General features: G+C 42.2%; 1 protein-coding gene across 1 annotated transcript; it reads left to right on the top strand.

Annotated features, from left to right (window-relative positions):
- Nucleotides 1-50169: 50169 nt before the first annotated feature.
- Nucleotides 50170-71875, top strand: mtpn.S (myotrophin S homeolog). The gene is given in 4 exon segments (NM_001086412.1): nt 50170-50346; nt 64608-64721; nt 65558-65641; nt 70633-71875. Coding segments are annotated over 4 exon segments (357 nt in total). The 5' UTR covers nt 50170-50274; the 3' UTR covers nt 70720-71875.
- The last annotated feature ends 214 nt before the right edge of the window (nt 71876-72089 follow it).

Genomic DNA, 72089 nt, shown 5'->3' with positions numbered 1-72089 from the left:
GCTCGTTTGGCGACATCGCATCTCTCCATGTATGGTCACGTTAACTGCCAGTTGATCCAGAGGAAGGCAAAAAACCCATCTGAAGTCTCTCCAATTTGCCTCAGAGGGGAAAACAATTCCTTCCTAAATCCAAAATGACAATGGGACTATTCCCTGGATCAACTTGTACTATGAGCTATCTCCCATATCCCTGTATTCCCTCACTTGCCCCCTGTCCCAGCGGCTACTACAGGAAAGGTGACAAACCCTAATACCCATTGATTAAAAATCCTGTACAATGACTGACATAGTGCTAGCAGGCTTCTCATTGGAGGATCCTCTTGCATCTCTAATTAGGTATGGAATGCTTGGATTAGAGCCAGCGGTGTAACTACTTTACCTGCAAAAAAATCTTCTGAAGGACCCAGTGCAGAGAGCTCCCTACATGACCCCTGTCCTCACGCCCAGTCCCCGCTTCCCGACCACCTTCTCCCCTCCTCCCAACCACCTACTCCCCTCCTCCCGACCACCTACTCCCTTCCGCCTGACCACCTACTCCCCTCCTCCCGACCACCTTCTCCCCTCCTCCCGACCACCTACTCCCCCCCTCCCGACCACCTACTCCCCTCCTCCCAACCACCTTCTCCCCTCCTCCCAACCACCTTCTCCCCTCCTCCTGACCACCTTCTCCCCTCCTCCTGACCACCTACTCCCCTCCTCCCAACCACCTTCTCCCCTCCTCCCGACCACCTACTCCCCTCCTCTCGACCACCTACTCCCTCCTCCCGACCACCTTCTCCCCTCCTCCCAACCACCTACTCCCCTCCTCCCGACCACCTTCTCCCCTCCTCCCAACCGCCTACTCCCCGCCTCCCACTCCACACCTCCTGACCGCCTTCCCGCCTTGCACCACCCTCTTCTCGCTATCTGCAAACTCCCTCTCCAATCGCTGGTAAGGGGGAGGGGGATTGTTTAGCAGTATAGAGGAAGCAGACTTGCAACTGCAGGGTCTGCTTCCTCTATAGTTACTCCACTGATTACAGCATGTGCAGCATGGTGGGAGCTGTAGTTGAGCAACCATATAGATGGCTTCTTAAAAAAAGAAAAACGTTTTTCCCATTCCCTTAGGGCCAACAGCCTAATTAATGCAAAATGATTCTCCAATGAGACCCCAGTCTGCTCTGTTTACAATTAACCTTCTGTTTTTGGTTTCATATGGTCTTCATTAAAGTCCTACATTATATTTTCTGGATCTGAACCCCTGAGCAGCACCATATTCACCATTTGATTGCCTTGTGGAATAAAAATGGCCCAGTAGTTCTCTCCCTATGTTAGATAAGAATGAGATCATTAACATAGCGACAGCAGGGATGGTTCCCATTGGATCATTCTTTTGCATCTCTAATGAAGTTGTCAAAGGCTTCTTAGCAGAGATAGGGGGCGCACATGAGTCCGTTTTAGGGAACAGATACATCAATTACTGCCTCAAATAATCCCCAGTGTCCCTGGGCAATATGAATAATGAATCTGTGATCATAATTAGGATATAAAATGTGATTTGGTTAATTTGGAGGATCTGTTTTTTTTTCCCTCTTGGGCCTATTTAATATTTTATCCCACTTTTTAATGTTTGATTTAAATAATGAAATGGGTCCAGATTGATGGCACAGGGGATATAGGGGCTGCCATGGGATAGTGAGGGGGGATCTAAGGGAGCAGAGAGGGGGGTTTCTTTTTTAATTTTCCATGGGGCCCCTGACCACCAGTGTTTTTTTTTTTAAATTTTCCATGGGGAGCCTGACCACCAGTGTTTTTTTTTTAATTTTCCATGGGGAGCCTGACCACTAGTGTTTTTTTTTTTAATTTTCCATGGGGAGCCTGACCACTAGTGTTTTTTTTTTTTTAATTTTCCATGGGGAGCCTGACCACCAGTGTTTTTTTTTTAATTTTCCATGGGGCCCCTGACCACCAGTGGTTTTTTTTTTAATTTTCCATGGGGAGCCTGACCACTAGTGTTTTTTTCAATTTTCCATGAGGCCCCTGACCACCAATGTTTTTTTAAGTTGTATGGGGGACCCTGGACACCATTTTTTTTTTACATTTTCCGTGAGGCCCCTGACCACCAGTGTTTTTTTAAAATTTTCAATGGGGACCCTGGTCACCGATGTTATCTTTAACTTGTAGGGGCCCAGAATATTTTGTCGTATGGGGCCCTGTGGTTTCTGATGGCGGCACTGCTTAAAACTAACATACAGGCATTTTGTGATAATTTGAGATTGTTCTTAAAGGGCACATACACCTCCCCTAAAATTAACAGCAAGGGTGGAGCAGTGCTGTAAAGGGGGAGGAGGAAAACCAGGCGGAGATTCAGTGAGTGGGCAGGGTTACAGGGGGGGAATAAAGGGGCAATGGGCAGAGGGAATTGTAATAAAACAACTGGGTTGAGTGGGTGAAATGGCAGTTAGGAATGTGGGGATCCTGCAGCCCTGAAAGTTGCATTTATTTTTATCTCTTATTATTCAACCTTATTTTATTGTGCACTGTTGCTTTAAGAATCCATCTTTCTGCTTGTTGGCTGAGCTTCCATCATTAATCATGGGGCCTCCCCAGGAGAAGACCTCAATGATCAGGTCACCTAGACCCCCTGAGTGGTGGGCCCTGCCAGGTGGGGCCCCAATAAAAAAATGCCATGAACAAACAAAACCATGAACCCTATGAATGTATGAAATGGGCACCTCTGTTAAGACCGAAGAAGAAACGGTGAGATTTAAGGGGGCGATTGTGAGGCGGCAGTTGCGGAGACGCACGTCCCCTGTTTGTGATTTAAGAGCCTGAATTTATTTTTATCTGAGCCGCCAAGGTGAGCGATCACTTCATTCTGTGACAGCTTTATGTTTGCGCCAATAAAACGGCATCACTCTGTGAGCACTGACCGTAACAAGGAAAATGGGGAGCGGAATATTAGCTCCTTAAATCACCTGCGCTCGGACTTCACTTCATTGCCCCAAGTCTATGTGATGTGATATAGACAAGACTGGGGGGATATCACACACTCACTAGGGGTCATTTATTTATCATTTAGGAAGGAGAGGGAAACAGTGTGGGGCACCTGGGGCCCAACAGAAAACTTAAAGGGATACTGTCATGGGAAAAGATGTTTTTTATCAAAAATTATCAGTTAATAGTGCTGCTCCAGCAGAATTCTGCACTGAAATCCATTTCTCAAAAGAGCAAACAGATTTTTTTTAAATCAATTTTGAAATCTGACATGGGGCTAGACATATTGTCAATTTCCCAGCTGCCCCCAGTCATGTGACTTGTGCTCTGATAAACTTCAGTCACTCTTTACTGCTGTACTGCAAGTTGGAGCGATATCACCCCCTCCCTTTCCCCCCCCCAGCAGCCTAACAACAAAACAATGGGAAGGTAACCAGATAGCAGCTCCCTAACACAAGATAACAGCTGCCTGGTAGATCTAAGAACAGCACTCAATAGTAAAATCCAGGTCCCACTGAGACACATTCAGTTACATTGAGTAGGAGAAAGAACAGCCTGCCAGAAAGTAGTTCCATCCTAAAGTGCTGGCTCTTTCTGAAATCACATGACCAGGCAAAATGACACCTACACACCAATATTACAACTAAATACCCTGGAGGAAAGGACAGGGAATTATAGACAGAAAACGAAGTAAGCTTTATCAGAAAGGTCTATATAAATACAACGGTAAACCCTCATAATAATGTTGCTCTATCAAAAAATATACAGTATTATTTTCCTTCTATTGTGTACTCATGGGCTTCTGTATCAGACTTCCTGTTTTCATCTTAAACCTCCAGGGCTTGGGCTTGAGCATGCTCAGTTTGCTCCTCTTCCCCACCACCTCCCTTCTCTGCTGTAATCTGAGCCCAGAGCTATGAGTGAGCAGGGAGAGACTCAGGCAGGAAGTGAGGTCACACCAAGCTAATATGGCAGCTGCTATCCTAAACAAACAGAGAGAGCTTCTAGAGCTTTTTACTCAGGTATGGTAAAGCATTCTACAGAATAAATATAGTGTTATAGCTTGTACTATTACAGCTAATATATTGGCAATTAAATGCCTCTGTAGCTTTCCTTCTCCTTTAAATATAAATTTCCAGTACCTGACGGGACCCCGGTTGATGATTTAGAGGTTTGGTTGGAGAAATAGATGCAGTTTTTGGCGGCCTGGAGGTTTGGGGGGGGGGCTCAGTGAGGGACTGTAATGCAGAATCATGGAATTCATTTTATTAATTAATTAATTGTATATCCTCTAGTTACACCACTGGCATCTTTCCAGCAAAGCTCTGGAAGTCCAGAGTCAGTAGCTACAGAATAAAGCAGAAAGGAACCGAGATCTCTGCTGTTCCAGTGACAGCCCCTGTGCTCTGCATCTGTAATGCCCGGGCCACTTCCATCTAAACCTTTATGGCCCCCGAATGGGAATCTTGCCAGCAAAGCTAACGCTCCGGCTACAAACCAAGATTTTGGGATTGTTCCAACAGATTCTCCTTTGGGCTTCAGCTTTTGCAACACGTCATTAGGGGGAGCGTCGGCGCTGTCAGGCCCATCCAGGTCCATAATTCACTGCTGAAATCTGTCAGTCTGTACGTCCGTTCCCATCCCATAGAAGAAATCCCACTTCAGCCTGACGTTGGCTCTGACTGACAGCCCTAAACCCTCGGCAGCATTAGACAGATCCAGAAAGCTTTGCACAACGGCGGCTAACGAGAGGTCGGCCAACAACATGCCAAACTGACAGTCGGCTTTCCACCAGGTCTTATTGTCATACAATGGGAAAATTATATATTTATTATGACTAATAAATAAAGGTGATAGAAATAGATGGATGATAAATAAATCCTATCTATCAAGCTAGGCAGGTTGAATTTCTGATGGCATCCGTTTAGGGTGCAAGTCGTATAAATAAAGATGAATCAGACCCAACAGTTGGTCCAGGGGGGTCCTGGGAACAGGTTGGCTGGACTGTGGGGTCTGCTTCCTCTGTACCTTTAAATAAATGCCCCATCCCTGGCCACACTGCTAGCGCCGGGGAGTTAAAGGAGAACTAAACCTAACTAAAGAAGTAGCTAGAAATTATGTTTTGTGCTTCTGTACCAGCCCAAGGCAACCACAGCCCTTTAACAGTAAAGATCTGTGTCTCCAAAGATGCCCCAGTAGCTCCCCATCTTCTTTTCTGCTGATTCACATGCTCTGTGCTGCTGTCACTTACTGAGCTTAGGGAGCCACTCACAATATACAGTACACATAGAATAGAAATGTCACAATATAAGGCTGATTAGTAATTAATACACATAATTACTACATGGCAGCACAGAAACCAGTGCAATTAGCATCAGAATTGAATAATCAGCAAACCTGTAGCATCAGCTTATATTACAGCCAGGGAAGCTCATTTTCTGCTGCTGGATAATTAGTGACGAGCCCTAAGCTTAGCTTCTCAACAGCCAATCAGAGCCCACTGAGCATGTGAGTGTCACAGACACTTTCCAAGATGGTGACCCCCTGTGACAAGTTTGAAGTCCTGGATCATTGCTGCTATTGACAAGCTCAAACTTTAGCCTCGTGCAATAAGTTCACTATAGAAAATAGGACATTTATATCCATATCCATTTTTAGGGTTTAGTTCTCCTTTAAGGACGCAGAGAGACAAAGGGTGGGCAAGCAGAGGAAGGGAGGTTGTGCGACCTATATAATGGTTTAAGTGCGCACCAGACCCCTCTGAAGATTTTTTCCAAGGGGGTCCGGCACAGTGTAGGTATTGCCGCATTAAAAAAGAACAAAGCACCCCCTGTCCATCTCTAGTAATTGTTCCCAATGGTTATGACTCTTCATTAGCTGGTGTTTTGGAAAGGGGAACACAAATATTTTTTGCACCCCAACATAGGCATTCCATCTCATTGCTTTCACAAGATCTTTCCAAAGGGGTTCAAGTACATTTTCTATAGCCGTCACTTCAGGGTACAATGACATTCCTGACAAGTCTGTGCTTTCTGGAATAGTTGAGGGGGTCCTTTTCCTGTTTGGCGCCATAAAGCCCCCCACGGACAGAGCCCGGTCCCTACAGAACCTGACTGCAGAGACCTCAACCCAACTGAACCCCTGTGGGATGAACTGGAACCCCGACTGTGAGTCTGATCCCCAACATCAGTGCCCAGAGCTCTTGTGGTTCAATAGAAGCAACTCCCAGTCATAATGTTCCAACATCTACTGGAACCTTCCCAGAAGAGTAGGGGCAGTTATAGCAGCAAAGCGAGGGACCATTTCTTATTAATGGCCTTGGTTTGATGTTGGACAGAATGGTGCCCCCATACTTTTGGTCATATAGTGTAGTTTAGTAAAGAATTGACCCACTATGTGACAACAGCAGGACAACAAAGTGTTAGAGAACATCTCCGTGAGACGCATCTCATGGGGCCGTTTCTGTTACACTTCGCAATCTTTTTGTCAAAATAAAAGGATCAAGAAATGGAAATGTGATTATTCCTGGAAATATGCAAATAATCAGCGCTGGCGAATGTTCTTGGCAGGCAAGAGCGACCGTAGGGCTGAATGAGCTGTTTTCTAGCATGTTCCTTAGCGTGTGCAATCAGTAAGGATTGTCCCATGGCGGGTGTTCCATTGCAAGGTCAATGTCGGGGGCACTTTAAGAGGAGATTTCTTGCTTATTTGGCATATCTTCTAAACAAAGAAACCATCACCAGCATCAAAAAGGCCTTAATGAGATGCAAATAGATCTTTGATTTATACATAACACAACTGCTGAGCTTGTGTAAGAGCTTATCTACCTGCCAAGGTTGGAGTTGCTGGAGAAGCAGAACCAGCCAACCCATAATTCCCTTTGCTTGGTCCCAGACTCAGGCTTCTTATGGGTAATTTCCAATCCAACTGGCAGAGCTAATACTCCCATCAGCTCTAGAACCTGCTCCTAGTGAGATAAACCTGAAAACTACTCAAGGAGTCTCCAATGGGGACATCCTATAACTCAACATCTTCCCATTGTACAGCAGAACATCTTCTTACAACTGTATGAGGTCACCATGACTTGCCCCTGTAGCCATAGGGGTTGGGTACATTTTTGTGGATTGGGAAGCTGATTAAAGTCCAAATTCCTGCATAGAATTCCATGTATAAAACCCAGAAACAGGACCAATTTTATACATCCCAGCCTGATCGACCCTATGTTCTTGGTTTCAAATGATCATTAAATATATTGTCTAGACCCAAAGTCCTAAACATCACTGTATCTGCCCTTCTGCTATTTGATTATAGTGTAATCTTTACAAGCAGTTCTCTCCCTATGTTAGATTAATGACAGCACTAGTAGGGATGATTTCCATTGGATAATCCATTTGCATGTGTAACTAAGTTTCAAACAAGGATTAAAAAGCAGCCCTGGCAAAAAATCAACACAGTTTATATATAAACGTATAACATTGGCAGCCAGGTCCTACCCAACAAGTTAAAAAAGCCCCCCCATAAAACTAAAAAAAACATTGGCGGTAAGGTACCCCCCCCACACACACACACAAAAGTTAAAAAGGACATTGGTGGTCATTCAGCAGCTTTGCTTTGGGTCCCATTCTGCAGCTTTGGTATGGGTCCCAAGGGGCGGTTTTGCTTTGGCTCCCATTTGGCGGTTTTGCTTTAGGTCCCATTCGGCAGCTTTGCTTTGGGTCCCAATTGGCGGCTTTGCTTTGGCTCCCATTTGGGCGGCTTTGCTTAGGGTCCCAATTGGTGGCTTTGCTTTGGGTCCCATTTGGCGGCTTTGCTTTGGGTGCCTTTTGGCGGCTTTGCTTTGGGTGCCTTTTGGCGGCTTTGCTTTGGCTCCCATTTGGGCGGCTTTGCTTTGGGTCCCAATTGGCGGTTTTGCTTAGGGTCCCAATTGGCGGCTTTGCTTTGGGTCCCATTCTTGGCTTTGCTTTGGGTCACATTTGGCAGCTTTGTTTTGGGTCACATTTGGTGGCTTCCCTTTGGGTTCCATTCAGCGGCTTTGCTTAGGGTCCGAATTGCCGGCTTTGCTTAGAGTCCCAATTGGCGGCTTTGCTTTGGGTCCGATTAGGCGGCTTTACTTTGGGTGCCATTCTGCGGCTTCTCTTTGGGTTAAATTCAATGGCTTTGCTTTGGGTCCCATTCGGTGGCTTTGCTTTGGGTCACAACGGGCAGCTTTGCTTTAGGTCCCATTTGGCGGCTTTGCTTTGGGTCCCAATGGGGGGCTTTGCTTTGGGTCCCAATGGGTGGCTTTGCTTTGGGTCCCATTCGACAGCTTTGCTTTGGGTCCCAATGGGCGGCTTTGCTTTGGGTCCCATTCGTGGCTTTGCTTTGGGACACATTTGGCAGTTTTGTTTTGGGTCACATTTGGTGGCTTCGATTTGGGTTCCATTCATCGGGTTTGCTTAGGGTCCCATTGGCAGCTTTGCTTAGGGTCCCCATTGGCGGTTTTGCTTTGGGTCCCATTAGGCGGTCCTATTCTGCGGCTTCTCTTTGAGTTAAATTCAATGGCTTTGCTTTGGGTCCCATTCGGTGGCTTTGCTTTGGGTCACAAGGGGCTGCTTTGCTTTAGGTCCCATTCAGTGGTTTTGCTTTGGGTCCCATTTTGCGGCTTTGCTTTGGGTCCCATTCAGCTAAATTAAAACCAACTGGACAGATTTCAAACTACAGGTTTCAAATAGCTGCTTTGGGGTGCAAGAGGGCATTAAAAGGATGTACTGTATATGTCTCCTTTAATTCAAGAGGATCCTACGTCTCCCTTCAGTATTCCCAAATATCAGAACCAGGTCATCAACCCCTCCCAGAGAGCGCTGAGGCTTTCAGGCAGCTGTAAGAACATTTCAGTGGATAGCGCCGGTATTACTACGGGATTTAATGAAATGTGAATATTTGAAGTGTTTATCTTAATCCTTATATCTGCTTTTCCTTTCAATCAGCAAAAAAACAACCAGTGTGGGGAAAATGAGATTCTTCTTCCATGTATTGTCTGGGGAAGGGATTCATTTCCTGAATGGGGGGTTCTCGGCCCTTTTTCCATTTATATAAAAAAAAAAGCCTTATTTTTTGATATATAAATAATCTCGTCTGATTTCCATAAGTAGAGATCACACAAAATGAACAAACGAAAGAAAGGGGGGAAATTGGAAAGTGGAGTCAGGTGGGGGGGGGGGGTTGTGTCCCGCTATCAAATACTGGAGGGGGCGTCAGGGGATTTATAAAGATTTGCCTCTTTGCTGGTGGAAGCAGATGAGAATTTTTTCTATGTTACAGCTTTTTAATTATTTGTCTTCCTTCCAGCTTTCAAATGGGGAGCACTGACCCCATCTGAAATAAACAAATGCTCTGTGAGGCTACAAATATATTGTTATTGCTACTTTTTATTATTTATTTTCTATTCAGGCCTCTCCTATTCATATTCCAGTCTCGTATTCAAATCAGTGCATGGTTGCTAGGATAATCTGGACCCTAGCAACAGATGGTTGAAACTGCAATAAAAAAGCTAAATAAATCAAAAACCACAAGTAATAAAAAATTAAAACCCCCCTCATACTAACAGTTAATTTAGATGTGAACAACCCCTTTGAAGCAGGCTGGAAAGGGCTTAATGACCACAACATATATTTGTGGACCAAGAACCAATCCCCTACTATTGTTATAATCTTATTATTATTATATATATAGGGATGAAATGCCCCCCCACCAAAAAAAAAGCTGCCACCATAGTAAAATTTGCCCTTTCTCTTATAATAAGTCAAAGATTATTCCTAAGGCGTTAAATTCTATTTGATATATTCCCTAATAATATTATGGGTTTTATCTCTGAGCAGATGATCCAATCAGTCCCACCATTATAGAACCTCCCAATCAGCCAGATGAGACCCGGTGTAATCCCTCTGTGAATTGATTGGCGGCTCTGCTGGGCTTAATTAGTTCCAAATAGGAATTTATGGATGTGATATGGCAATCTAATATAATAATCTAATATTGGTACTCTTGGAATGAAATTTAAAGGGATATATAGATCCCAAGGTAAGGCTTATTTTACATTTATATTGTGCAGTATTAAGTTGGGTATAGAACATTCCTTCTCTGTATATTTGTATTTATACATATGGGAGGAGGGAGGTGCCATATTGATTCCCTTAGACAGTACAGTATGAGGGTATAGCTTATTGTGTGCCCAGAACATTCCTTCTCTGTATATTTGTATTTATACATATGGGAGGAGGAGGTGCCATATTGATTCCCTTAGACAGTACAGTATGAGAGTATAGCTTATTGTGTGCCCAGAACATTCCTTCTCTGTATATTTGTATTTATACATATGGGAGGAGGAGGTGCCATATTGATTCCCTTAGACAGTACAGTATGAGGGTATAGCTTATTGTGTGCCCAGAACATTCCTTCTCTGTATATTTGTATTTATACATATGGGAGGAGGAGGTGCCATATTGATTCCCTTAGACAGTACAGTATGAGGGTATAGCTTTTTGTGTGTCCAGAACATTCCTTCTCTGTATATTTGTATTTATACATATGGGAGGAGGAGGTGCCATATTGATTCCCTTAGACAGTACAGTATGAGGGTATAGCTTATTGTGTGCCCAGAACATTCCTTCTCTGTATATTTGTATTTATACATATGGGAGGAGAGAGGTGCCATATTGATTCCCTTAGACAGTACAGTATGAGGGTATAGCTTATTGTGTGCCCAGAACATTCCTTCTCTGTATATTTGTATTTATACATATGGGAGGAGGGAGGTGCCATATTGATTCCCTTAGACAGTACAGTATGAGGGTATAGCTTATTGTGTGCCCAGAACATTCCTTCTCTGTATAGTTGTATTTATACATATGGGAGGAGGAGGTGCCATATTGATTCCCTTAGACAGTACAGTATGAGGGTATAGCTTATTGTGTGCCCAGAACATTCCTTCTCTGTATATTTGTATTTATACATATTGGAGGAGGAGGTGCCATATTGATTCCCTTAGACAGTACAGTATGAGGGTATAGCTTATTGTGTGCCCAGAACATTCCTTCTCTGTATAGTTGTATTTATACATATGGGAGGAGGAGGTGCCATATTGATTCCCTTAGACAGTACAGTATGAGGGTATAGCTTATTGTGTGCCCAGAACATTCCTTCTCTGTATATTTGTATTTATACATATTGGAGGAGGAGGTGCCATATTGATTCCCTTAGACAGTACAGTATGAGACCTGAATGATCTGACCTAGACTCGTTGACCCGCATTATACCCCCAAAGACCCACTACCCAGCTCAAAGAGGAAAGACCTTTTCCCACCAGCCGTGCAACCCAGTAGTGTGACTGGATCACTGCAGTAGGAGCTGCCATTCACTTATCTGCAGTAATGTAATCAGGGAGCGCATTATTTCCACCTGCCCCAGAAGAGATAAGTACAGTAGCAGTTAATCAAGAAAAGTCCAATTAACAGAATTTTATGCAAAACGAGACAATTATAAATCAGAAGTCTGCTTTATGCAAGGATGTGGTTATGGATCCATGGAATTCTTTGGGTCTCCTGAATCTCTTTTCAAGGAAACAGAAAAATGTGCCATAATTAGAGGTTTCTGGGAACTGCTGAGAGTTTTGTGGTTCAGGGGCCACTGGAGGGGTGACAGGTTGGTCATCCACCCAAAAAAACGCAACATATTTCCCACAATTCACAAGGAACCTCTACATCTCACTGAAGCCCTGCACACAAAAAATGCAAACCATATACGATTGTTACCTTTTAATGCTTGTCCACTAATGGATACAATAAAGGGGCAAGAAGAGCGGGTCCAATATGCTCAATATGCTTCATCTTACTGCTGAAGAGACAGAGCTCCACCTATTGAGTAGCATGCAGCTTTGCTGTTCTAATGAATGAATTGGGATGGTGGGTGCTTCTCCTAGCAGGACAGGGAATATTAGTAAAGTCAAATTGTCAGTATGTCACCTTATTGACCTGCTGTTGGTACCTTTGTCTTACTGTGTCCATCCTGCCCTACTTTCTCCATCGTCTCCATTGCCCCACTGTTTTCACCTTGCCCTACTGTTTCTATATTTCCCTACAGTCATCATCTTGCCCTATTGTCTCCATCTTTCCCTACTGTCATCATCTTGCCCTACTGTCTCCCTCTTGTCCTACTGTCTCCATCGTTCCCTACTGTCTCCATCTTGTCCTACTGTCTCTATCTTTCCCTACTGTCATCATCTTGCCCTACTGTCTCCATCTTTCCCTACTGTCCTTATCTTGCCCTACTGTCTCCATCTTGCCATACTATTTCAATCTTTCCCTACTGCCATCAACTTGCCCTACTGTCTTCTTTTTGCCCTACTGTTTCCATCTTTGTTTACTGTCATCATCTTGTCCTACTATCTCCATCTTTCCCTAATGTCATCATCATTCCCTACTGTCTCCATCTTTCCCTACTGTCATCATCTTGCCCATCTGTCTCCATCTTTCTCTACTGTCATCATCTTGTCCTATTGTCTCCATCTTGCCCTACTATTTCCATCTTTCCCTTCTGTCATCTTGCCCTATTATCTTCATCTGCCCTACTGTCTCCCTTTTTCCCTACTGTTTCTATCTTTCCCTAATGTCTCCATCTTGCCATACTATTTCAATCTTTCCCTACTGCCATCACCTTGCCCTACTGTCTTCTTCTTGCCCTACTGTTTCCATCTATCTTTACTGTCATAATCTTGTCCTACTGTCTCCATCTTGCCCTGCTGTCTGTGTCTTGCCCCGCTGTCTTCAACATGACTCTATGTCAACATTTTGACCTTCTGTTGCTATTTTATCCTACTGCCCTACTTGTACTTTCATCTACTACTCTCTCAATCTCCCCCTTCTGTCTCAATCTTACCCTACTGTCCCCATTTTGCCCTACTGTCTTGACATGAATATATGTTTATATGACTTTAACAAACCATAGTATTGATCCTTTAACCAATACTAAATAAATAATTGTCCCTCTTGTCCTCATGGTATTACTGGCCTTTTTAGCCGGAGCCCTAAGAGAAGAACGTTATTAATTCTAAGCAAAGGAGAACCCTCTGAACCCCTGCCATGACTGAGCACCAACTGTTTTCAAATGGGGATTAAGTACAGCGAGATGCAATATTCTGGTTGGGGGAGAATGAGATTAAAGTCATTAAAAAGCCTGAATTCTAACCATCACAATGTCTATGAGAGCAGCAAGAAGGAAATGTACAGATCTTCAAAGCAAGATAAAGCCATAATTGCTGTTATTAACATGTGAGTGGCAAGACTTATTCTAGATGAGATGCAATTGGATATGTTTTTACCCAGAATACAATACTTGTTCCCCACAATTCAAGCATAATTGCGGGTGAGAGTTTTGCACCTGATGTGATTGCACCCAATTTATCATAATGCACATCATCAGGCCCCCAGTCAGTTGTATTCTATCTGCATCTCAATGACTCATAATCATGTTAAACTACAACTCCCAGAATGCTCTGGCAGCTGTGGATCCAAAACAGCTAAAGCCAAGCAGTTCAGAATGTTCTGTCCTTGGCACGTTCCACTTTCTCTTTCACATGCCGATCTCTCCAGACACAAAAAGCCGCTCTGTTTAGATTTCATTTCAGCCTGATTTGCTGGGTCAGTGGAAATCACGCCCGGCTCTGGTTCTGCCAGGGAACAAAGTGAGAGCTTTACCCTATTTCATAAGTTGGGAAGAATCATATTGTTTGATCACTTAAAGCTCTGACATTATTTTGGACAGGGAACTTGGATAAAAGGTTTAAGGGTCACTTACCTGCTCGCTCAGCAAAATCAAGTCCATTGAATATTCATGAAGGGTTGTGAGTATTGCCTATTGCTGCAATATTGTCTTTCTGTACCTGCCAGTGAATTATACTGACACTGCCTCTGGAATACAAACTGGAACAAGATATTCATCATGTATTCAGAGGGGTCCGACCAGGGATGAATGCACAAACACTGAGCCCCCCTAACACAGAACAGCAGCACAATAGCCTTTAGCAAGAGACTGTGACTGTGGGATAGCAGGTATAGTAGGGAGAGATGGTGTCTATAGTAACAGTGGATAATAGTCTCTGGGAAGGGAGTGTGACTGTGGGATAGCAGGTATAGTAGGGAGAGATGGTGCCTATAGTAACAGTGGATAATAGTCTCTGGGAAGGGAGTGTGACTGTGGGATAGCAGGTATAGTAGGGAGAGATGGTGTCTATAGTAACAGTGGATAATAGTCTCTGGGAAGGGAGTGTGACTGAGGGATAGCAAGTATAGTAGGGAGAGATGGTGTCTATAGTAACAGTGGATAATAGTCTCTGGGAAGGGAGTGTGACTGTGGGATAGCAGGTATAGTAGGGAGAGATGGTGTCTATAGTAACAGTGGATAATAGTCTCTGGGAAGGGAGTGTGACTGTGGGATAGCAGGTATAGTAGGGAGAGATGGTGCCTATAGTAACAGTGGATAATAGTCTCTGGGAAGGGAGTGTGACTGTGGGATAGCAGGTATAGTAGGGAGAGATGGTGTCTATAGTAACAGTGGATAATAGTCTCTGGGAAGGGAGTGTGACTGTGGGATAGCAGGTATAGTAGGGAGAGATGGTGCCTATAGTAACAGTGGATAATAGTCTCTGGGAAGGGAGTGTGACTGTGGGATAGCAGGTATAGTAGGGAGAGATGGTGTCTATAGTAACAGTGGATAATAGTCTCTGGGAAGGGAGTGTGACTGAGGGATAGCAAGTATAGTAGGGAGAGATGGTGTCTATAGTAACAGTGGATAATAGTCTCTGGGAAGGGAGTGTGACTGTGGGATAGCAGGTATAGTAGGGAGAGATGGTGTCTATAGTAACAGTGGATAATAGTCTCTGGGAAGGGAGTGTGACTGTGGGATAGCAGGTATAGTAGGGAGAGATGGTGCCTATAGTAACAGTGGATAATAGTCTCTGGGAAGGGAGTGTGACTGTGGGATAGCAGGTATAGTAGGGAGAGATGGTGTCTATAGTAACAGTGGATAATAGTCTCTGGGAAGGGAGTGTGACTGTGGGATAGCAGGTATAGTAGGGAGAGATGGTGTCTATAGTAACAGTGGATAATAGTCTCTGGGAAGGAGGTGTGACTGTGGGATAGCAGGTATAGTAGGGAGAGATGTGTCCTATAGTAACAGTGGGATAATAGTCTCTGGGAAGGGAGTGTGACTGTGGGATAGCAGGTATAGTAGGGAGAGATGGTGCCTATAGTAACAGTGGATAATAGTCTCTGGGAAGGGAGTGTGACTGTGGGATAGCAGGTATAGTAGGGAGAGATGGTGCCTATAGTAACAGTGGATAATAGTCTCTGGGAAGGGAGTGTGACTGTGGGATAGCAGGTATAGTAGGGAGAGATGGTGTCTATAGTAACAGTGGATAATAGTCTCTGGGAAGGGAGTGTGACTGTGGGATAGCAGGTATAGTAGGGAGAGATGGTGTCTATAGTAACAGTGGATAATAGTCTCTGGGAAGGAGGTGTGACTGTGGGATAGCAGGTATAGTAGGGAGAGATGTGTCTATAGTAACAGTGGGATAATAGTCTCTGGGAAGGGAGTGTGACTGTGGGATAGCCGGTATAGTAGGGAGAGATGGTGCCTATAGTAACAGTGGATAATAGTCTCTGGGAAGGGAGTGTGACTGTGGGATAGCAGGTATAGTAGGGAGAGATGGTGTCTATAGTAACAGTGGATAATAGTCTCTGGGAAGGGAGTGTGACTGTCGGATAGCAGGTATAGTAGGGAGAGATGGTGCCTATAGTAACAGTGGATAATAGTCTCTGGGAAGGAGGTGTGACTGTGGGATAGCAGGTATAGTAGGGAGAGATGGTGCCTATAGTAACAGTGGATAATAGTCCTCTGAGAAGGGAGTGTGACTGTGGGATAGCAAGTATAGTAGGGAGAGATGGTGCCTATAGTAACAGTGGATAATAGTCTCTGGGAAGGGAGTGTGACTGTGGGATAGCAGGTATAGTAGGGAGAGATGGTGCCTATAGTAACAGTGGATAATAGTCTCTGGGAAGGGAGTGTGACTGTGGGATAGCAAGTATAGTAGGGAGAGATGGTGCCTATAGTAACAGTGGATAATAGTCTCTGGGAAGGGAGTGTGACTGTGGGATAGCAGGTATAGTAGGGAGAGATGGTGCCTATAGTAACAGTGGATAATAGTCTCTGGGAAGGAGGTGTGACTGTGGGATAGCAGGTATAGTAGGGAGAGATGGTGCCTATAGTAACAGTGGATAATAGTCTCTGGGAAGGAGGTGTGACTGTGGGATAGCAGGTATAGAAGGGAGAGATGGTGCCTATAGTAACAGTGGATAATAGTCTCTGGGAAGGGAGTGTGACTGTGGGATAGCAAGTATAGTAGGGGGAGATGGTGCCTATAGTAACAGTGGATAATAGTCTCTGGGAAGGGAGTGTGACTGTGGGATAGCAAGTATAGTAGGGAGAGATGGTGCCTATAGTAACAGTGGATAATAGTCTCTGGGAAGGGAGTGTGACTGTGGGATAGCAAGTATAGTAGGGAGAGATGGTGCCTATAGTAACAGTGGATAATAGTCTCTGGGAAGGGAGTGTGACTGTGGGATAGCAGGTATAGTAGGGAGAGATGGTGCCTATAGTAACAGTGGGATAATAGTCTCTGGGAAGGGAGTGTGACTGTGGGATAGCAGATATAGTAGGGAGAGATGGTGCCTATAGTAACAGTGGATAATAGTCTCTGGGAAGGGAGTGTGACTGTGGGATAGCAGGTATAGTAGGGAGAGATGGTGCCTATAGTAACAGTGGATAATAGTCTCTGGGAAGGGAGTGTGACTGTGGGATAGCAGGTATAGTAGGGAGAGATGGTGTCTATAGTAACAGTGGATAATAGTCTCTGGGAAGGAGGTGTGACTGTGGGATAGCAGGTATAGTAGGGAGAGATGGTGCCTATAGTAACAGTGGGATAATAGTCTCTGGGAAGGGAGTGTGACTGTGGGATAGCAGGTATAGTAGGGAGAGATGGTGCCTATAGTAACAGTGGATAATAGTCTCTGAGAAGGGAGTGTGACTGTGGGATAGCAGGTATAGTAGGGAGAGATGGTGCCTATAGTAACAGTGGATAATAGTCTCTGGGAAGGGAGTGTGACTGTGGGATAGCAGGTATAGTAGGGAGAGATGGTGTCTATAGTAACAGTGGATAATAGTCTCTGGGAAGGAGGTGTGACTGTGGGATAGCAGGTATAGTAGGGAGAGATGGTGCCTATAGTAACAGTGGGATAATAGTCTCTGGGAAGGGAGTGTGACTGTGGGATAGCAGGTATAGTAGGGAGAGATGGTGCCTATAGTAACAGTGGATAATAGTCCTCTGGGAAGGGAGTGTGACTGTGGGATAGCAGGTATAGTAGGGAGAGATGTTGCCTATAGTAACAGTGGATAATAGTCTCTGGGAAGGGAGTGTGACTGTGGGATAGCAGGTATAGTAGGGAGAGATGGTGTCTATAGTAACAGTGGATAATAGTCTCTGGGAAGGGAGTGTGACTGTGGGATAGCAGGTATAGTAGGGAGAGATGGTGCCTATAGTAACAGTGGATAATAGTCTCTGGGAAGGGAGTGTGACTGTGGGATAGCAGGTATAGTAGGAGAAATGGTGTCTATAGTAACAGTGGATAATAGTCTCTGGGAAGAGAGTGTGACTGTGGGATAGCAGGTATAGTAGGGAGAGATGGTGTCTATAGTAACAGTGGATAATAGTCTCTGGGAAGGGAGTGTGACTGTGGGATAGCAGGTATAGTAGGGAGAGATGGTGTCTATAGTAACAGTGGATAATAGTCTCTGGGAAGGGAGTGTGACTGTGGGATAACAGGTATAGTAGGGAGAGATGGTGTCTATAGTAACAGTGGATAATAGTCTCTGGGAAGGGAGTGTGACTGTGGGACAGCAGGTATAGTAGGGAGAGATGGTGCCTATAGTAACAGTGGATAATAGTCTCTGGGAAGGGAGTGTGACTGTGGGATAGCAGGTATAGTAGGGAGAGATGGTGTCTATAGTAACAGTGGATAATAGTCTCTGGGAAGGAGTGTGACTGTGGGATAGCAGGTATAGTAGGGAGAGATGGTGTCTATAGTAACAGTGGATAATAGTCTCTGGGAAGGGAGTGTGACTGTGGGATAGCAGGTATAGTAGGGAGAGATGGTGTCTATAGTAACAGTGGATAATAGTCTCTGGGAAGGAGGTGTGACTGTGGGATAGCAGGTATAGTAGGGAGAGATGTGTCTATAGTAACAGTGGGATAATAGTCTCTGGGAAGGGAGTGTGACTGTGGGATAGCCGGTATAGTAGGGAGAGATGGTACCTATAGTAACAGTGGATAATAGTCTCTGGGAAGGGAGTGTGACTGTGGGATAGCAGGTATAGTAGGGAGAGATGGTGCCTATAGTAACAGTGGATAATAGTCTCTGGGAAGGGAGTGTGACTGTCGGATAGCAGGTATAGTAGGGAGAGATGGTGCCTATAGTAACAGTGGATAATAGTCTCTGGGAAGGAGGTGTGACTGTGGGATAGCAGGTATAGTAGGGAGAGATGGTGCCTATAGTAACAGTGGATAATAGTCTCTGGGAAGGGAGTGTGACTGTGGGATAGCAAGTATAGTAGGGAGAGATGGTGCCTATAGTAACAGTGGATAATAGTCTCTGGGAAGGGAGTGTGACTGTGGGATAGCAGGTATAGTAGGGAGAGATGGTGCCTATAGTAACAGTGGATAATAGTCTCTGGGAAGGGAGTGTGACTGTGGGATAGCAAGTATAGTAGGGAGAGATGGTGCCTATAGTAACAGTGGATAATAGTCTCTGGGAAGGGAGTGTGACTGTGGGATAGCAGGTATAGTAGGGAGAGATGGTGCCTATAGTAACAGTGGATAATAGTCTCTGGGAAGGAGGTGTGACTGTGGGATAGCAGGTATAGTAGGGAGAGATGGTGCCTATAGTAACAGTGGATAATAGTCTCTGGGAAGGAGGTGTGACTGTGGGATAGCAGGTATAGAAGGGAGAGATGGTGCCTATAGTAACAGTGGATAATAGTCTCTGGGAAGGGAGTGTGACTTTGGGATAGCAAGTATAGTAGGGAGAGATGGTGCCTATAGTAACAGTGGATAATAGTCTCTGGGAAGGGAGTGTGACTGTGGGATAGCAAGTATAGTAGGGAGAGATGGTGCCTATAGTAACAGTGGATAATAGTCTCTGGGAAGGGAGTGTGACTGTGGGATAGCAAGTATAGTAGGGAGAAATGGTGCCTATAGTAACAGTGGATAATAGTCTCTGGGAAGGGAGTGTGACTGTGGGATAGCAGGTATAGTAGGGAGAGATGGTGCCTATAGTAACAGTGGATAATAGTCTCTGGGAAGGGAGTGTGACTGTGGGATAGCAGGTATAGTAGGGAGAGATGGTGCCTATAGTAACAGTGGGATAATAGTCTCTGGGAAGGGAGTGTGACTGTGGGATAGCAGGTATAGTAGGGAGAGATGGTGCCTATAGTAACAGTGGATAATAGTCTCTGGGAAGGGAGTGTGACTGTGGGATAGCAGGTATAGTAGGGAGAGATGGTGCCTATAGTAACAGTGGATAATAGTCTCTGGGAAGGGAGTGTGACTGTGGATAGCAGGTATAGTAGGGAGAGATGGTGTCTATAGTAACAGTGGATAATAGTCTCTGGGAAGGAGGTGTGACTGTGGGATAGCAGGTATAGTAGGGAGAGATGGTGCCTATAGTAACAGTGGGATAATAGTCTCTGGGAAGGGAGTGTGACTGTGGGATAGCAGGTATAGTAGGGAGAGATGGTGCCTATAGTAACAGTGGATAATAGTCTCTGGGAAGGGAGTGTGACTGTGGGATAGCAAGTATAGTAGGGAGAGATGGTGCCTATAGTAACAGTGGATAATAGTCTCTGGGAAGGGAGTGTGACTGTGGGATAGCAAGTATAGTAGGGAGAGATGGTGCCTATAGTAACAGTGGATAATAGTCTCTGGGAAGGGAGTGTGACTGTGGGATAGCAAGTATAGTAGGGAGAGATGGTGCCTATAGTAACAGTGGATAATAGTCTCTGGGAAGGGAGTGTGACTGTGGGATAGCAGGTATAGTAGGGAGAGATGGTGCCTATAGTAACAGTGGATAATAGTCTCTGGGAAGGGAGTGTGACTGTGGGATAGCAAGTATAGTAGGGAGAGATGGTGCCTATAGTAACAGTGGATAATAGTCTCTGGGAAGGGAGTGTGACTGTGGGATAGCAAGTATAGTAGGGAGAGATGGTGCCTATAGTAACAGTGGATAATAGTCTCTGGGAAGGGAGTGTGACTGTGGGATAGCAGGTATAGAAGGGAGAGATGGTGCCTATAGTAACAGTGGATAATAGTCTCTGGGAAGGGAGTGTGACTGTGGGATAGCAGGTATAGTAGGGAGAGATGGTGCCTATAGTAACAGTGGGATAATAGTCTCTGGGAAGGGAGTGTGACTGTGGGATAGCAGGTATAGTAGGGAGAGATGGTGCCTATAGTAACAGTGGATAATAGTCTCTGGGAAGGGAGTGTGACTGTGGGATAGCAGGTATAGTAGGGAGAGATGGTGCCTATAGTAACAGTGGATAATAGTCTCTGGGAAGGGAGTGTGACTGTGGGATAGCAGGTATAGTAGGGAGAGATGGTGTCTATAGTAACAGTGGATAATAGTCTCTGGGAAGGAGGTGTGACTGTGGGATAGCAGGTATAGTAGGGAGAGATGGTGCCTATAGTAACATTGGGATAATAGTCTCTGGGAAGGGAGTGTGACTGTGGGATAGCAGGTATAGTAGGGAGAGATGGTGCCTATAGTAACAGTGGATAATAGTCTCTGAGAAGGGAGTGTGACTGTGGGATAGCAGGTATAGTAGGGAGAGATGGTGCCTATAGTAACAGTGGATAATAGTCTCTGGGAAGGGAGTGTGACTGTGGGATAGCAGGTATAGTAGGGAGAGATGGTGTCTATAGTAACAGTGGATAATAGTCTCTGGGAAGGAGGTGTGACTGTGGGATAGCAGGTATAGTAGGGAGAGATGGTGCCTATAGTAACAGTGGGATAATAGTCTCTGGGAAGGGAGTGTGACTGTGGGATAGCAGGTATAGTAGGGAGAGATGGTGCCTATAGTAACAGTGGATAATAGTCTCTGGGAAGGGAGTGTGACTGTGGGATAGCAGGTATAGTAGGGAGAGATGGTGCCTATAGTAACAGTGGGATAATAGTCTCTAGGAAGGGAGTGTGACTGTGGGATAGCAAGTATAGTAGGGAGAGATGGTGCCTATAGTAACAGTGGATAATAGTCTCTGGGAAGGGAGTGTGACTGTGGGATAGCAAGTATAGTAGGGAGAGATGGTGCCTATAGTAACAGTGGATAATAGTCTCTGGGAAGGGAGTGTGACTGTGGGATAGCAGGTATAGTAGGGAGAGATGGTGCCTATAGTAACAGTGAATAATAGTCTCTGGGAAGGGAGTGTGACTGTGGGATAGCAGGTATAGTAGGGAGAGATGGTGCCTATAGTAACAGTGGATAATAGTCTCTGGGAAGGGAGTGTGACTGTGGGATAGCAGGTATAGTAGGGAGAGATGGTGCCTATAGTAACAGTGGATAATAGTCTCTGGGAAGGGAGTGTGACTGTGGGATAGCAGGTATAGTAGGGAGAGATGGTGTCTATAGTAACAGTGGATAATAGTCTCTGGGAAGGAGGTGTGACTGTGGGATAGCAGGTATAGTAGGGAGAGATGGTGCCTATAGTAACAGTGGGATAATAGTCTCTGGGAAGGGAGTGTGACTGTGGGATAGCAGGTATAGTAGGGAGAGATGGTGCCTATAGTAACAGTGGATAATAGTCTCTGGGAAGGGAGTGTGACTGTGGGATAGCAGGTATAGTAGGGAGCGATGGTGCCTATAGTAACAGTGGATAATAGTCTCTGGGAAGGGAGTGTGACTGTGGGATAGCAGGTATAGTAGGGAGAGATGGTGTCTATAGTAACAGTGGATAATAGTCTCTGGGAAGGGAGTGTGACTGTGGGATAGCAGGTATAGTAGGGAGAGATGGTGCCTATAGTAACAGTGGATAATAGTCTCTGGGAAGGGAGTGTGACTGTGGGATAGCAGGTATAGTAGGGAGAGATGGTGTCTATAGTAACAGTGGATAATAGTCTCTGGGAAGGGAGTGTGACTGTGGGATAGCAAGTATAGTAGGGAGAGATGGTGCCTATAGTAACAGTGGATAATAGTCTCTGGGAAGGGAGTGTGACTGTGGGATAGCAGGTATAGTAGGGAGAGATGGTGTCTATAGTAACAGTGGATAATAGTCTCTGGGAAGGGAGTGTGACTGTGGGATAGCAGGTATAGTAGGGAGAGATGGTGCCTATAGTAACAGTGGATAATAGTCTCTGGGAAGGGAGTGTGACTGTGGGATAGCAGGTATAGTAGGGAGAGATGGTGCCTATAGTAACAGTGGATAATAGTCTCTGGGAAGGGAGTGTGACTGTGGGATAGCAGGTATAGTAGGGAGAGATGGAGTCTATAGTAACAGTGGGATAATAGTCTCTGGGAAGGGAGTGTGACTGTGGGATAGCAGGTATAGTAGGGAGAGATGGTGCCTATAGTAACAGTGGGATAATAGTCTCTGGGAAGGGAGTGTGACTGTAGGATAGCAGGTATAGTAGGGAGAGATGTGTCTATAGTAACAGTGGATAATAGTCTCTGGGAAGGGAGTGTGACTGTGGGATAGCAGGTATAGTAGGGAGAGATGGTGCCTATAGTAACAGTGGATAATATTCTCTGGGAAGGGAGTGTGACTGTGGGATAGCAGGTATAGTAGGGAGAGATGGTGTCTATAGTAACAGTGGATAATAGTCTCTGGGAAGGGAGTGTGACTGTGGGATAGCAGGTATAGTAGGGAGAGATGGTGCCTATAGTAACAGTGGATAATAGTCTCTGGGAAGGGAGTGTGACTGTGGGATAGCAGGTATAGTAGGGAGAGATGGTGTCTATAGTAACAGTGGATAATAGTCTCTGGGAAGGGAGTGTGACTGTGGGATAGCAGGTATAGTAGGGAGAGATGGTGCCTATAGTAACAGTGGATAATAGTCTCTGGGAAGGGAGTGTGACTGTGGGATAGCAGGTATAGTAGGGAGAGATGGTGCCTATAGTAACAGTGGATAATAGTCTCTGGGAAGGGAGTGTGACTGTGGGATAGCAGGTATAGTAGGGAGAGATGGAGTCTATAGTAACAGTGGGATAATAGTCTCTGGGAAGGGAGTGTGACTGTGGGATAGCAGGTATAGTAGGGAGAGATGGTGCCTATAGTAACAGTGGGATAATAGTCTCTGGGAAGGGAGTGTGACTGTAGGATAGCAGGTATAGTAGGGAGAGATGTGTCTATAGTAACAGTGGATAATAGTCTCTGGGAAGGGAGTGTGACTGTGGGATAGCAGGTATAGTAGGGAGAGATGGTGCCTATAGTAACAGTGGATAATATTCTCTGGGAAGGGAGTGTGACTGTGGGATAGCAGGTATAGTAGGGAGAGATGGTGTCTATAGTAACAGTGGATAATAGTCTCTGGGAAGGGAATGTGACTGTGGGATAGCAGGTATTGTAGGGAGAGATGGTGTCTATAGTAACAGTGGATAATAGTCTCTGGGAAGGGAGTGTGACTGTGGGATAGCAGGTATAGTAGGGAGAGATGGTGCCTATAGTAACAGTGGATAATATTCTCTGGGAAGGGAGTGTGACTGTGGGATAGCAGGTATAGTAGGGAGAGATGGTGCCTATAGTAACAGTGGATAATAGTCTCTGGGAAGGGAATGTGACTGTGGGATAGCAGGTATAGTAGGGAGAGATGGTGCCTATAGTAACAGTGGATAATAGTCTCTGGGAAGGGAATGTGACTGTGGGATAGCAGGTATTGTAGGGAGAGATGGTGCCTATAGTAACAGTGGATAATAGTCTCTGGGAAGGGAATGTGACTGTGGGATAGCAGGTATAGTAGGGAGAGATGGTGCCTATAGTAACAGTGGATAATAGTCTCTGGGAAGGGAGTGTGACTGTGGGATAGCAGGTATTGTAGGGAGAGATGGTGTCTATAGTAACAGTGGATAATAGTCTCTGGGAAGTGAGTGTGACTGTGGGATAGCAGGTATAGTAGGGAGAGATGGTGCCTATAGTAACTTGGCGTTATAATCCAGTCTTCAGTATTATATACTTCTGACTCCCTGATAAACTGGTGCCCCCCTGCAAGTAACAAAATTAATACATAAAGTAAAAATATAAAACTGTCAGCCTCTCAGCATTAGGTGAAATGAAACTTCCCCTTTAGGGTAAGGAAAATTTGGGACGACTTCGGAAAACGAAGCACTACCATTTCTCTGTATTACTGACTAATGTGTGACTCGTCCGTCATTAACTTGGTACCTCCGATCTCAGCTGCCAGATCTAATTCATACACTGATGGGTATGTTAAAGGGGCACATCCCTCTTTCTTGATAATTTTTCTTGATACTAGAATTTCTGTCATTCCCCTTACAAAGAAAGTGCACAATAGAGAAATGTGTGCCCAGAACATTCCTTCTCTGTATATTTGTATTTATACATATGGGAGGAGGAGGTGCCATATTGATTCCCTTAGACAGTACAGTATGAGGGTAGAGCTTATTGTGTGCCCAGAACATTCCTTCTCTGTATATTTGTATTTATACATATGGGAGGAGGAGGTGCCATATTGATTCCCTTAGACAGTACAGTATGAGGGTATAGCTTATTGTGTGCCCAGAACATTCCTTCTCTGTATATTTGTATTTATACATATGGGAGGAGGAGGTGCCATATTGATTCCCTTAGACAGTACAGTATGAGGGTATAGCTTATTGTGTGCCCAGAACATTCCTTCTCTGTATATTTGTATTTATACATATGGGAGGAGGAGGTGCCATATTGATTCCCTTAGACAGTACAGTATGAGGGTATAGCTTATTGTGTGCCCAGAACATTCCTTCTCTGTATATTTGTATTTATACATATGGGAGGAGGAGGTGCCATATTGATTCCCTTAGACAGTACAGTATGAGGGTATAGCTTATTGTGTGCCCAGAACATTCCTTCTCTGTATATTTGTATTTATACATATGGGAGGAGGAGGTGCCATATTGATTCCCTTAGACAGTACAGTATGAGGGTATAGCTTATTGTGTGCCCAGAACATTCCTTCTCTGTATATTTGTATTTATACATATGGGAGGAGGAGGTGCCATATTGATTCCCTTAGACAGTACAGTATGAGGGTATAGCTTATTGTGTGCCCAGAACATTCCTTCTCTGTATATTTGTATTTATACATATGGGAGGAGGATGTGTTCAGAACCCACAAGTGAATAGGGTTCCTACCTTTTCCAGCTGGCCTTTGTGAACATTTAATGGGTCATATACATAGACCGCAGACAGAAGCACAAGAGCACCCTGTCCAAACCAACTGCCATTCTACATTGGATTCTTAGATGCACAAGTCTAGGCCTGCTGAAGGACATCTTGGAGAGTTAAGAAGGTAGGGTTAGCACCTTCTTTTCCAAGATCCTGGAGCAGGTGACATCACAAAAGGGACTGATGACATCACAGGAGAGACTGATGACATCTGTGGGTAAAATTATGATGCACCTAGGGATGCTGACTTTGATAAATGGATGTTCTGGAAGGGGGGGTGGTGCAGGTGATGTTGGGAGCAAAGCAGGTGACATTGGCAGAAGAACAATTACATTTAGGTATGGGACAGTGATGTCTGGGGGAAATACTATGACATAGTAGCCCATGATTGGTTGAACTGCACATTAATCTGAAAACCAGACAGAAACTTTAGAGCTAAATCTGTCTAAAAACTAGACTGCATGGCCACTCTCGATGCAGTAGACAGAGATCAGCTGGATTTTAGAGGTTTGTCCAGGTTTTAGACCTATGGAACCTGGGTAGCCTCTATAAAAACCCGGAGGCAACCACTATAAGAAAGATGATGCTTGTGTAGAAACTTTCCATCAGGGTTGCCTAGTATTTTAGCAACTGTGGGTGGTTATTTAATGAGCCCTAACGTGTCCAACGTCAAAGACAATTGTGGGTGCTTTGTGTGCCCTGGTTTTAAGTAGGCCAAACACATTGTGGCAAGGTCCATGGAGTTGCTCCAGACAATTCACATAGGAATCAATAGGGAAAGGTTCAGAAACTTGGAAACCACCATATTCTTGGACCACCTACAAACACAACACACCTGAAATCCCCCCATGTGCCATTGGCATCCATTTCAAGTACAAGTTTCCTTCACAGAGAACCCAAATTTTCTTCTATCCATTAGAAATGAATCTGAAATTGTTCTATAACTGAATAGGACTCACTCATTGGAATCCTTCCAACCCCCTCATTTACAAATTAAACACCGTCTGGTGGAGACAAAACCCTTGGAGATCTGTTCTTGCGTCTCTGCATGTTCCTGTAGCCGCCGTACAATTAGGTTGTGATTGGATGTTTGAAGACCTAAAATTTGGGCTTCCTCTTGAGGAACCTGCATTTTGTAGTTCGCTGATTTATGAAAAAGGTTTAAAAAAACATTTATTCTGATACGGTTTGGCTTTCCATTAGGAGCAGTTTTCCTGTGGCCTTCAAGACTTTTCATCCAGTTTACATGTAAAAAAAAGTTGTTGGTCAATATTTTTCTTTATTTAGAGCATTTGCCTCATTTCTCCAATTTTTAATGCATACAGAAATGTCCAATTCCAATATCATTTGGGCCCTCTTTTCTCCCTTTGCTCTTTTTTAAGAAGAACTTTCACCAACTACTGTGTGAAAACAAATGTGCTGAAAAATAATATGTTGGAAAAAAAGTGTTGAAAAAATTCTACATTTCTAAAACGATTATTGTGTTTTTCATGATGGACTGTTCTGTTCATGAAGGAATAAAAGAAAAAAAACCTCGAATTTCGAATGATTTTTTTGGCTACTTCGACCATCGACTACGACTTTGAACCGAACGGTTCGAACTAAAAATCGTTCGAATATTCGACCATTCGATAATCGAAGTACTGTCTCTTTAAAAAAAACTTTGACCCCCTACTTCGCCACCTAAAACCTACCGAGGTGCAATGTTAGCCTATGGGGAAGGTCCCAATAGGCTTTCCTAGATTTTTTTGGTTGTAGGAAAATCGTTTGATCGATTGATTAAAATCCTTTGAATCGTTCGATCAAACGATTTTACGTTTGATCGGACTAATTGCGGTAAATCCTTCAACTTCGATATTCGAAGGATTTACATTCGGCAGTCAAATATCGAGGGTTAATTAACCCTCGATATCCGACCCTATGTAAATCTGCCCCTTCATGTCATGTCTACCCTTTCATCTTACACCCAGGGGCAGATTTATCAAGAGTCAAAGTAAATTTGAGCGAATTTTCGAAGTTAAAAAATTCAAAATTTAAAGTATTTTTTTGGACACTTCGACCATCGAATAGGATACTACGACTTCGAATTTACTTCGATCCGAAGTAAAAATCGTTCGAATATTTGAGCATTCGATGATCAAAGTACTGTCTCTTTTAAAAAACTTTGACTTCAATACTTCGCCAAATTAAACCTGCCGAATTGCTATGTTATCCTATGGGGACCTTGTACAAACTTTTTCTTTAGTCTTTACACATCAAATAAAAATCCTTCGATCATACGCTAAAATACTGTAGTTCGAAATGTTCGATTCGAACGATTTAATCGTTCGATCGAAAGATTTTTATTCGATCGTAGGATTGCCAAATTCGTTGAAAAAACATCGAACTCAATATTCAAATTCAAAGTTTTTGAATTCAATAATTCCTTGATAAATCTGCCCCCCAATGTTTTATGTAAAAGTGCAAAGCTGTAATATTGGTCCAACTTCTTTTAGATTTAGAGTTTTTCTCTAAATTCACCAATTTTTAACACATCAAAGATGAAAGAAAATCTGAATCTTGAAAGTGTTAAAGGAGAAGGAAAGCTACCAAGGCAGTTTATTGCCAATAGATTAGCCATAACAGTGCAAGCTAGAACACCATTTTTATTCTTTAGAATGATTCTCCATACCGGAATTAACAGCTCTAGACACTGTCTGTTTGTTTAGGACAGCAGCTGCCATAGTAGCTTGCTGTGACATCACTTCCTGCTTGAGTTTCTCTGTGCTGAGTCATAGCTCTGAGCTGAGATTACAGCAGGGTGGGGAAAAGGAACAAACTGAGCATGCTCAAGCCCTAGCCCTGGAGGTTTAAGCTGAAAACAGGAAGTCTGATACAGAAGCCCATGAGTACACAATAGAAGGAGAGAGGAACAAACTGAGCATGCTCAAGCCCTAGCCCTGGAGGTTTAAGCTGAAAACAGGAAGTCTGATACAGAAGCCCATGAGTACACAATAGAAGGAGAGAGGAACAAACTGAGCATGCTCAAGCCCTAGCCCTGGAGGTTTAAGCTGAAAACAGGAAGTCTGATACAGAAGCCCATGAGTACACAATAGAAGGAGAGAGGAACAAACTGAGCATGCTCAAGCCCTAGCCCTGGAGGTTTAAGCTGAAAACAGGAAGTCTGATACAGAAGCCCATGAGTACACAATAGAAGGAAAGAAATGTGCTGTTTCTTTTGATAGAGGACTCAGAGCAGCATTACTTTGAGGGGTTACTGGTGTATTTAAATTAAAAATTAGTTTTAACCTTTCCTTCTCCTTTAAATATAGTTTTGATTTTCATCATGGGCAATAGTCCTATGGTCTTTAAATGTCCAGTTTACAGACTTTCTTGTAACAGGATTCATGTAAAAAAAAGTGTAATATTGGTCCAAATTTTTTAAATTTAGAGGATTTCTATAGGCTCATAAATTAACAATATATAAAACATCATTTGTACTTGATCCCAACTAAGATATAATTAATCTTTATTGCCGGCAAAACCAGCCTATTGGCTTTATTTTAATGTTTACATAATTTTTTTACAAAATTTTTTTAGTAGATTTAACGGAAATCTTTTTGGATAACCGGTCCCGTATCGGTACTGAAAATGTTTTATCCAATATAATGTTTGTGTTTTTTTGCAGTTTTTTTTATTCTGATTTAAGAATTCTAAATCTCTAAAAAGTTCTATTATAAGGGGGAGTATATTCCACATTCAAGCCAGTTTTATTTTAATTTCTAAAAATGAATAGAATTCAATGGGATTTTTGTGTGTGTGTGAATTTCTCCCAAACAAGTATGTCAGTGATCAAGAAAAACAAGCTAAGTTTTTTTTCTTTTAGAAACAAATTACAAATTTATCCAATTCCAGTACAATTTTGTTTTTTTTAAATATACCAGCGGACAACATTTCAATCTTGGAATAAACATGAATTTGAAAATGAATAAATCAGCCTCCCCATATCATCACCCACCATCATAATCACATTGTAAATAAAACCCATGTTCTGCTCGGTAATGGTCCTGTATCTGTTTCCAACTCCAGCAATTACTGGGCTCCAGCAACTGCAGCCAATTAAATTCTGCACATCCCTAGTCTCTAGCCCCTAATCCCTACAGCGATGGCCACTAATGGAACAGCCTGAAGGTATGGCCTAGAAAGCGAAGAGAAATGCTACAAGCATCACCCAGCTGGATTTATATCTTAATTCCTATCTTAGGCCAATGCTGTTAAGAACAGTTGACTTTATCCCACTATGGGGAAAATCCACCCTACAGTCCTCAAGCCTTCAATAATTATCTCTTTGAGTGAGACTCAATAACTAAAAAGAAGATTTTGGTTCTCAAAGACGATGGTGAAGATTCTCTGTAGAGATTACACCGGCTCATTAGGAATATGATCCAAACTCAGAATTTTATATATGGATTCCCCCCCCCATTAAATCCCTTATCCTCAGCACTCACCTTGCAAGCCTCTTAAGGGCTTTACCTTTGATCTCTACTTTATTTCTTCCTCTAGAAACCGTATGCTATATTTTTTTTTGCTGTCCTGTTTGATTGTAAGCTCTCCGGCCGGCTGCTGTCCTCCAGGATTGTACTGTGATTAAATAAATCGACATTAAAATAAATGTAAGACATCTTCAATCAACCTCAAAATCTCCCAGTTAAGCAACCCATAGTGACCAGAGACTTTTTTATCTTCCTACAAGTGGAATCCAGGAATTATCCAGGGTAGTAGTAATTTGTGTCCATGAAAGAAACCTGCAAGGGGAACCCAGGAATTATCCAGGCTGGTGGTAGTAATTTCAGGGTCCGTAGAAGAAACCTGCAAGGGGAATCCAGGAATTGTCCAGGCTGGTGGTAACGTCAGGGTCCATCGATGAAACCTGCAAGGGGAACCCAGGAATTATCCAGGCTGTTGGTCATTTTAGGATCCATGGAAGAAACCTGCAAGTGGAACCCAGGAATGATCCAGGGCAGTGGTAATTTCAGGGTCCATGGAAGAAACCTGCAAGGAGAACTCAGGAATTGTCCAGGCTGGTGGTAATTTCAGGGTCCATGGAAGAAACCTGTAAGGGGAACCCAATAATTATCCAGGCTGGTGGTAATTTCAGGCTCCATGAAAGAAACCTGCAAGGGGAACCCAAGAATTATCCAGGCTTTTGGTCATTTTAGGGTCCATGGAAGAAACTGTTCTCCATTCCATGAACCTCAGAACACTTTTTTCCCCTCCATCACTTTAAATATTTAATGTCGCAACTTCAAATCCAGAGTGTACGTTTCAGCGAAATTGCATATTATCAAAGAATTATTAACTGCCGTTAAATATTGATTCCGACTTTATTGCTTTTTTTTTTTTGTTAACTACATCTTGTCATTCAGGGATAATTCTTTTTGGGACGAATTGCCAAGCCAAAATAGAGATCTGCCTTAAAATACCGAACGAGAAGTAATTGCTGAAGTTGGACGGTTTTTGAAGTGATTTAAATGAACATACAGTTGACCGTCATTTTTCTGTAAACTGATATGATATTGAAGATATCAGTTTATTAGAATTGTGCCTAGTGATGGGCGAATTGTCGAGGGCGTTTCGCGAATTTATTCGATGGCGGCGAATTTGTGCCTGGCGAATAAATTCGCCCATGACTAATCGTGCCTAAAGGTTTGCTTTAGAATCACATTCTACTATTCAGTTTTTGGTCAGTAGAATTCTCATTGGTGAATTTTATTGCATCTATAATTGAGTTGCAATACAACTCTTCTACTTTCTTTCTGAACATTCCTCTATACCCGGCTCTGACTTCTGAAACAATTTTGCAATTCTCGCTCCTAGTGTCTGTTTGGCCATTTGTCTACTCCCAGTTCCGACTTCTGAAACACTGTTGCAATTCAACTCTCTTACAGCACAGACAAGTCTGTTAATCAGCTGCTTCTGTTACATTGTATCAATGAGTGTCAGGGGGGGCGGAGACTATAAATGGCCAGACAGGCACTGCTTTTAATAGCAATTACATTTACATGTAACTATAAACCCACTGAAAATGAGGAATGGTTATATATTGGAAAGTTGCTTAGAATTATATTTTCTTTCATTAGGCAAAATATTATTATTGCGTCAAAACATCCTTTAAATTTCCATATTTGAAATATCTAGTTTGTATTTTTAGCCACTTCTTTATTAAACTTTTCGAATGTTCCCACTTTCCCTGCAGCTCTTCTTCATCAGTGGCTATCCCCTATTAAACATACATACAGCTGAACCTATCACAAGTCCCTGCTGAGCCCCTAAGTGGCCTTGTTCCCCCACATTACTCACTGTTGCAAGGCAGAAAACAAGCACAATGCATATTTCCTCTTCAACTCATAATTATTGCCCTTATTTACAAGTCACATTCACCTGTCCTCACCCTATGTTTATCATGACCATCCAGTGCCTTACTAAGGTGGCCACACACAGGCCGGTATATGGGGGCACTCTGATGGCCTTCCCCAACCGATATATATGGCCAAAAAGTGTCCAGATGTCAATCAGTCAGGTTTAAAAAACCAAGTAGGATTGAGGGCCACATCAACAAACCCATGCGGTCCCATGCACGGACCTCCTGCATTCCCCTCTTTGTGATCCGATCGATGGGCCCAAGGGCCCCGAATCGGATCAACCGTTATCGCCCATTCAAGGTGGGCATATTGGGGCAAGATCCACTGGAGCGGATCAGCACATGTATGGCCACCTTTACACTCATCTAAAGTAGTTACAAACTTCTAACACATTTAAAAGTATTTTCTTATCCAGTTCTTTCACAGTTACATCAGTGAATCAAATGTTTTAATGGTCTTAAAATTGAATGATGTTTCCAAATGTGTAGAAGAGATTGGAGTGGGATTGCATGCTGCTGCCCCTAGACTTTAAATTCAGATAGAATTTCTATATTTATGTTTAATTATTTAAGTAGCTGATGTTACGTCTGAAAGCACCCTTCTTTATACAGTCTAACTAGTTTGGCATTTAAATATGAAGCAAGCTGATGAGGTATCAGCCCAGTGGTGTGTGTCTAAATTCTACTGTGTTCCCAATCAGCAATGTGTAATTCTTATGATAGAAGATCATCAGTGTGAAATGACCGTGTAGGTGGCAAAGATGTGCGCCAATGTGTCTGTCTTGACACCTGCTTTGCTGACGGGTTTGTGTGGTTTTTATTTTAGTTAAAGTCATAGGAAAACACCCCATGGAAATATCTAAAATAAGTAAATCTAGAGCAGCTGGACTTTATAAGTAATCAGTGAAGACTTGTCACTACTCATCTGAGCAGCTCAAGAAGCTGCTTGGATGAGTAGTTAACAGTCTTCAATGATTATTCAGTCCAGTTGCTCTAGATTTACTGATAATACATATACCAGGACCTGGAAGAATGGAAACTTTATGGAATTGCCTGTAATAAACTACATGTTTACTTATCCAGTTGAAACCTTGGATTCCGGCCACTGTGGTCACCTCCCATGGTCCAGAGAGAATGGGAGCAAGAGAATGGGAGATTGGTGTTTCAGCCACTTCTCCAATGAAGGAGAATGTTTCCCATGTGCCATCAGCTTAGCTGTCTTACAACAGACAGGTACCTATAAGAGCCACATGCTACCACGGTGTTGAGTGTTGCATAACAATATATTCAATGGAAGATCTGACATAAACATGTGCTAATCTTAGGTAGTGTAACAGCAATGTCACAGTCACCTTGAACAGGACCAAGCTTGCTTAGTGTTGGGTTAACTCAAGTAGTTAATGCTCCAGTGGTTCTTTTTGTGCCCTTTCCAACAAATACTCTTATAAGGCTGCTCTGTGCTTGTTCTTTCAGCAGAGCGACTGGAATTGTTATTGTCAGTGCCGAGGATGCTCTTTGCCTCAGGTGTACTAAAGGGAACATGCAATTATCCTGACTTTAGAATTCTTGTTATACAAGCTGAGGAACTTTATTCACCAGCTGTGACCAATTTGGCTCAAAAACCCGCCAAGGAAACCCATCAATTTTTAATTGTGGAAAAGGTGTTATTTTGATTGTTTGTTTGTTTTCTGAATTCACTTTGGTTTCTCCGGTGCTAATTGCAGTTGTAAAACACTTCATCTGGCCACATGATGGTAATTTCATTTGATTCTGACCAACCTTGCTCAACCTCTCTCTCAAACTAAGCAACATTACGATAAGTATGTTAGAAATAGAGCAGTTTCAGACATGATGGGTAATTCGGTGATTGTAGGAGCACTTTTATATACTCAACAGCAACATAGGTCCGAGCCAATGATCTTTTTAGTAGCAGACTGCTATAAGTCAAAATTGATGCCTTCATTGGCCAGCCTGGTCTTCACCGTGTCTTCTTACTTACAAGTATTTTTCCACAGTTCAAGCTCCACTTCTGCTCACCTGAGACCACAGTGAAAAGTACTTGGTGAGTTTTAGTCATTATTAAAGTTCAACCATCCTCATTTGCCCCAGTGCAAAATATTTAGATCAAGCTCTATACCTTGATGAGCCCCTGACAAGTTGGCCTGAAAATAAAGATAATTCTTTCAAGCTTGCCTCTGATGGAATATTCTCTTTTGTGGAAGATAAAGGGGAAGCTGGTAAAAGTGCAATGATGAGGTTGTATAACTCCCAAAGCAGTGTTCCCCAACCAGTGGCTCGTGGGCAATATGGTGCTCACCAACTCCTTGGACGTTGCTCCCAGTGGCCTTGAGGCAGGTGCTTACTTTTGAATTCTTGGCTTTGAGGAAAGTTTTGGTTGCATAAAAACCAGGTGTACTGCCAAACAGATAATTCTGTCCATATAGGGGCTACCAAATAGCCAACCACAGCTTACGTGGAACCCCCTGAAACTTTTTTCATGCTTGTGTTGCTCCCAAACTCTTTTGACATTTGAATGTGGCTCATGAGTAAAAAAATCTCAGGGACCCCTGTTCTAAGGGTAGTTGTCTTGAATGCAACTCACATAACCCTTGATGAAGATCCAAGATACCTTCATTTTCATCAGTCCATCTATTATTTTCATCATCGCCATGAGTTGATTATTCTTACACAGACATCCTTAGACTACAACTTTCTTTAGTGGGTCCAAATAGTGGATAGAGGCCCTGGGCCATACAAGATAAAAGACTTCAGTGGGCCAAGCAGCAAAACTTCATGACTGTCTACCCTGCATCAAACTAGTTGTCATTGAAGTCATGGGGGGTTTAGTAAACAAACAACACCATCCTGTATTCTTCTAAAAGCCATTCTTGGGAACAGTTTGATAGGCGAGAACGTGAAAAGTGCCACAGTCACTTCCCCCAAACTTACCTGAATATGGCAACCGTGCATGCCTACAAGGTCAAGGTCTCATCAAACAAATCTCTTTTTATCTGTTGGTCAAAATGTGCTCAAATACCCCTTCTCCCAGACCAATCAAGCCAAGGGTGTCTAGTTACTTTTCCTCCAATCCCACGCTGTATCCAAACGTTTTAGATTATGTAAATGAGTTGTTTGCTGAGCAGTTTATTGTCATTATTCAAACACTGGTCTACAATAAAAATGACCCCTGTTATTCCAGGGTGGTTACAGCAAACTCAAAATATGGTAATTTATTTAGAAAATCAGTTTTTCTGGGGATTAACATGAAAATATGAAAAATGGAAATTCATGGTATCTGATCAGCGCTTATCTGAAATTAAAGCGCAGATGTGAAATATTAGTCGGAAAAATAGCTATGCAAAAAATGTAAATTGCTTACGAGCAAAATTAATTTTCCATGTATAATATATAAGCATGTTGTGCCCACTAATGTGTCATTCAGAAAGAGAATCGTACCAGATGTTGCAACAAGAAACACTCAGGTGTTTTATGTGTCATTATCTTTACGTTGATATCATCTCTAATCAGGTTGGTATTGTGAATTAAAAATGTTTTTTTATGAATCACATTTTTTAATGGCTGTTACATATGATTGGCAATTGCCTTTCATTACTTTATGACCCCTTTGATCAAAGGAAACAGCGATGAAATTGACTGACATTTTCAATGTTTTCCAAATGCTAAACTTAAAAAACAAGGCTGTCCAACTGGAGGTCAGATATTGCCCTCCAGGAGACATTTATGGCCCCAAGACTGTTTGAGATTTATCCTTATTTCCTCCCCCTGGGTTAAACTTAATTCACTCTCCTACAGCATTATCCATCTTTCTTGCATTTCATTCTCTGTGTTTCCCTTGCAAGTGCCTCATTTCCATTACATATTACTTTCCCAGTCCTCCATCTCCATCACTTAGTTCTTCAGTTTCTCCCACCTATTCATCAATTGCTACCCTCAATTCACATCCAACCCTTGCCCACGTTCCTGCAACCTTTCCTTGTGTCATCAATCTACTCCCAGTTCAACAATCCCTTCCAATTCAACCTACCACCAGATTATTTTCTATTCTTCTACAAATTCATTCTGCTCCCCTTCAGATCATCTATCTAACCATCCTCCTCCAGATAATATATCAATCAGGTCCATCACCTTTCCTCTTTAGAACATTATCTATTTCCTACTTCATCTACTTCTATCCCATCAATGCCTCACCTTCATACCCCCACCATACATACTTCTACAACAGATCCTTCATCTGTTTGCTTACAATTCATAAATCTCCCCAAGGTTCATCAAACCCTTTTCCAGTTCGCTTCCATCCCTCCCTGATGTTCATCCAGCTCTTCCTGGATCACTTTTTCTTCTTCCATATTAAGCTATTTCTTTTATCCTTTGTAAAAATCCTCTGCAGAACATATGAATAATCATCTATCCTCCATATTTCATAGAGTTTTCCTTCACAGTTCTGCACATGTCACCCAGAATATCAACCTCACATTTTATTTTCGCTAACATTTTCAGTGCTTTTATCCAACTATCGTTCATTTTCCCCAACATTTCATTCCAAGCAGGGCCGGCCTAAGGCCTATTGGACCAATTGGTCCAATAGGGCCCCGCACCTCTGGGGGCCCCGCACCACAGGGCAGCAAAGATAATATTTCCCTCAGCACATGATGCTGCCTGGCCTGCCCCCAACTTTGAGAGTCCAGCCCATCCCCAAATCAATAGGTCCAGCCCACCCCCAACTCTGATAAGCCAGTCTATCCCCCAACTCCATAGGTCTAGCCTGCCCCCAACTCTCATAGGCCCAGTTTTCCTCCAACCTTGATAGGCCCTGCCTGCCCCCAATCCAACCAAGCCTGCTCCCAAGCTGAATCGGCCCAGCCTGCCCCAAACTAATTGGCCCAGTCCACTCTCCTATTTCCTCCCTCTCTCTCTTACCCTGTGTGCCCCTATTATGTGCCCCTATTTCATCCCTCTCACTCTCTTACCTTGTCTGCCCCTTTCCTTTCTATTTTATGCCTGTATGCCCTTATTTTCCTAACTACTTGGTGTGTCAGTAGCCAGCAACACTTTGTCTAGGGGCCTCGCCAACATGGTCCCAATTGGGCCCCACATTTGATAGGATCAGCCCTGATTCCAAGACTAATTCCCCTTCCATTAATTATCTTTTTTATCTAATTACTCCAAAGCTTGCCATAATTTTCCGCCATAAGGAGTCAGTATGATTTCTTTATCTGTACAAGAGATCCATTCGATTCCTTCTGTTTTTCTGATGATTGGTTAACTACACACTAGTCCCTTTGTGACAGCAAAGCAGTTATCTGTGCTATAGGCAAAGAGCAGTTACTTTCAATTAATAATTGAATATGGCCGTGTTCCATCACTGTGTTATCATAAAGCTAAGTACATCCATTAAAAAGATATAGCAGCTAAGATAAAAGTTCTCAGAACAGAGAAATGCAAACATCAGAGGGTTTTTCAATGTGACATGCACCCGTGGCTTGTCTATATGTAAGAGAGCGTTGGGTTGTTTGGTGAAGCATAGAAATGCCATTGAATTATACATTTGCTTTCCTAAATAAGGCAACTTTGTAAACTCATCAGTAAATTTGATGAGATTGTTAAGACTTCAAGTATAACACTAATGACTTTAAAAGGGACATTTTCCCCTCGCACAATATAAAAAAGTCAATGGTCCCTAACTGTCTGTTACTCCATGTTCTTTAAAATACAAGCCAACATTCTATGTCTATAGACCCTAGCAAAGAGTGTGCCATTTACTGCCTTTTGCTGGCCATGATCCCAACAACCAAAATGGATCACCGCTAGAGTGCATGGACATGCCCCGTTCTCGTATAGGAGATCTGTAAAAAGAGAAAAGGAAGATTGGACTGTATTAGTGTCCTGATGCATTGATTGTCTACAATTGCTACACTTTGTTCTAGCCCTGTGAGGGTTTTATTCTTGTTTTGGGTATCGGTTCACATTTGAATGCTCTGGTTGGTTACTGGTAATTAAAGGAGAACTAAACCGATCCTAACCTAAAAGCCCCCATTCACCTTCTCCACTGGCCCCTCTCCCTGCTTCAATCCTGCATAGTGTTCAAAAATAATCCAACAACACTTACCTAAATTTGTAGAGTAGCGCAGCGGAGCTCAAGGGCACCATGTTCGGACGCTTCTGTATATTCCGGATCCTCTTCTATTTTTTCAGTATTTTTTGCAGCTCTCTAACTGCGCATGCATCAATGGCTGCAGTGTCGGCGCTCACATCACAAAGATACGGAAGCATCTAAACATGGCGCCCCTGAGCTTCACTGCCCTACTCTGCAAATTTAGGTCAGTGCATGTATTCTTTGAGAACACTATGCAGGAAGGAGGCAGGGAGGGGGCCAGTGGAGAAGGGGGATTTTAGCTATAGGGGGGTTTAGTTCTCTTTTAAGCCCTATAAGTCCTCCAATGATCTTGCTGGCTATGATGCAGTGATCACCTACCAGTTGGTGCAACCATATAAGAAGCTCTAGTTATAATAACTCCTCTGCAGTGGGTACGCCTGCCATATCTTCTTCTTCTTTGACGCGCAAATATTTAAAGGTGCCATGTCCATTTTCACCTTGCCCAATATAAGTCTATTTCCTATAGTTCCTGGGTGTGATTCTAAGTTTAATTTACCTGTTCTTGACCTTGCCTAGTTTGCTGCCTGTCCTGACTTTAGCCTGTTTCTGACTACCCTCCGGGATCACGATTCTGTGCTGCACTAATGGTGTGTTTGATCCGGCCTGTGACCTTGACTACCCTTTTGTCTCCTGATCTGTTGTTGACTCGGCCATGACCATGCTCCTAGTTCCCTGTTCCTCCTGCTAACGTTTGGTTCCCTTGCCTGCCCAGAACTCTCTCCCTGGTCCTTTCACTTTAAGACCTGGCGGCATCCGAGTAGCGGAGGGCTCCTCCCGAAGCGAAAGGTGGCGGTTATAGGCAGAAGCGTGAGCCATGCCCAGGACCTTGGGGTTTGCTCTGGGTCTGGGATACCATATAAAACACTAATGCTGTGATTGGTTACAAAATGGTTTAGCTTTGGTAACATTTCAATCAGGATGTTCCCTTTATTCCCTAAAACCTCAGCGAAATGCCTAAATAAGTCCCCCTGTTTCCAAACAACATTCCGCTCAAGAACTCTTCTCACAATCTAACATATTCAAAACCAATTGTCTGTTTTCTACACAAAAAGAAGGTTTGACAAGTATTTCTTAGGTTCAATCTCTTCTCTCCGAAATTGTCCATTGACTTTTTTTTTTATTACAGCTCTCTGCAATATCTTTCTTCCTTCCACTTTCCACAAAAACAATATGATATTTAAATTGAATTCCCCCGGTTACAATGGTTCCCGTTGATTGGTCGGCCCGGCGATACACAAAGGCTTTAATACATTTGGAAATCAGCACCTGAGGCTCCCGAGCAGCTGTGAAATTACAAAAAAACAATAATAGGTAAAGAAATGAAAGAAAAAGTAAATGTTGAAATGAACTCGTCTTTTAGAGGAAAGGGTTTCTCAGGGAAGAGAAATATCTTACAAATAGAAATTTAATCCGGAAACTTGAAGAAACAAAGATTTGCTGAAAACATGAATAATAATTGATCTAAAGAAAAAAAATGTTATATTGAAAATAAATAGGTTCAGAAAATAAAACTTATACATTGACAAAGAGGTTAATATGAGTGGTTATTATGGGATATTATAGGAAGCCAAGAATACACTACAAACGTTATCTGCAAAATGACGGCGCTTTAGAATTTCATTACGGTTATAAGAGAAGGAATCGGAGGAATGGCAGGGTTCGATCCGGGGGAGGGGGTTTATCAATTTTTATGAGATTTTCAAAGCAGAAGTCATCGGTCTTTAGAATATGTATTTAAGAATTTAAAGAAAAGGTGGTTTCCAACTTCAATGCATTTCAGTATTTCTTGTTAAAGCCGCAACTGCCTGTTTATAAATTGGAAAAAGGTTTCCAAAAAAAGGAAAGGGAAATGGATGTCGGCGATGGGACATTTTTTTTTCATATTTTGCAAAAAACATTCCTCAGCCCCTCCATATTAAATATTATCAGGTCTTAGATGGGGTGGAAACATTTTTAGAAATTTTCACTGAAAACAAGGTTATTTTGCCAAAACATTCTTTAGCCCACTCAACATACAGTCCTGCAGGGTAGGGTTGCCATCTGTCTGGATTTGACCCGAACAGCCAGGTTTTCAGAAGGGCTTCCCGGGACAGGATAGTCTGCCCAGTTTTTCAAATAAGGAAAACCAGGCAGGATCTTCCTTGATTGACAAGGCGATCAGCCAATAGCTGATCGTCACATCATAGCCCCGCCTACATGACATAGCACCCTGTCCCATCCCTGTAGTGTCATGGCCCAGCCCCCTTCCCAGAGTATGAGCCACAAAAAGGTGGCATCCCTACCCGCAGGTTAGCTGCAAAAAAAGAGGGTACCCAGCGGGTTGAGGATTTTAAGGTGCCGGTTTTAATATGCCTGGGTCTGTGGGTCGCGCGTCTCGTCTATATTTCTTATCTTATGTTATATTGTCTATATTTTACAAAACTTTTTTCTATCTCCGCCCACTTCTGATGATGTCACTTCCGTTTTGCAGCAACAGCACTTCCTGTTTAACGGTGGTAGGCGCGTTATGGATTGGATTGCAGATAAGGCATTTGCGGGTTGGGTAGCAAATACAAGCGGGTAAATTTGTAGTTGCAGTTTGGGTCATGGGTCGGGTCTCAAAAATTGGTTCCACGCAGTACTCTACCTCCACAGACGTTTACCAAGTCTTAGAAGGAGAAAAGGACCATAAACATTCTTTATAAAACTATGATACAGATAGGGAACCTCTTATCCAGAATGCTAAGGACCTGGGGCTCTTCTCATAATACATTAAGTCTAGAGTTGCTACCTTTCCCCGGGGTTAACTCTGGGTGTGGGCAGGGCTGTGACATAATGGGGGATGGCCAATTAGGTGGTGGGCGGGTCTAACTCATGTTAGGGTGGGACAATGACATCAGGGACGGGCTATAATGTGCTGAAGGGCCGAACGCCAAGTCAATTTTGGGAAATCCTGCCCGCTTTTCCTAGGATCAGGCAGTTTTGACCCGAACAGCCCTTCAAAATACCGGGCTATCCAGGTCAAGACCAGACAGGTGGCAAACCTACTTAAGTCTACTAGAAAATCATGTAAACATGAAATAAACCCAATAAGCTGGTTTTTTTTCCAATAAGGATTAATTATATCTTAGTTGGGATCAAGAACAAGCTACTGTTTCATTATTACAGAAAAAAGGGAAATCATTTTTTAAAGATTATTTGGAAATTATTTGGATAAAATGGAGTCTACGGGAGACAGACATTCAGTAATTCGGATAACAGGTTTCCGGATAAAGGATCTCATACCTGTATATGTTTCACCTTTCTGCATTCCTCGGTCTTTCCTTTAGTGGGAATAATCATGTCAGTCACATCAATCTCTTGAATCTGGAGACAAGAAATGCCATTAATTCAATCATGCAGACAGGGGACAAGAGGATTAATGCCTCTCCCTTCTTCTGGAAAATAAAATTAATAAAAAAGTCATCTTATTTGCTTTCTTGTTTCTCTGATAAATTGTCACAGGTTTCAATTACTTATACATGTTGTCCGCCTCTCAGTTACATAAGGTAATGGGGAAGATTGTTATATTTCCATGTAAGAAATATATTTCATTTGCTATTCAAAGAGCACTTTATCTCCTAGTGAGAAAATCAGGAGATTCTTTCATTACTATTGATTTAAAGGGGACATTCGGCTGTAAGCAACTGGCCTTTGATGGGGAGTGGCACAGTGAATGATAAGCAGGCAGTCGGGGGACAAAGGCCCAGATTAGGGGTAGGTGACAGAAGGGGTACATGCCTAGATCCCCTCCCCCCCGGTGCCCCCTAGACCAATGACTCTTCTGCCTACCCCTAATTTTAGCTCCAGCTTTAACACTTAAATGGAATATAAACAGTTTTGCTGAACCACAACCAATTTTTTCAGTAGTAGAACTTACACTATATAACCTATTTTTAAGGGTTGGGACATGCTGGTATGTTTGGTCCAACAACATGGATTATTCAATGAAGCTTGTTCCTTCCCCTCTGTCTGGGCAGGGTCCATCTGTGGTTCCTCATTCTGTATGTACCCCTCACCTTCCCCTCTGTCTGGCCAGGGTCCATCTGTGGTTCCTCACCTTCCCCTCTGTCTGGACAGGTCCATCTGTGGTTCCTCATTCTGTATGTACCCCTCACCTTCCCCTCTGTCTGGACAGGTCCATCTGTGGTTCCTCATTCTGTATGTGCCCCTCACCTTCCCCTCTGTCTGGACAGGTCCATCTGTGGTTCCTCATTCTGTATGTACCCCTCACCTTCCCCTCTGTCTGGGCAGGGTCCATCTGTGGTTCCTCATTCTGTATGTGCCCTCACCTTCCCCTCTGTCTAAGCAGGGTCCATCTGTGGTTCCTCATTCTGTATGTACGCCTCTGTCTGGACAGGTCCATCTGTGGTTCCTCATTCTGTATGTGCCCTCACCTTCCTCTCTGTCTAAGCAGGGTCCATCTGTGGTTCCTCATTCTGTATGTACGCCTCTGTCTGGACAGGTCCATCTGTGGTTCCTCATTCTGTATGTGCCCTCACCTTCCCCCTGACTTGGCAGGGTCCATCTGTGGTTCCTCATTCTGTATGTGCCCCTCACCTTCCCCTCTGTCTGGGCAGGGTCCATCTGTGGTTCTTTATTCTGTATGTGCCCTCACCTTCCCCTCTGTCTAAGCAGGGTCCATCTGTGGTTCCTCATTCTGTATGTATGCCTCTGTCTGGACAGGTCCATCTGTGGTTCCTCATTCTGTATGTGCCCTCACCTTCCCCCTGACTTGGCAGAGTCCATCTGTGGTTCCTCATTCTGTATGTGCCCTCACCTTCCCCTCTGTCTAAGCAGGGTCCATCTGTGGTTCCTCATTCTGTATGTGCCCCTCACCTTCCCCTCTGTCTGGGCAGGGTCCATCTGTGGTTCTTTATTCTGTATGTGCCCTCACCTTCCCCTCTGTCTAAGCAGGGTCCATCTGTGGTTCCTCATTCTGTATGTATGCCTCTGTCTGGACAGGTCCATCTGTGGTTCCTCATTCTGTATGTGCCCTCACCTTCCCCCTGACTTGGCAGAGTCCATCTGTGGTTCCTCATTCTGTATGTGCCCTCACCTTCCCCTCTGTCTAAGCAGGGTCCATCTCTGGTTCCTCATTCTGTATGTACTGCTCACCATCCCCTCTGTCTGGGCAGGGTACATGTGTAGTAGAGAACGTGGACATACAAAATTCCAGCGCTTGCCTTTGTAAGAGAAATTAAATGTCAGACAATTCCAGAGTGTGTTTTTTTACGTGACAACTTTGTCCATAACTTATTTTTGTGAAATTCTGTGGGGGGAAAGGTATCATTAATCCATGTCACATATTGAGGTGTTTTCGAGATGCTTTAGAGATGAAAAATATTCAAAATAACCATTAGATCTGAAGTAGCTTTTGAAAAGAGCCGAGAAATTACTTTCAAGTGATTACCAAACCTTAGGGGACGGAACCCTCGGAAAAGCTTGGAAGATTGTGATACGTTATCTCCTGGGGTGAGTCACAGGTGAGTAGACGTTATGATAAAAGGAATGAAGCTGAGAAATCATAAGTTGCACCTGCCTCCTGGGATCTAGAACAGATATTCTGTCATTTAAAGTTTGTGCCAGAGGAGAGTCAAGGGATGACCAATTTATAGGAAAAGTTTCCCAAACAATCATTTAGAGTCATTTAAGTGAAACTGTACCTTTTAAAATAATTGTACTTCTCCTTTCAGCAGCTTAACATCACCTTTTTGGTGTCAAAACAAACTTTTTTTGTGGGGGGGACAAAGGATCAAAAAAACATTAAACTTTCAAAGCTGGAGAAAGCATTGAGGATCCTTATTGGAGGAATCTGTATGCATGGTTAACATCCAGAGCTGGAGAAAGCATTTAGGATTCTGATATTAAAAAAAAAATCTTCATAGTTGAAGGCTTGATGACTGATTGAAGGACTCTCTTTAACCATCAAGTTTCAGAGGCGGAGAAAGAATTTAGGATCCTGACTGCTAGAGGATTCTGTATGCATATTAAAGGGGTTGTTCACTTTTGATGTAGAGAGTGATATTCTGCAACAATTTGCTATTGGTTTTCATTTTGTTTTATTTGTGGTTTTTGAGTTATTTACGTTTTTATTCAGCAGCTCTCCAGTTTGCAATGTCAGCCATCTTGTGGCTAGAGTGTAAATGACCCTAGCAACCATGCATTGATTTGAAGAAGAGATTTAAAGAAAGATGAGTAATAAAAAGTATCAATAACAATAAATGTGTAGCCTTACAGAGCATCTGTTTTGAATTCTGGAAAGCGTCAGAAGAAGGCAAATAATTCAAAAAACAATAATAAAGAAAAAATGAGGGCCAAATGAAAGGTTGCTTAGAATTAGCCATTCTATAACATACTGAAAGTTAACTTAAAGGTGAACTATACCTTAAACATCCACAGGTTGAAGAAGCACCTTGAGTGTTGGAGGATCCTGTAGGTAGGTTAATCATCTATAACGGGAGAAAGCACTTAGGCTCCTTTTTAGAGGATCTTATATTATTATAGTTGAACATTCAACATTGGCGAAGGCATTTAAGTTCCTTTTTGGAGGATTCTATATGTATGGTGAACCTTCATAGTTGAAGAAGCCGTTTAGGCTCCTTTATGGAGGAATCTATATATATATATATATATATATATATATCAAATGATGCCTTGTAATTTAGCACTTAAGAGCTCATTCTTAATTAAGAAACGCCACATGCAAATGTCTTGCTTGGCATATCAGTGAAAGTCTAGGAAGCTGTCCTTAATGGTGTAACGCATGAATATAAGGCTGGAGTTAATTGGCCCGAGGTTGATTCATGTACAAACTGCCAAATTGCCACTTTAAAGTTTTCAGCATGATTTCTTTTATGATCGAAACCCTTCTAAATAGCAGCCATCGAAATGGCTGAGAATCGCCGAGAGCTGCATCCCATTGACATTGATCAAGTGGTTTCAGCTGATACTTGCCGGTCCACTCATGGTGCATCTCATGGTACCACCAATGGGATGTGACCTTGCAGAGTCATGGATGATCAAAATACAGTATTCTTAATGCAATTTCAGCCTACCCATTTGCTTTCTCACATTCCAGATGATATTTCCTCTTGCTCGTGTTGGACTGGGGCCCACCAGAAAACCTGAATTCAAGGGCCCCCAGAATACACATGTAATGCACATACCTTAGCTTATCCCCATGGGCAGAGTCTGATGCTGCTTTATGGTCTCCAGAAGACAGGTCCCACCAGACCTGGACTGGCCATCTGGTGGGTCTGTCAATTTAGAAGTTTATTAAGTGGGCTGGGGAAGTGGAGCCACCATATGGGAGCCAAAGCTGAATGGGGACCACTGCTGTGTTTTAAAGGTAAGTTTCCACTGAACACCAATTTTTTTTAAAGCCCTGGCCACAAAGTTGTTTCTAAATTTTATAAGGGAAAAGCCCTGATCACCAATGTTCTTTTTATACTTTAAAGGGGGACAAGGGCCTTATCTTGGGGGGTTGGCTAGCACCCTTTTTATCTTGTGGGGGCTGCCCACAAAAGCGTGTTTGTGGAATGCCAGTCTAATCCAAGTGCCAGCCATAACAATTCCAATGCCACATTCCTAAGAGTTTCTCCTTTTGTAGGGATGCACCGAATCTAGGATTTTGTTTGGGATTAGGCATTTTTCAGCGGCATTCGGCAAAATCACATACATTTTCGTCATGCAAACAAGGCTACGGTTTTCTTTCCCCCTTTCCGATTTGGTCCAGCCGAATCTTTCACAAAGGGGTTCGACACATCCCTATCTTTTTCCCCCAATTGTGTAGTACCCAATAGAAAGGAAGCACAAGAGATTACAACAATTTATTCAGTGATTTTTGCTTCCCGACACCCAAGGCCATGGGCAGCCTTACAAGGAATGTATTTGGCCCACAAACCTGCCCAGTAGTAAATTCTAGTTTTTTTTCTGTCAACCCCCCCCCCTTTTATTTACAAGCAAATGACCGATTTTCCGGAAACAGAGAATCCAGTTGAATGTTCATCGTGCCTTGATGCCTGTCACACAGGAGAGGAATGGCTGGAATGCAAAACATCTGCGATTCTCTGAAATCTGCACTCAGCATCCATCATTATCAGCACTTTCCCTGACACCAAGTCGCCTAACTGAGCAATCTCATCTTGTAATGACTCAGAATTCAAGGTCAACACCAAAAGCTTCTTCTCCGATATTGCTTGAATCTGTGATGCTTCTATTCCAAGTTTATGGCTCCAAAGAGTGGAAGTGTTAGTCCCTGCCTGGTCTTTGCATTGCCCCTACAGAAATAGGGATTGATAGCACTAGGTAATAGATGTGTTGGACAGAGACAAGATGTCAGTTCTTGAAAACAGACAAAATCATATTATGGTTATATTTATTGACAGAGAACTAGAGAATGTGAAGTTCAGCCTTAGCAGTGGTGCTCAGGCGGATTAGGTATTATATTTTATAGTCACACAGATTTGAGCAATGTCTCTATATATCTTTGGGCAGGTAAGAGGTATTTTTTGGCAACGGAGTGTCCCTCATCCTTTCAGGGCACAAAGCTGGAGAACAGGCATTTAATGGAGTGTGTCGCTGCTTTAGGTTCTCACAAGGATTTTCCCATTTCTCCATGGCTGAGAGTTTACTTAATACAATAATCCGTTCAAAATGGATTTGGCAGGGAGTTTTAGAAGAGACCCAAATGGTGGCGGGGAAGGTAGTAGGAAAAAAATGACAAACAAAATTCTTCAGGAAACAGATACCACAAATATATATTACAAAGGAAACAATGAAAGATATTGATAGGTACCACACAGCTGGCAATTAAAACGGCCTCTTGTCTAGGGGGAATGTATGGAAATGCCGGGACCTTGAGAAATATTTGGGATACCACGATACCCCATATTAATGAAATTAGATTGCAAGTGCCACTGGTCTAGCCTATTATCCTTGAATGGCTGCAGTTCCTAATTGCACTAGTGTAATGTACAAACGATGTTAGATACTTTGTCTAAGTAATGTTTAGCCAATGACTACAGGGAGTACTGAATCCATATATATTTCTATATAATACACAAGAGCAATGAATATACTGTGAATTATATCCTCATAAACGGTGAGGTTCTGATGTCATCAGTTATAAACGGCGAGTTCTGATGTCATTTCTGTCACATGACTCGCTGAAACCTGTGGATTATAGTGAATAAAGTACCCCCAGTTGAAAAATATGAGGATATTAGAAGTTACCTCCGAGTTCCATGACCTGTATAAAAACACTCGGCCTTCGGCCTCGTACTTTTATATGGTCATGAAACTCCTCGGTAACTAATAATATCCTTATAATTTACAAGAGGGGGTACTTTATTCACTATATAGTACACAAAAGCCATGAATATCTTGTAAATTATATCCTTAAATCTTGTAAATTATATCCTTATAAACGGCGAGTTCTGATGACATTAGTTACCTCGGCGTTCCATGGCGTGTATATGGTCATGAAACTCCTCTGTAACTTATAATATCCTTATATTTTACAAGAGGGGGTACTTTATTCACTATATAATACACAAAAGCCATGAATACCTTGTAAATGATATCCTTATAAACGGTGAGTATTGATGTCATCAGTTATAAACGGTGAGTTCTGATGTCATTTCTATCACAAGTAGGATTGCCACCTTTTAAAACAATGCTTACTGTCTGGTGGTGGGGGCAGGAGCAAATGGGTGGGCCGTGGTGTAAAAGGGGTTGAGGCGTGACATAGAAAGGGGCGTGTCGTGACATAACGGGGCGGGCCTAAACACGCAATTGGCCTGAAGACAGAAAAACAGGTAAATTTTGAGCGGGTTGGGGCTGAGGGCTTTTGTTAGGAGTATTACAAATTTACCAGCAGCTACATTGCCGTAATTTGTAATACCGGCCCTGACCTTGGCAGGTTTTTAACCGGCACCGGCTGGGTGGCAACCCTAGTCACAATGCTCACTGAAACTCGTGTATTATAATAAATAAAAGTACCCGCTGTTGCAAAATATGAGGATATTAGAAGTTACCTCGGAGTTCCATGACCTGTATAAAAACTTATAATATTATAATATCCTTATAATTTACAAGAGGGGGTACTTTATTCACTATATAATAGTTATAAACAGTGATGTCATTTCTGGCATAACAAAGTCATGTATTATAATAAATAATGTACCACTATTCTTTTACAATATAAGGATATTACGTCACCTCCAAATTTTATGACCTGTATAAGCACTCAACTTTCATCCTTATGTCATGGAACCCCTCAGTGACATCTAATATCCTTATCATTTACAGTAGGGGGTACATTATCCCTTATAATACATGAGTGATACTCAGAGTTCCCTGTATAACTCAGCCTGCAGCCTTGTGTCTTTATATGGTCACAGAACAACCCCTCAGTGACTTCTAATATCCTTATCATTTACAGTAGGGGGTACATTATCCCTTATAATACATGAGTGATACTCAGAGTTCCCTGTATAACTCAGCCTGCAGCCTTGTGGCCTTTATATGGTCACAGAACAACCCCTCAGTGACTTCTAATATCCTTATCATTTACAGTAGGGGGTACATTATCCCTTATAATACATGAGTGATACTCAGAGTTCCCTGTATAACTCAGCCTGCAGCCTTGTGTCTTTATATGGTCACAGAACAACCCCTCAGTGACTTCTAATATCCTTATCATTTACAGTAGGGGGTACATTATCCCTTATAATACATGAGTGATACTCAGAGTTCCCTGTATAACTCAGCCTGCAGCCTTGTGCCTTTATATGGTCACAGAACAACCCCTCAGTGACTTCTAATATCCTTATCATTTACAGTAGGGGGTACATTATCCCTTATAATACATGAGTGATACTCAGAGTTCCCTGTATAACTCAGCCTGCAGCCTTGTGTCTTTATATGGTCACAGAACAACCCCTCAGTGACTTCTAATATCCTTATCATTTACAGTAGGGGGTACATTATCCCTTATAATACATGAGTGATACTCAGAGTTCCCTGTATAACTCAGCCTGCAGCCTTGTGCCTTTATATGGTCACAGAACAACCCCTCAGTGACTTCTAATATCCTTATCATTTACAGTAGGGGGTACATTATCCCTTATAATACATGAGTGATACTCAGAGTTCCCTGTATAACTCAGCCTGCAGCCTTGTGCCTTTATATGGTCACAGAACAACCCCTCAGTGACTTCTAATATCCTTATCATTTACAGTAGGGGGTACATTATCCCTTATAATAGACGAGTGATACTCAGAGTTCCCTGTATAACTCAGCCTGCAGCCTTGTGCCTTTATATGGTCACAGAACAACCCCTCAGTGACTTCTAATATCCTTATCATTTACAGTAGGGGGTACATTATCCCTTATAATAGACGAGTGATACTCAGAGTTCCCTGTATAACTCAGCCTGCAGCCTTGTGTCTTTATATGGTCACAGAACAACCCCTCAGTGACTTCTAATATCCTTATCATTTACAGTAGGGGGTACATTATCCCTTATAATACATGAGTGATACTCAGAGTTCCCTGTATAACTCAGCCTGCAGCCTTGTGCCTTTATATGGTCACAGAACAACCCCTCAGTGACTTCTAATATCCTTATCATTTACAGTAGGGGGTACATTATCCCTTATAATATATGAGTGATACTCAGAGTATAATAAATAAAGTTGGGAGGTACATTATTGTCTATATTATTTGAAGGTAAGTGTAGAAGGAGATTGTGATATAAAGGAAAAGCAATAAATGAGGAAGAAGAGTAAGAATATCAGGAAGGGACTGAAATGCCAGAACAGCAGTGGAGCAGATCCAGGTCCTATTGGCCACAGTTCAGGGTAACTCCAATCTTCTTTTCTTCTCACAACTTAATCTCACGCACTCACTATAACAAACACAATTCAGTACAACTCCCAGCAGCTAAGTGCACAATATCAGGGAGCAGATGAATCCCACAGTCACAAACTCCCCAGTGCCATCTTTACCTATGCTGCTTGCATCACGTGAGGGACGTCTGTGCGTTCTGACGTTACGTTGGCTGGGCGCGCCTGCGCAATAACATCCCAGAATCTCCGGCTGGGCGTGTGTGTGGGAAGTGGAAAGATACAGGTCTCAGGCCCCGCTCCTTCCTGCTCTCGCCTCCCTCCTCTCCTGCTCCTGACATGGGTGACAAGGAGTTCATGTGGGCTCTCAAGAACGGAGACCTGGACGCGGTGAAGGAATTCGTAGCTGGAGTAAGTATTTGCTATGGGCTGGGGCAGTTCTCTGGGGGAGACAGTGTTGTAGGCCCAAGCATTGCCCCTGTGTTTATTCTGTCAGGTAAGTTCTTACCCCAATGTCTCTCTCTATAACGTGTCTCTATGGAGAGGCCTCTGGGCCTCAAAGTCTCTGCATTTCTGAGGTAAATGTTCCCCCTAATTCCTCTTTATTTTGTATGTTTGGGGCCCACAACCCCCTTTTCCTTCATTTATGGACTGTGCACCTGGGATTTACCCCCAACCTGTTCTACTGACTCTCTGTAGTGTAATACCCCCCCCTGAGGTCTTTTGTGTGTGTAATATACTTATATAATAATATAGTTATTATTAGATATAATAGTTATTATTAGATATGATATAGTTATTATTAGATATGATATAGTTATTATTAGATATGATATAGTTATTATTAGATATGATATAGTTATTATTAGATATAATTTAGTTATTATTAGATATGATATAGTTATTATTAGATATGATATAGTTATTATTAGATATGATATAGTTATTATTAGATATAATATAGTTATTATTAGATATGATATAGTTATTATTAGATATAATATACTTATTAGATATAATATACTTATTATTAGATATAATTTACATATTATTAGATATAATGTACTTATTATTAGATATAATGTACTTATTATTAGATATAATATACTTATTATTAGGTATCATTTACATATTAGATATCATTTACTTATTATTAGATATCATTTACTTATTAGATATAATATACTTATTATTAGATATAATTTACATATTATTAGATATAATGTACTTATTATTAGATATAATGTACTTATTATTAGATATAATGTACTTATTATTAGATATAATATACTTGTTATTAGATATAATATACTTATTATTAGATATAATATACTTGTTATTAGATATAATATACTTGTTATTAGATATAATATACTTGTTATTAGATATAATATACTTGTTATTAGATATAATTTACATATTATTAGATATAATGTACTTATTATTAGATATAATGTACTTATTATTAGATATAATGTACTTATTATTAGATATAATGTACTTATTATTAGATATAATGTTCGTATTATTAGATATAATATACTTATTAGATATTATATACTTGTTATTAGATATAATTTACATGTTATTAGATATAATTTACATATTATTAGATATAATGTACTTATTATTAGATATAATGTACTTATTATTAGATATAATGTACTTATTATTAGATATAATGTACTTATTATTAGATATAATATACTTATTATTAGATATAATGTACTTATTATTAGATATAATATACTTATTATTAGATATAACCCACCCCCTTCTCATACTTCATATATGGGGGATACACCTCCCTCCCCCACCATAGTCTGTTCATGTAGGTGATATTCACCCCTGTCACCTGGAAACCCTTTATCGAGAAAGCTCCGAAATACGGGACAGCCGTCTCCCATAGACTCCCTTTTAATCATTTAATTCAGATTTTAAATTCCCTTTTTCTCTGTATTAATAATAATAATAATAATAATAATACAAGTATGGGATAATTTACCTGGAAACCCATTATGGAGAAAGCTCAGAATTGCGGTAAGGCGATCTCCCATAGACTCCATTTTAATCATATAATTCAAATTTTTGATTTCCCCTTTTCTCTGTAATAATAAACCAGGTATGGGATCCTTTACCATTGGACATCCATTATCAAGAAAGCTCCGAAGTGCGGGACGGCTGTCTCCCATAGGCTCCCTTTTAATCATTTAATTCAGATTTTAATTTCCATTTTTCTCTGTAATAGAAACTAGGTATGGGAAAATAGTAAGCTGCACCTACAGCAGTTTCTGACCAGTCTGACCACCAAGTAGTCAAGGAAGTTGTCAGGAGAAAGAAAGAGGCTGCTCTGATGTTCTTCTGCTTAGGAAAGATGTGAGAAAGGTTTCTAATTGTTTTCCTAAGCAGAAGAACATCAGAGCAGCCTCTTTCTTTCTCCTGACAACTTCCTTGACTACTTGGTGGTCAGACTGGTCAGAAACTGACCAGCAGGTGGCGCTGTTGGAACAAAATTATTATTATTATTATGTATCCCTTAATATCTTGGGATAAAAAGATTCGATTCAAGTTTTTCAAAAAAATCGAATTAGATTTTTGAGATTTATCATACTCGGACCCTTTAAGAACTCAAATTAGACTATTCGCCACCTAAAACCTGTTGAATTGCTGTTTTAAGTCAATGGGAGACGTCATTTGGAGAAAAAAACTCAAATTCGAGTTTTTGGGTGGATTGCATTCATCAGAGTTAGAAAAATTAGATTTTTTTAAAAAATAAATTTTGGTCGAATTTCGAGTTTATGGGAGTTTTTAAAAACTCGCCTGAATTCGCAATTCGACCTTTGATAAATGTGCCTCCGGGTTTGGGTGGCCATGTTTGGTCACATGCATATGTATAATGATGAGCCCCTCCCACTTCTCTCATTATGTGCATTCATCAGGAGAGGGATTTACCGATCCTACGTTACATGCATGTGCGTAAAAAAACACATATGGGACACTTATTGCATGCATGCATAATTATCCAACATGGCTGCTCGCACCAGAACCAATGTGGGCATCATAGCACTTGCTGGAGGATTTTCTGGCCCCTGCAATGGGGTGAAGATTTTCCTTCACCCTTTCCTTCCTTCACGAAGGATTCGGCCAAATACTGAATCCTATTTTACATATGCAAATTAGGGGTGGGAAGGGGAAAACATTTTTTACTTCCTTGCTTTGTGACAAAAAGTCCCTCTCTGCCCCTAATTTGCATATGCAAATTCGGATTCGGTTCGGCCTGACAGACGTATTCGGCCGAATCCTGCTGAAAGAGGCCGAATCCCAAACCCAATCCTGGATTCGGTGCATCCCTAGCTATAACTGAGTAGGCAAAACAAACCTAGATGACTCTCATCTAAAATACTATGTGGAAAGTTCCTGGAGAATATAAATGCCCAACAGGCAGTGAAAGTGAATTCATTTACAAGCTCTGATAAGAATCCTTTTTGCTGTGTGTGTTCTCTAAGCGCTGCCCCATGTAGTGACAATGCCGATAAATATTGCAATGTAGATAGACGTGTGAAATGTGGCTTTGAGGTTTTCGGTTTAAAGCTTTGCCGGTGCTTAGTCATTTCAGCGTTTCCTTTTTCAGCAAGGTGTGTCCATTGGCTTCTAAGCATTGCCGGGCTTTTGTCAGTGGCTGTCATGCTTTTCAACTGTTTAAAGGGATCCGTGACCATAAAGCTTAACAATAATCAAAGGGAGTTGTGCACGGGTATATAGAAGCCAATGCAGTCTACATTTTCCACCTCCATTGGTTTGTGTTGCTTACTGATAAGAATAAGGATCTTGTAGGTGTAAACACATTAAGTGCAGGCCTGGATTTATGGAAAGGCCACAAAGGCTTGGGTGGCAGGTTGATAGGAATAGCGGGTGGCACCAATACTCAGGTAGCCTGTGGGTGCTGGGTTCACTTGCTGTACCTTTGGCTAGTGAGTAGCCTCACCTATTCCTTTGTCTGACCATGAACAAATGTTTTAGGCCTTTCTGTGCTACTTTGTTTTTTTGTTTTTTTTAATAGCGTATTTATAGCTCAGACGCTGCTGCTAGGAACATAAGCCCATTGCTCAGAGCATCAGTTTATTTCCTTGCCTTGACTAAGTATAATGCAGAGTATAATTAAAGGGATTGTCTGTCCTTGGCAGCTGTGAATATTGTTACTATTCTGTTTTATCCAAATAATCCAGATTTTTAAAAACGATTTCCTTTTTCTCCGTAAAAGTAAAACAGCAGCTTGTACTTGATCCCAACTAAGATATAATTAATCATTATTGGAAGTAGAACCAGCCTATTGTTTATGCCTATGTTTACATTATTAACTGGTAGACTTAAGGTATGTAGATTCAAATTACGGAAAGAACCGTTATCCGGAAAGCCCCAGGTCTCAAGTATTTTGGATAACAGGTCCCATACCCGTGTGTATGTATGTGTGTGTGTATATATATATATATATATATTTCCAAACAGGTGAACACACTCTTACCGGATTTCAAATACATAAATGGATGCGTAGGTCAAATCTTCCAAAATAATAAAGCAAATAGACTTGAAAAAGGCCCCAATTTGGGCCGAAACGTTGTAAATGCATTTTGAATAAAGCACATCTATTTCTTCACCATTACTAAGGAGTGCGGGTCCATTTGCTTTATTTTTATATATATATATATATATATATTAAGGTAGAAATGACCAGCAACACCGAGTTCTTTGGTGAAAAAATCAAACTTTGATTTTTTCACCAAAGAACTCGGTGTTGCTGGTCATTTCTACCTTATTATCTATTTAATTTACCTTGCACCCGAGGTAAGCTGCAAAGGCGGGGTGCTGCCCATTTGGAATTATTACATATATATATATATATATATATATATATATATATATAAAAGCCATAAAATACACAAAAGCCATGAATATATTGTAAATTATAGCCTTATAAATGGTGAGTACTGTGTCATCAGTTATAAACGGTGAGTAGTGATGTAATTTGTCACATGACTCACTGAAACTTGTGTATTATAATAAATAAAGTACCCCTGTTGCAAAATATGACTCTATTAGAAGTAACCTTGGAGTTCCATGACCTGTATAAAATCGATCCGCCTTCGGCCTCGTGTTTTTATATTGTCATGAAACTCCTCTCTAACTTATAATATCCTTAATTTATTCACTATATATTAGGGATGCACCGAATCCAGGATTCGGCCTTTTTAAGCAGGATTCGGGCGGATCCTTCTGCCCGGCTGAACCGAATCCTAATTTGCATATGCAAATTAGGGTGGGGAGGGAAATCACATGACTTGTCACAAAACAAGGAAGTACAAATGTTTCCCCTTCCTGCCCCTAATTTGCATATGCTAATTTGTATTCGGTTCGATATTTGGCCGAATAGCTCACACACACTTGCACACACACACACTCTCACTCACTCACTCACTCCAATGTGTCTGCAGCACTCCACCTTGCCTCTTCTCTGGGTGCACAGGCTATAGGGGAAGGAAACCTGTGCAGGACCAGCCTGCCTCAGCTCCTCCATTTAAAGACCCGCCCCCCCGTGATGTCATCGGGTGGGTGGAGCCGGAAGTGATAGGCCGAAGTCTTGATGCGGCAGCCGGCCTGAACCAGCCCAACCCGCAGGTTTCCAGCCGGCCCCCATACCTCTACCCCAAAGGTTAAACTATGAGTTTCCTATGTAATTTTTATGTGGGACTGGTTATGCTGGTCTAGTTTAGGAAACCTGGAGTCGAGCCTTTCTGATAATACCTTACCCATAAACAGCCACATCTAAAGGAAGCACCGGCGCATTTACTCGGTAAATCGATTGTATTCTGTACTTAAGTAGGTAGGAAAAACGTTTCTACAGAGGGCCTCTTTATTTCCCGACGCATGTTTTATGTTTCTTTTAATTAAAGCATTGTGTTTGCCAAAGTGCTCCCTCTGTGCATTGACTAAGCCATAGGCTGCAGTATTAAATACATTAGCGAAGAGGTTTTTAACTCCACTGACTCCCTGCCAAGGTACAAGTTGAACGCGGCGTTCTTTTAAACGGATTATTTTGTCAAATAGAAAAGGATTGTGCTCTAACACTGACATGGAGCTATTATTGTGACAGCATGAGGGGGACAGTATTTCCTGTTGCTCATCTGACCGTTTTTACTTCCTGTCTGGCAAAAGATCAGTAGTCCTCTATTCCTTTATAAATAGTTTTCTATTCTCTTTAAGGCCCAACAAGTGGGTGTAGACTTAGATTTTTTAAAATCGCTTTTCTTTGATTTGTTTAACAGGCGCTCTGGTCTATTAAGCAAGCGGTGGTCTAACGACATGTGTTTTAGGGAAGTTGAGACGTGGCTTTAGATTTCCAGGTTTCGGTTGTAACTCTAGAAATAAACCCCCTCGCTGCACCCATTAAAGGGGACCTGTCACCCTAAGAAATAATTCCAAATTATTTTCTATCATGATAGTTGAGCAAAATAAAGTTTACTCACACTATGTTTATTCTTTAATTTTTCTTTCCTTCAGTCTTGGAATTCACAATCATATGAAGCAGGCAGGTGCCATTTTTGTGACAAGGCAAGTTGTCGATCACCCCAGAATCTTGTGTATGTATCAGAATTGGGGACCTAATGCCCATGCATGGTACCCTTCACAATACGGTTGGAAGGGAAATATAAGGAGTGTATGCAATATATGATTGACAGCTGAGACTATTAAATGAGATTATAAAAGGTATTGGATGTTTTAAAGAAAAAAAGAATTTGGGTTTCATGTTTAATTTGCAAATTACTTTCATTATACAGCTTTTTATGTGTGGGTGACGGGTCCACTTTAAGAGCTGCCCTTCCAAAGTTCAGCTTTTATTGAACCTGGTTTTAAAGCGGAAGCTGAACTTAAATTTAGCTTTTCTCACCTTGTAGACAGCAGCGCTTCATAGAGGATTTCCATCTTTATGCCGTTTTAAAATGCTTAGGGTCACCCTCCACCCCCATTCACTTTCTGAACTGCCTACAAGCACCCCAATGTACTCATTGGTTGGAAACGCTGTACAAAATGTTTTTGAGCAATTATGTGAATCTAATTTGCATTTTTCCCCACCTACAATGATCTAAATATCCTTGTGCACAGTTCTGTTTAAAGGACAACTAAAACCTAATATTAAAAAAAATAAATGTATATTGAATTTACTGCACCAGCCCAGAGGTTCAGCAGCCCTATAACAGTAATGATCCGGGGCCTTTACAGTTGCCCCAGCAGCTCCCCATGTTGCTAGGCATCTTCTGTGTGTCAGTGGCACTGCACATGCTCAGTGGGCAGCTAAGCTTCATCTGTTATAGAAGCCAGTGCTACAGGGCTAATTATTAATCCTTTGTAGTGCAGACTTCACTGGTTTCTATGTTGCCGGGTAATTCAATAGTGATCAGCCTTGTGTTGTCAAAATTCACATGTTAACCTAAAGCAAAGTCCACTGATTATTTTCTCTTCTGGGCTACCGCATATAAGATATAGTCAGTTTTATTGATGATAGGAGATAGCCTTGCTTGTACCAGCAGCAGTATAAAAAAAAACCTGGCACTCTGTTGTAATATCTTTATTTTTTTAGAGAAGTTCTGCCTTTTTCTATACAATGCAGGGGCCAGCACCTTTGTCCTATTGAAGTGCCGAGGCAGCAGTAAATGCGCTTCAGGCTGAGCTTTTCTTTCTCGAATTCTGTTGAATTCTGCATTTGCTGTTGGAATGAGCTTGCATCTGCAGCAAACATATCATTGTTTTTGGGGACCTCTGCACGCCCCTAACCTATGTTGTCACAGCGGGCTTGCAAACTACATGCATACAACCTGCATGCAGCATGAGGACCTTTTATCCAATAACTGCATTTCAGGGGGGATTTCAGGGGGGTTCTGGTCACAAAATGGGGTAATAGGTTCAGACAGGTGTCAGGTCCAGCTCTTGGGCCCTCATGCTGCTAAATATTTGACCTATTTCATGACCATTCCCGATTTCTATGAGAACAAAGAGGCTAAATAGATGGAATAATAGATTGTAGTAAATAAAGAAAAGAGACTAGGAGAATAGAGGTTGAGCAAGGAGAGGAAGAATAATAGTACTGAGAGTCGGACCCTGGTCGAAGGTGTTTTGGGTGGGCCCCTGGTCGAAGGTGTTTTGGGTGGGCCCCTGATCGAAGGTGTTTTGGGTGGGCCCCTGATCGAAGGTGTTTTGGGTGGGCCCCTGGTCTAAGGTGTTTTGGGTGGGCCCCTGGTCTAAGGTGTTTTGGGTGGGCCCCTGGTTTAAGGTGTTTTTGGGTGGGCCCCTGGTTTAAGGTGTTTTTGGGTGGGCCCCTGGTCTAAGGTGTTTTTGGGTGGGCCCCTGGTCTAAGGTGTTTTGGATGGGCCTCTGGTCTAAAGGTGGCCATACACGGGCAGATAAAGCTGCCGATATCGGACGTTTGGACCGATTTGACAGCTTATCTGCCCGTGTATGGGGGCTTCCGACGGGTCTTCCCGATCGATATCTGGCCACGATATCGATCGAGAAGGTTGGATTTTAACCCGCACGACCCGTCGGAGCCAATTGGCGCATCTTAATTCGATCGTTCGCCCATACGGCCGAACGCTCGAATTACCCCCGATATAGCCATGCAGTTTAGTGGCATGTCGGGGAAAGATCCGCTCGTTTGGCGATGTCGCCAAACGAGCGGATCTTTGAGTCTATGGCCACCTTAAGGTGTTTTGGATGGGCCCCTGGTCTAAGGTGTTTTGGATGGGCCCCTGGTCTAAGGTGTTTTGGGTGGGCCCCTGGTGTACCAGTCTGACACTGGGACCCTCTTGTCTGCCCTTAATCTCTTCATTATGATCCGATCGTTGGGCTCTAGGGCCCAAGATCGGATCAGGCTTATATCGCCCACCTCAAGGTAGGCTTATCGAGGCCAGATCCGCTCATTTGGCAAAATTGCCAAACGAGTAGATCTCTGTGTATGGCCACTTTTACATCACCACCACACAATAGACAGATCTAGTCTAGAACAAAAGGGCACTTGAAAGGGGCAACTCCCTAAATTTTTGCGGGTATCTCAGGAAGTAAAATGTTGCCTGTAATCTTTGTGGAGAGTGCTGCATTGCATAGTGTTTTGCAGCGTTCAGTATTGAATTATTTAGCATTTTGTTCTGCAGCTGTGCAGTATTATCTGGTTGCTAGCCTCCAGCTTGCCCCAGCAACCAGTAGATTTCTATGAGAGGGTCTGATTCAAATTAGTAACAATAGGCAATCATTTATTTTGGTTGCTACAGTCAGTCTTTTTTTTTTTTTTTTAATTAAAGGACCATTTGAAAAGTTGTTATTGAAACGTGAAGTAGAAGTAATTGAAGCGTGAAGTTGTGGTTTCATTTTAGAGAGTTTGATCTTTTTCTCCAGCTGGCTCCTCTGCTGGCTGCTTACGTTCCTTTTAACACAAGCACGACTTCACGTTGGAACTTGTACATTGCCGTTTTTTTCACGGATGACAGGGCTAAATTCCAGCGACCCCCTGCATGTGTCTGCTTGCTTGCTGGCTGTCACTTATAATGGCTTGAGAAGGATCATCGTCTCTACGTTTCTTGGTTTCAAGTTCAGAGAGTGATTAAACTGAGACTATTTATATTCCCTATACGTTTGTAGCTAAACCTTTACTCACAAGGAGCTACCCCTGCAATGTATTTATATCCTCCCACCCCTCACTTTATCTTCCCCTCTATCCAACCTTGTTAGGATCATCTGAATTGCAATAACACATTCCCAGCTGCTGAACGCATTGTCTGTTTGTAATTGGAGCTTAATGGCAATAATCTCTATCAGGATCTGGCCTTTCGGCTTCACTGCTGGAAAAACCTTCACAAACACGATACAGCACATTTAAGAGCCATAAAGTCAAGATGTAAACTTAAAGGGGAACTCCACACAAGCATAACTTAAGCTTTTTGAAAATTAAACATAATTTCAAGCAACTTTGCAATATATATCAATTAAAAAATATGCAGACTTTTCATGATTTTTAATGGTTTGGAACAGTTCCTAATAGTGATGTGCGGGCCGGCCCGATACTCGTGGGTCGGGCGTGTTCGGTCCGACCTCGCACTCTTCTTCGTGGGTGAAGGATGCAGGCTGAGCTCTTCTCCTGCACTCCCCGCCACCTTCAAATGCCGGCTTCCGGCATTATAGCCGATCACGTGTCACTAAAAGGAAGTCACATGCGGGTTTTACACAACCAGCACATCTTTGTTCCCTAAGCCTAGCCTAGAGTCCTGGGCGGAACCAATTTCTTAAACCAGACCGCAACCCGCATACTTACCCGCTTGGACCCACTACCCGATCCGCAAGTACCTTATCCGCAACCCAATCCGTGACCCGCTGTCCCTCAAGAAACAGGAAGTGCTGTCGTTATAAACCGGAAGTGACATAATTAGAAGTAGGTGTGGTCAGAAAAAGAGGAGTAAAACTCGCTATTGGGAAGATCTGCAAACCCGAAGAACCGCCAACCCGTGTCTATACCTGCTCCCGAAACCTCTACCTGCAACCCGCAAGGTACCGCAGGTTTTTGCAGGTAACCCGCGGGTACCCAACCTGCTGCAGGCCTCTAGCCTAGCCCACTGCTCTCCTGCTGATCTGTCTGACTACTTTGCTGAGCTGTCTGACTACTGTTACTTTGTATCAATAGTATAGCAGAAAGGATCCCAAGGCACACAGGGTCATTTGCAAGCAAGCTGCCTTGCGTGTTTAAGTGCAACGTTTCGGGTTCACGTCCCTTTCTCAAGCATGCTCAAGTGTATATTTATGTGATCATTTTGGATTAAAGGGGAGGTTCTCCTTTAAACTTTTATTATATTATAGGTGGATCTACTCATAGCTGCGTTTTAGCTGTTTTTCACATTAATCCCTGGTTTTCCTGACTGAAAGTTGAAAATACCTTTTGGTTTAATCACAGTGTAGCCAGCGGTGCATGTATATAGTAAGGAGGATCAGCACTCACTGTATTGAAGATGAAAATATATATATATATATGTGTATATGTGTATATGTGTGTGTGTGTGTGTGTGTGTGTGTGTGTGTGTGTGTGTGTGTGTGTGTGTGTGTGTGTGTGTGTGTATGTGTGTGTGTGTGTATATGTGTGTGTATATGTGTGTGTATATATGTGTGTATATATGTGTGTGTGTGTGTATATATATATATATATATATATATATGTATATATGTATATATATATGTATATATGTATATGTGTATAATATATATATATATATATATATATATATATATATATATGTATATATATATATATATATACATATACATATATATACACACACACATATACACACCCCTATTTTATTTCTTTTCAGGTCCTCTTCTGCTTCTGACTTACTCCCTGGTTGCTAGGATGATTAAGTCACAGCAACCAGCTGTTAACTTTCCATGCCCGACAGCTGCACTACATTGTAAATCATTTAAAAATTGTAATGAAGACTAATAACAAACTAACTAAGCCTAAAAAAGAGTAAGGCACGAAATGGAATATTTTATGTATTGTACTAACATACCAGCCCTATAACAGTAACGATTCAGGCCTTAAAATTGACCCCCCAGTAGCAGCTCCCTATCTTGGATCTTGTTAGACATCTTTTGTGAGTCAGCGGCATCTAAGATAAGGGGTCAGGGGGAAATCATCCAGCGGAAAGTGAGGTTCATCTGTCATAACAGCTGATGCTACAGGGCTGATTATGAACCCGTTCTGATGCAGATTGCACTGTGTTTTATGCTGCTGTGTAGTGTGAAACTGAATTCAAAACTAATCAGCCTTGTATTGTGACTGTTATATTGTATATTACCAGTATATTGTTAGAGGGCCCCTAAGCTAGAGTCCTGCAGTGGGTTGAGTACCCTTGGGTTACCTGCAAAAAAAGCGGGCACCCTGCAGAATGAGGGGAGGATTTTCAGGTGCGGGTATAGATGCGGGTTGCGGGTCTCATCTCAATTTCTTATCTTATGTAATATTGTCTATTTTACGCTTTTCAAAGTTTTAAAAAAACTTGTTTCTGCCCCTGCCCACTTTTGATGACATCACTTCCGGTTTGCAGCACCATCACTTTCTGTTTGATGGTGGTTGCGGGTCGGGTTGCGGATAAAGCAGTTGTGGGTCCAGCTCGGGTAGTGGATCAAAGTGGGTAAATATGCGGGTTGCTGTTCGGGCTGCGGGTCTTAGAAATGTGTTCCACGCAGGACTGTACCCTAAGCTCAGGTAAGTGACAGCCGCCCTGATTATGTGCTGAGAATCAGCAGAAAAGAAACATCTTCAAGGGCACAGGTCTTCCCTGCTAAATGGTTGGGGTGGCTTTGGGCTGGTACAGAACCCCCAAAATGTAAACCAATTCTTTGTTGAGCTTTAGTTCTCCTTTCTGTATATCGCACGGTGCTAATTGTGAAGTCTCCAATGAGCAGAGAGCCATTATTCTGCTCAGTTATTCCATCTATCTGAGTTCCTTTTAACAAGCTCTAAAATGCAAATACTCCATTAATACAAATGAAACCATTTGTGCCGGCCCTTCATTTACAATTACAATGTGCAGCCATAGTCAGCATGGTAATTTTTGTTTTGTTCCCCGTGTTCGGGTCTCATATGTTATCTCCCGGCGGCGCACATCCACTTGTCCTTTACTGCTGACGCTTGAGTGCGTTTTGTTTGTTTCAGAGGAAAGCGTGGGCCGGGGGTGATAAGTCCTGTAGAATACCAAGTATTTCATATTCAGCACCAGTCAGGGGGGGGATAAAAAGGGGACGTCGGCAACGAACCATAAACGCTTTGTTTAAAATGGAACACATAATGCTTTGTATAATATTTCTTATTGAAGATGTTACATGACTTTTAAGGAGTAAACACTGCTTAGCTGGGTAGCTAGCCATTGGAGTGAATTTGGTTGTCCAAGTAGATCGGCAGATCCGATCATCTAATGTCTTGGCACACACAACATCATTGGATAACCATTGGTTTGTATGTAGCCCCCCCCCCCCAAATAAATATCAACTACTATACATTTATACAGGTATGAGACCTGTTATACAGAATTCTTTGGACCTGGGGTTTTATGCATAATGGATCTTTTTATAAATCGAATCTTCATATCTTACGTTGGCTAGCAAATCATGTAAATATTAAATAAAGCCAATAGGCTGGTTTTGCCTCCAATCAGGGGCGTAACTATAGAGGAAGCAGACCCTGTGGCTGCTGGGGGGCCCCAGGAGGTATAGGGGCCCCACGAGGCCCTAATTCGTATACAATTTCAATAAATGTTGGTAAAATATCTCAATCTCTAGTCATTTTGGGGGCCTGAAAAATAATTTGCTGTTGGGCCCAGTAACATCTAGTTACACCACTGCCTCCAATCAGGATTAATTATATCTTAGTTGGGATCAAGTACAAGCGACTGTTTTATTATTACACATAAAAAGGAAATCATTTTTAAAAATGTGGATTATTTGGATAAAATGGAGTCTATGGGAGATGACCATTCCTAATACGGAGCTTTCTGGGTAATGGATTTCCGGATAATGAATCCAATACCTGTATATAATTATAAGGACAAAGCCTTTTATTACTAGCGTCCCTAAACACAAATGCTGCCCTCCTCTCCTGCTTTCAGCTTTTGAAACTGTTCAAAAACCAGGGTTGTTTACCTTTAAATCAATGTGCAGTTTTTTTTTAAATATTTAGCTCTCCAGTTTGGAATTTTTAACAGCAGCTATTGGGTTGCTAGGGTCCAAGTCAGCCTAGCAACCAAGCAGTGGTGCGAGCGAATAAGAAAGGTGGGAATAAGAGACTGGAATATGAATAGGAGAGGCCTAATTACAATAAATGTGTAGCCTTACAGAGCATTTGTTTTTAGAGGGGGTCAGTGACCCCCATTTGGAAAGAGTCAGAAGAAGAAGGCAAATAATTCAAAAACTATAAAAATAAAAAAATCATGAAGATCGATTGAAAAGTTGCTTAGAATTAGCCATTCTATAACATACTAAAAGTACCCCTTTAACTCTACCACTGTAAATGGTGGGGTCCTTCAGCCTAGGCGACTAAAGCATCAGAAAATATAATGACAGACAGGCACCAATCCAGAACCTCAATGCAGAAACCAGGAGTCCGCAGTTTTTAAATAACAATACAATTTTTTTTTTATTATTATGATTAAAAGCAACAGCCTTACGCATTTCATGTCACCAAGAACACTTAATCCTAGGCTTCTCCGTCTGATTGGCCCTTCAATCTCATATCGATGATAAGCTCAGTATATTTTGTAGGGATGCACTGAATACACTATTTTGGATACGACCAAATCCCCGAATCCTTGGTGAAAGATTCGGCCAAATACCAAACCGAATCCGATTCCTAATTTGCATATAAAAACTAGGGGCAGGAAAGGAAAAAGTGGAAAAAATTCTTCTTTTGTGACGAAAAGTCATGTGATTTCCCTACCCGCCCCTAATTTACACATGCAAATTCGGTTCGGCCAGGCACAAGGAATTGGCCAAATCCCAAATCCTGGATTCAGTGCATCCCTAATGTTTTGTACATTGGTTACTATGTGTTCTAATTCATTCCCCTTTGTTTTCCCTGCCAATAGGGTGTGGATGTAAACCGGACGCTGGAAGGTGGAAGGAAACCTTTGCACTACGCAGCAGACTGTGGGCAGGATGAGATTGTGGAATTCCTTCTGGCTAAAGGAGCCAACATCAATGTACGTATGTTACTAGCCAAAGCTGCAAATGTCCGGTTTCTTTGGGGGATATGCCCAAAATCGTAGATACGCTGCAGCATTCCAGTTCTACCTATAGACTTATTGCACTAGCTTCCTGAAAGTGGTTCAAACCACCAGTGTCTGACTGGGGGGTCTGGGCCCACCGGGGCTGCCGCATCAGGCCCCCCTCCTAAACCACAAATCACCCCCACCTACCTGTGCTCGCCATTTCTACGATCAGGCGTGGGGGGTTGGAGGTCAGGAGGGCAGGCAGTCTGTTCAGTGGGTCTGGGCCAGGGGAGCTGGCAAATCAAAGGCCCTTGCCCCCTCTCCAGCAGTAAATCACCTCTGCCCCTTTGTCGCATCCCCTGCCGCCTCCCCCGTCAGTACGCATCAGTGCATAAACTTTTCCATTTTATGCAGCGTAAGATGTGAGACACGTACATGTTACTATAGACACCATCTCTCCCTACTATACCTGCTATCCCACAGTCACACTCCCTTCCCAGAGACTATTATCCACTGTTACTATAGACACCATCTCTCCCTACTATACCTGCTAACCCACAGTCACACTCCCTTCCCAGAGACTATTATCCACTGTTACTATAGGCACCATCTCTCCCTACTATACCTGCTTTCCCACAGTCACACTCCCTTCCCAGAGACTTGCCTACATAGTAAAGCAGTAAATATAAAGTGCTAGTGGTCTTTCTTACCCCCTACTTACAACTGATGTTGTGCATTGTCCAGGGCAGTTCCCCCATTCCTGTCTCACATATAGACAACTGTGTATAAACTATGACCACCAACCAGCATACTTTGTGATTTTACAGGCTGCTGATAAACATGGCATCACCCCACTTCTATCTGCCTGCTATGAGGGTCACCGCAAATGCGTTGAGTTGTTTGTATCTAAGGTGAGATTTTTTTTTGTTTCCCCCCCCCCCCCTTAAAATGAATTTGCTGTTAAGGAACAATATAAATTCATGTTTCGAAATGAATAGGTAAACTAAAAAGATTAGATTTCCATTTAAGCAGCAGCATCTGTTCCATCACATCTAATTTTACTTGTGTGTTTTTTGTAAGACGTCTCTGGTGTATTGTCCCAACACTCTCTCAGAATACTTAGCATATATTGAAAAACCATTCCTGCAGAGGGTTTGAAATAAAGACATTTAATCAGTAAAGGAACCTGTGGGATGACTGTGGCACAGTTTATTTATGTGTGCAGTTTGTCTAACAGATGTATGTGTGTGTGTTTTGTTTTAAATACAGACAAGGGCATTTTAAAGTGGCTAATTCTAATTCAGGCTGTACAGACGAAAAAGACAAACTCTTTAGAGGACAAGGAGACTGCTATTCGCTGGGAGTACTAATTTGTTAGGCCTCCCACTGTGAATGTAATCACCAGCCTTGGACTGGGCCAGTGACTTTTCCTCTGGGCAGTGCCACCTTTAAAGGGGTTGTTCACCTTTAAATTAACTGTTAGTATGATGTAAGGAGGGATATTCTGAGAAAATTTGCAATCGGTTTTCATTTTTTATTATTTGTGGTTTTTGACAGGATACACAGTAGATAACAGATAAGTACTACTGTAGTTTATATAAACAAGCTGCTGTGTAGCCATAGGGGCAAAACATTTTGTTTTGTGCTTCTGTACCAGCCCAAGGCAACCACAGCCCTTTAGCAGTAAAGATCTGTGTCTCCAAAGATGCCCCAGTAGCTCCCCATCTTCTTTTCTGCTGATTCACTGATTCACATGCTCTGTGCTGCTGTCACTTACTAAGCTTAGGGAGCCACTCACAATATACAGTACACATAGAATAGAAATGTCACAATATAAGGCTGATTAGTAATTAATACACATAATTACTACATGACAGCACAGAAACCAGTGCAATTAGCATCAGAATGTAATAATCAGCAAACCTGTAGCATCAGCTTATATTACAGCCAGGGAAGCTCATTTTCTGCTGGATAATTAGTGACGAGCCCTAAGCTTAGCTTCTCAACAGCCAATCAGAGCCCACTGAGCATGTGAGTGTCACAGACACTTTCCAAGATGGTGACCCCCTGTGACAAGTTTGAAGTCCTGGATCATTGCTGCTATTGACAAGCTCAAACTTTAGCCTCGTGCAATAAGTTCACTATATAAAATATGCCATTTTTAGCCACATTCATTTTTAGAGTTTAGTTTTCCTTTAAATGGATATATATATATATATATATATATTCGCTCAGTGCTAAATCTATTTAGCACTGAGCGAATATTTGGATAATTACGCCATAAGGTGTTTTTTATTCTTCTGGGTTTAGATCAGCCCCCAACCAGAAAGAATTGCAACCTTCCTCATTAATTAATTGTGGAGAGCAGCAGTTTTAGCACCGGAGGCAGGTGTAGAAAACATCACAGCACCTCTGGGGCAATTATTCTGCTTAACTTTAGGCTCTCGTTTCTTGTAATATCCAGCAAAGCTTTCAGCTCCATCGGCCGTGCGGCTAATCTATGCATTGCTGTAACGTAGTGTAAGGAGACATGAAATAGATTAAAGCCCCAAACCGCAATTCATTTTCACTTTGATTAAACATCTCAACTGCTGCGATGGATAAAATTCATCATTTAAAGGGGACGTGTCTATAAATTTGCTCCTCTGCTCAGCAAAAGGGCTGTAAATAGGGCTGTATGGGTTTTTAGGATTGAATGGTTTTCAGGCCCTTCTTAATTCTCATAGTTTTATGGAATCTCTCTGTACAGACTATGAGCAAATTTAGGGACTGTTCCTGCTGAATTGTGCTTAGTACAGGGGAATACCTATGCTGCCATAGTTTTATGGGATCTCTCTGTACAGACTATGAGCAAACTTAGGGACTGTTCCTGCTGAATTGTGCTTAGTACAGAGGAATACCTATGCTGCCATAGTTTTATGGGATCTCTCTGTACAGACTATGAGCAAACTTAGGGACTGTTCCTGCTGAATTGTGCTTAGTACAGAGGAATACCTATGCTGCCATAGTTTTATGGGATCTCTCTGTACAGACTATGAGCAAACTTAGAGGCTGTTCCTGCTGAATTGTGCTTAGTACAGGGAATACCTATGCTGCCATAGTTTTATGGGATCTCTCTGTACAGACTATGAGCAAACTTAGGGACTGTTCCTGCTGAATTGTGCTTAGTACAGGGAATACCTATGCTGCCATAGTTTTATGGGATCTCTGTGTACAGACTATGAGCAAACTTAGGGGCTGTTCCTGCTGAATTGTGCTTAGTACAGGGAATACCTATGCTGCCATAGTTTTATGGGATCTCTCTGTACAGACTATGAGCAAACTTAGGGACTGTTCCTGCTGAATTGTGCTTAGTACAGGGAATACCTATGCTGCCATAGTTTTATGGGATCTCTGTGTACAGACTATGAGCAAACTTAGGGGCTGTTCCTGCTGAATTGTGCTTAGTACAGGGAATACCTATGCTGCCATAGTTTTATGGGATCTCTGTGTACAGACTATGAGCAAATTTAGGGGCTGTTACTGCTGAATAGTGTTTGATGGGAGCTGTACTTCAATAGGGTTTGAGAGCGGATAGTTCCCCATTACCAGGGATCACAAATTCAGTTGATTAGCAGCACTATATAACATATATATATATATATATATATATATATATATATATATATATATATATATATATATATATATATATATATATATATATATATATATATATATATATATATATATAAAATACAAGGTACCTGCGGAACAGCAAAGTGACATTGAAAAAGTAATTTTGTTGTTATTATGAGGTTATCCCACTAATCTGTCCTCCGTTCAATAATCTGCTTTCTGCCGAGTGAAGTTTCCTTATCTGGCGCTATACGGAGGCTGTTATAAGAGCGCCTATTACTCCTGGCCGCATATAATAAATGATGTGTCTGGCAGCAGGAACGCTCTGAAGACTGATATCATCGTGTTTGGGGAAGCTGTTCATTTATTTCAGGAAGGGATCAGTGGGGACAGCTGCCTGGGTGCACTCACCCTGCATTTCTCTGAAAGAGGGAAAGGTTTGGGTGCAGCACATTAGGGTCTAGTTTTTCGAGATGAACTCTGGTGGTGCAATCGGCCAATTAGAGCAGGGCAAATGTGCTTGCTTGCAGCCTGGGGGATAACACTAGGGGACAGATTTATCAAGGGTCGAATTGAAAATTCGAATTCGAAACTTTTTAAAAACTCAAATCGAATTTGAATATCTCCCTAATCGAATATGACCGTTCTGACCATAAAAAAAACCTTGAAATTTCAAAATCGTGAATTGTCAAATTCGACTAGGGAGTTATTCAAATTCGATTCGACGTCCAGGGTTCAATTTGGAGTTGTTTGCAGCCTTCCTGACATTCGAGTTTTTTTTTTTTTTTTTTTTTTTCTTCTGAGAAACAAAACTCAAACCGAGTTTTTTTTAGATTAAAACCGAATTTGTTTCCGAAAAAAAATTCTTTTAATACATTTCGATTGGTTGAGTTTCGAGTTTGTGGGTGTTTTCATAAAACTCACATTGATTCGAAATTCGACCTTTGATAAATGTGCTTCTAGGTTGAGAAACTCACAAGTCAACTACTCAAGAATGCTGCGAGTCTTTAAAGAAGAACAATTTGTGAAGCAGATTCATTTAACGTGCACTAAAGTTGAGTGAATTGGTTTAGCAGCAGTCGGGTTTATTTATGGGGTTGGCAGAGAGACTATATTGATTATAACCCTGCGGGCAATCCTGATGCGTTCCACCCCCTCTCTCTCCTGGTGCCGCTTTCTGTTAATGCCAAGTGATTCCTGGAGCCACGATAACTTGCTGAGAAATGAGACTTTCTGCACAGTCCAAATATCTGACTCTCGCCTGGGTGCCGCCTCTCATTTTATATTTTCTGTTATGTTTGAAGGTTTGCTCATAGTCTGTACAGAGACATGCCATAAAACTATGGTACATAGGTATTCCCTGTACTAAGCACAATTCAGCAGGAACAGCCCCCTAAGTTTGCTCATAGTCTGTACAGACAGATCCCATAAAACTATAGGTATTCCCTGTACTAAGCACAATTCAGCAGGAACAGCCCCCTAAGTTTGCTCATAGTCTGTACAGAGAGATCCCATAAAACTATGGCAGCATAGGTATTCCCTGTACTAAGCACAATTCAGCAGGAACAGCCCCCTAAGTTTGCTCATAGTCTGTACAGACAGATCCCATAAAACTATGGCAGCATAGGTATTCCCTGTACTAAGCACAATTCAGCAGGAACAGTCCCTAAGTTTGCTCATAGTCTGTACAGAGAGATCCCATAGGAATTATGAATAATGCAAGCGATACTGTCGTGTTTCTGGGGAAATAAATGGAATTTGTCTGTGTCCTTTTAAAAATTTGTTAAACAGAATTGTGTGAGCGCCAGGCTGCAGACAAGATCATATGTATCAGGGCTGAACATAACTTAGTGCTGATTACATGGCAGAGTAGGCAGATAAGAAACTCCAGCTGACACCCTTTGAGGTCTGGTAACTGATGTAGGAAGCATCGTGCAAACCTTCAGCTCTATACCACCTGCATTTCCATTTTCTTAAAACTGTTGAAACAATGTAGCAGAAGCCAGCTGATACATAGCCCTGTGCAGAAACTCACGAGCTGCTGTAGAAGGGGCTGACTTCTGCCGTGTTGTGTCAAGACCGGAACCAGCAGTGCAGAAAGGATCCGCTTTCAGTTACAGATCAGTTTAAAAACAGACGTCTACAGTAAAGTTGCTTAGAATGACATTGAGTTCTGCAGCAGAAGACGAGGGTTAAAGGCTACGTTCGGATTGTTGGCTGCATACTGATCAGGACTGGGCAGTTTGTCCTGCTACTTCATTCCTCTGTTTTGCTCTTTCCGCAGGGAGCCGACAAGAACGTGAAAGGCCCGGACGGACTCAATGCCTTCGAATCTACAGACAACCAGGCTATCAAAGATTTACTCCATTGATGGACTGTCCTCCGATTTGCCTCTTGTGTGGCCTCTCGCTGCTGCTTGTCTTTCTTTCTTTTATCTGCCAATTTCTTCATCTCCTCATCTTTTTAAATTGGAAGATGTCGGCTAAAAAAACCTGAGCCCTGTCAGATCCTATCGGGGAGCTCATTTAGGCCGTGCCCCCGCGTCTATACGAAAGGAGCCGCTTACTGATTGGACTCTGTACAAGAACCTTAAGTAACGGAGAACCTCTTGCTGTATCCTGAGATTCTATAATGATCCGTTTATTGGATATTGGCAATTTTATAGCGCCCCCATCCTTTCAAAGAGTTGCGCTCTCTAGCTCCCCCGACAGCTAGAGGGACACATTACCTGAGGGCCCCCATCCTTATCATCTCGGGCTGGATAATTTCCTTTTCAGTTGCCATGCCGTCTATACAATTTTTAAAGACTAAAAAAAATAGAATAAATTAAATCTATAGGATAAATCTCCATAAAGCATTTTTGTATTGCACTGTAAAATAGAAGGTTATTCGATTCTCCCCCTACATCCATTTTTGAGCTTCTGGGGGTGAAACTGCTCCAATCGTTCCGTATTGATCAGCCGGTCCTTTCTGCATCATTTCAAGAGCTGTTTTCCTTTGAGTACAGTAAGTCTTAAGCCGATTACCCTTTTAACTGGAGGGCGGCAGTTTCTATAAAGCCCGGTCACCTTTTTATCTCAGACAGTAAGCCGAGCCATAGAGATGAACCCTAGTTTCTGTGTCGACCCATAACAATATTGGGAGACGCGGAACAAGGACATTTCTGAGGATCCGGCGACAATCTTCTTTTTGCATCAATTTATAATTCTGAATTAATGATTGCACGTAACCAACGCCTAATCGCATTAGCCGGCGGAGCTGACCCTCAGCCCGGTTTGTTTGATGCATGATAAGCCGGGTCGTGGTTCTGTCTTTCAGTTCTGCTTTTGTTTTGCTTTAAGGTATTGAATGTAACTTACAAGGATCCTTCCGACGGCGTTTTTGGCTTCACGAGAGCCAGCAAGGGGGAACCCAGCGGCCTTAATATTTTGTTAATAGGCTTCCTATAATCGCCAGTAGCTCCTCCGGCCACACTCGCATTCATGTCAATAACAAGGAGGCTGAATTAAATCTGAACTTGATAATAACATTCTTTTTGCTTGTCCAATGATTATTTTCTCTTCTGCTTGCTTCCCCGTCCCCTGTCTATTTGGAGTCTGTCCTTTACGCCCTCTGTTTTGGGTTTCTATAATCCGCTCTGTAAAGAAATGTCCGGTTGTGTCGAGTTGCGCCACACAGCACTTTGTCTGTTAATTATCAGTTACACTTTGCGATATAACCATGCACTCCTCACAATAAATA

This window comes from Xenopus laevis, chromosome 3S, assembly GCF_017654675.1.
Source record: "Xenopus laevis strain J_2021 chromosome 3S, Xenopus_laevis_v10.1, whole genome shotgun sequence".
Lineage (NCBI taxonomy): Eukaryota > Metazoa > Chordata > Amphibia > Anura > Pipidae > Xenopus > Xenopus laevis.
This window is presented reverse-complemented; position numbering and strand designations above follow the sequence as displayed.